This window comes from Amblyomma americanum, chromosome 1 (genome assembly GCF_052857255.1).
Source record: "Amblyomma americanum isolate KBUSLIRL-KWMA chromosome 1, ASM5285725v1, whole genome shotgun sequence".
NCBI classification, from domain to species: domain Eukaryota; kingdom Metazoa; phylum Arthropoda; class Arachnida; order Ixodida; family Ixodidae; genus Amblyomma; species Amblyomma americanum.
The window spans coordinates 261,179,341-261,251,429 of record NC_135497.1 but is presented as its reverse complement, the minus strand read 5'-3'; the positions used below and the strand labels follow the sequence as shown (position 1 = coordinate 261,251,429).

General features: G+C 45.4%; 1 long non-coding RNA gene across 1 annotated transcript; it reads left to right on the top strand.

Moving 5' to 3' along the window:
* Positions 1-32,233: 32,233 nt before the first annotated feature.
* Positions 32,234-45,631, top strand: LOC144096764 (uncharacterized). Its single transcript, XR_013306849.1, has 3 exons — positions 32,234-32,527; positions 43,762-43,864; positions 45,212-45,631. It is a non-coding gene; the product is annotated as an uncharacterized LOC144096764 (long non-coding RNA).
* The last annotated feature ends 26,458 nt before the right edge of the window (positions 45,632-72,089 follow it).

Sequence of the window (72,089 nt, the reverse complement as noted above, 5' to 3'; positions counted from 1 at the left end):
GTTGCCCGCCCTCTTAGGGTACAAAGCCCAAGCTCATTCAACACGGCGTTCTGTTACGCCGTCGTGGTGAAATGAGAAACGCGGTACACGAGCTGGTCAAATGCTGGCCGCGCGGGCTTGCACGTGCGGCTTTTCCGCAGATTGACCTTTGTCGCTCTAGCAAAAACGAATTCCGCGCTGCACCAGTATTATTTGGCAATGAGTTCAGGTTGTTGAAGTTCCACAACCACAGGATACAACTTTTGGAAAAACTTAGGGGCCTTCTTAGCCAAATTCTTGAAGAAGAAAATACAGTTGCAATTAGGTTGCCTGCTGTGGTGTCAACAATGAGTGTCTAAGTTGCCGCCGAAAACGTCTCCTGTCTGCCGTTAACCTGTTTTCGTCACGTTTGACGTTTCGCTATTCCCGTTTGTCTTGGGGGCTCCAGGGAGGTAAGGATAATTTTCTCCGGTGCCGTACGATGTGTCGAGCCTTGTGTCTCTGTTATCTCCATGGTGTTATCGATCTGAGGTACATGTGTGCACGCGGCGCCGAAGCAACAATGCGTGATCCGTGCTTCATTGACGAAGTGTCCTTCGTGTACCCCAAGAACTCATGGCCGAGGATTCGTCCCGACAGCGCGACATCGGTGAGTAACGCTATTTCATTTGGTGAATTCTCATTACACTTTTCGAAGTCAGGCTCGAGATTTTCACGTTTCAAGAATTCTGGCTTCTTGGTTAATACAGATGCCTCAAAACTATAATTTGTCAAACATTTTAACTCTCATGGTTTTATGGTTTTGCGAAAAACCCACTATAGCCAACGGCGCCTGTTGCCGCTTCTCATGAGGCTAATTTGTATCGTGTCGCGAGTTAGCTTACGCAGTTTTTCCGCGTGCACAGTGTGAGCGACTTTGTTGTTTTATTTTCTATGATTTGCTGATTCCACCAATCTCACGGAACAGCGTGCATGTGTGTGCTGATTGTGATGCGCAAAGATTCCAGCACTCCAGTGCGCAACTAAGGCATTCAGCTCATTGCGCCGTAAACTTTGCTGCTTTAACTCCTTGAAAACCCACCATCTCTACATATCGCTTGTTTGGTAACAATCATAAATTCAAGATGTAGTTATATAAAAAACTTACTCACGCACTTTTGCTTACGTCTACACTAATATGCAGTGATTCTCTCAATGTTGTTTGTTTCCGCTAGTGTTCAGTCGCACACTTTTTTTAACCGTGCAAAATTTTCTGTGGTTACTGAACCGAAGGACAAGACTGCCGAAGGTGGTGCGAAATACACGCTGGCCAGCAATAACATTTGGACAATTATCTGGAACGTCTTAATACGTCCCCGCCAAAGCTCACGCGTTTTCTACGACAGTGCTATTTCTTCAGGAGTTCCTGGCAATGAGACCTGCGCTCGCAGTGCTGACCAAGAGCCGCGCAAACGTGTTTTTGTAAGGCTGTGGCTAAAGCTGCGTCGGACGGATTTGGTCGCTGTATTTTTTAGTCTTCATTGGTTTGATCATAGAAGGTTGTGGCCAAGTACTACACCAGGGTGGCCAAATCCTGCTCTGGTGAGAGAGTGCGTTGTCGGTTCTGGTCACCGAGATAAGGCCGCACTCCAGGCCTGGTTATCCAATTCCATCGACACGCAGATTTTTTTTTTAAACCCGGTGGAGAATTGCGCGGCACCAGGATTTGAACCCCGGTCCCCTTGCACGCGAGGCGGATGTTCTACCTCTACGCCATCATGCATCCCTATACCTGCATCGCTGCATCGACTGTACCAGAAGCTTGGAAGAATGCAAACATTATCTTAATTCATAAGAAGGGAGACGCCAAGGACTTGAAAAATTACAGGCCGATCAGCTTACTATCCGTTGCCCACAAAGTATTTACTAAGGTAATCGCTATTAGAGTCAGGGCAACGTTAGACTTTAATCAACCAAATGATCAGGCAGGCTTTCGTAAAGGATATTCCACAATAGATCATATTCACACTATCAATCAGGTGATAGAGAAATGCGCAGAATATAACCAACCTCTATATATAGCTTTCATTGATTACGACAAAGCATTCGACTCAGTGGAAACCTCAGCAGTCATACAGGCATTGCGTAATCAGGGGGTAGAAGAGCCTTATGTCAAAATACTGGAAGATATATATAGCAACTGCACAGCTACTATAGTGCTCCATAAAGTCAGCAATAAAATTCCAATAAGGAAGGGCGTCAGGCAAGGAGACACGATCTCGCCAATGCTGTTCACCGCATGTTTGCAGGAGGTATTTCGAGGCCTGAATTGGGAACAGTTGGGAATAAGAATAAATGGAGAATATCTAAATAATCTGCGATTTGCTGATGACATTGCCTTGCTGAGTCACTCAGGAGGTGAACTGCAAGTCATGATCAACGAGTTAGACAGGCAGAGCAGATCGATGGGTCTAAAAATTAACATGCAGAAAACCAAGGTAATGTTCAACAGCCTAGCAAGGAAACAACAGTTCACAATTGGCAGCGAGAGCCTAGAAATTGTGCCGGAATACGTCTACTTAGGGCAGGTAGTGACAGCTGATCCGGATCATGAGAGGGAGATAACTAGAAGGATAAGAATGGGGTAGAGCGCATATGGCAAATTCTCGCAGATCATGAGTGGCAGTTTACCAATTTCCCTCAAGAGGAGGGGTGTACAACAGCATAATCTTACCGGTACTCACCTACGGGGCAGAAACGTGGAGGCTAACGAAAAGAGTTCAGCTTAAGTTAAGGACAACGCAGCGAGCCATGGAAAGGAAAATGATAGGTGTAACGTTAAGAGATCGGAAGCGGGCAGAGTGGGTGAGGGAACAAACACGGGTTAATGACATCCTAGTCGACATCAAGAGAAAGAAATGGGCTTGGGCAGGGCATGTAATGCGAAGGCAAGATAACCGCTGGTCTTTAAGGGTAACGGAGTGGGTTCCAAGAGAAAGTAAGCGTAGCAGGGGGCGGCAGAAGGTTAGGTGGGCGGATGAGATTAAGAAGTTTGCAGGCAAAGGGTGGATGCAGCTGGCAAAGGATAGGGTTAATTGGAGACACATGGGAGAGGCCTTTGCCCTGCAGTGGGTGTAGTAAGGCTGATGATGATGATGATGATGATTTTTTGGTCTGCGGCCAAAGGTACTATCGCGATCAAAACATTACGGGACGCATGTTCTCGGAAAAAAATTTAATCGCAGCTGTATATCGAGGCTCTGTCGCTCGCGACACAGTCGTGTGGTATTGTTGCCGGCAAATAGAGCGTGTTTCTGTCTTCATGCGGAGACGGACTTCAGGCGACTGAATTACGTGACTGCGCCGAAATAATTTCTTTTCCGCGCACTCGCGTCCCGTAAACATTTGATTGGGATGGTTTGTCGAATGGATTCGGTATATTTTCCGCCAGGTTCGCCGTACAGATCGAAAAAGTGCTTTTCAAATGCCGACGTATCCCACAAAAAATTTTCTCGTAGGTTCGGTGTCACTGCTACGACGGTGTATATAGGTCCACTATTGGTTGTAGCAGGGCTAATTTAAGTTGACACGGCGGCAGAAGTGCGAATCGCGCGATAGTGTAGCTTTACCAACTGCTTTACCCATGTGTATACCCACTGCCCGGAATAGGGTGATTGGCTTTCAGTGCGCCTAATTCGAGTGCACCAGCAATGAACTGCGCGTTGGTGATGCTACGCGCATGACACGTCGTTAGGCTCCATCGTGCGGATGGCAGGCGAAATTACTGCTGGCTATTTCTATACACACATGAAGCTCATGTGATCTTCTGCCGTGTGGCAAGGTCCGCTTCATGAACGTTGAGGGTTTTTTTTTTTTTAGGCGAGCCGTGTTCACCAGCAGAATATTATGGTTCACAGCACCTATGCTCGCGTGGGATGAATGGTGAGTACCAGCAGTTTGGCATGCGCTAACCTCGAATCCACGTGCACTTTCGCGAGAAGACAAAGCTGTGGGCTGGGCGCTTGCCCTGTCTTCCCTAAATAACGTCGCTATTTGCCCGGAAGCGGGCCGTTCATGCCTACGGCTCTCCAGTTGCTCATTTCAGCAGAAAAAAAGGCAATCGCCGAAAAGTGGTTTGGTTCAAAAGAAGACGTTTCTGAGCTCATACAGAAGCCGTGCTCATTCATGGAACTGAACAAGGCTTCCGTGTCGATTCCAGAACGTCTTCTTTTGACCCAAGCCATTCTTCAGCGATTGCCTTTTTCTGTTCAAATGAGCTTACTATACGACCAGATTGGATTTCGTGAAACCTTAGGTTTCGGGTTGCTCACTCGTGCACTGCGGTAGAGCACTTTGGCTCGGCAGCACCGCCGGGCTAGTCAGCGGCGGTGTACCAGCGTAGGCCTCTGATAGATACGACTTGCCTTTCGTGGTAGATGGCTAGGTGGTAGAATCGAAAAGATTTAATGATGAGCGTCTTATTTGCTCTGACTGAAGTTGAAGAATAACTAGAATAACACTTCTTACGGATTGCCACGTATCACGGACGGGTGTTCTGCACGGCGAGATATGTGTTGTGCCGGGTATGGCCATGCGGAATCGAAGATAACGCAAATGATATATAGTCGAAAACAAGTTTAAAAAAGCGGCTTTTCTCCCGTCAAAAGAACCCTTTCCAGACAATGGCGCCGTCCAATTCTCATGAACCTGCTAGCATGGCAATGCAGGGTAGGATAGATCAAATGGGATATATATATATATATATATATATATATATATATATATATATATTTGATAGCGTTCTTTATTGCCTCAGGGCATAAGGGGAGTTCGGAAGAAAAGAGAAAAGAAAGAAAAGGAAGAAAAGAAAAGAGTGGGTGGGTGTTAAATAAAGCAGGAAAGATGTGCCGATCTAATGTAGGCGAGGAGGGAGCGGTGATGTGGCCCCTGCGTCCAATCAATATATGAGGACGGGTTGTCTGGGTGGAGACCCGCTGCTGCGAGGTAGCGAACTCTAGTTGGCTTCAGTGCCGGGCAAACCCACAACAAGTGGTGAATGTCAGCCGCAGCGTCTTGTGAGTGGCAGACTGGACATCCTTGGCGGGGATAGAAGTGGCGAAATTGAGGCCACGTCTGAGTTACGGCAGGAGTGAGGGCAACTCCGACCCGGATCCTCCGGAGCACAACCTCCTCTGCACGGGTAAGACCGCGGGGGAGGGTTATCGCACATGGAGGGACGAGAGCACGTGTGCGGCGCCGGGGGTGTTCCTTTCTTGTGAGGAGGGTAGCATCATCCATACTGAGGAATTGAGGCATTGACGTGGGGGGGGGGGGGGGGTGGCAAGCGGGTTGCAGAATCTGCAGATCTTTGTGAATTGAGTAGGTCACGTGGGACCCACTCAATTGGAATGACTTGCGGGATGTATATTCTGGCACATTTCTGGACTGCGGCTGAGGCGTCGGAGTAGACGAGTTGCTTGAAGGGCGTCCGTACGGATGATAATGTGGGCTGTAAGGAGCAAGGTAACTGCGACTACAGAGCGAAGCGCATCTTGTATAGCAAGCAGCTCAGCACAGAAGGAAGTAGGGTGTTCCGCGAATCGAAGCCTGGCCGTCTTGTTAAGTGCAGGCTGGCAGGGACAGTAAAGCTCAGTCGTCGTTACACAGCCCTGGATACTGGCATCAACATATATTCGCTCGCGAAGGGACGATGCCGCAGAAGGTGAGGTTGGGCGACGTAGATCGGTAGGTTTGCTGTCGCTCACCTGCAAAAAGTGCAATGGAGGAAGAACTGACGGTGGCGGCGGCAGTATGGTGTGTGAGTGTGTGAGGAAGCAAAGGTCCGGAGTGCTCGCGGTGAATGCAGAAGGGTGGCCTTAAGGCTACGAGCATCACGACACTGCTGCACAAGCTCGTCAAGGGTATTTAGCTAAGCATTTTCTTGAAGTGCCACGATCGGCGTGATGCGTGGAAGGCAAGTGATAGCTCTCATTGCCTCTCGATTGACGGCTTCCAGACGATCCCACTGAGCTCTGGTTAAGTGTTGGAACTGTGCTTGGTAAATGAGGTACGGTTCGCCGCTTCACCAAGTGTCGTGCGACATGGAAGCGAGCGCCGCCGCTTTTGGCAGCAATACGTCTGATTAGGCCCAAAGTCTGCAACGCCTGCTTTTTAGCTTGAGAAAGCCAGGCAGTACCCGTTCCGGACTGATGTATCGACAAACACAGAATTTTCAATGTCGAAGATTCTTGAACTGAGGTTCCAGATAGTTGGAGACGGATTGGCGTGGCAGCGAGTTTACAGCGTCCCCAGCGGTTGACCACTGACATGAACGTAGTTTTGCTCACTGAAAGCTGTAAGCCGACAGACATAGCGTAATTAGCGGTAATATCTAAGGCTGACTGTAGGGCCACCGCTTGAGTTAGCAGGTCATGGTGAGTGTACATACCGTGATATCATCAGCGTACAGAAAGAACTTAACGTCAGGGACATCACGTATGCGCCATGCAAGAGGAATGAAGGCAATATTGAACAGTGTTGGTGAAAGCACCGAGCCTTATGGTACACCGCGAACAGATTGAAATGATCTATGGAGTCACCACTGAGGCGTATGGCAAATCGTCTGCCTTCAAGGAAGGACTTTATAAAATCGCATACTCGAAGAGGGAAATGCAGCATGTCAATAGAATGCAAAATTGCAGCATGACTTATGTTATCGTAAGCCTTTTCGATATCCATGGCGGTGACGGTACGTACACTGTGGCTGCGAGTGGATGACAGAACTTGCGACGCCAAGAAAGCCAAACCATCTTCAGTGCCAATGAATGGACGGAAGCCAATTAGGGCGGGGTGGTAGAAACCGTGGTGCTCCAGCCACCACGACATTCGTGTGGCTAACATTTTCTCTGTCAGCTTGCACAGTGTTTATGTTAGAGAAATAGGCCTGAAGTTGCCAAGATCCGTCGGTGGCTTCCCTGATTTTGGAATTGGGATGACAGCACAACTCATGTTCTTCTACACATCATATGGAATGGCATCCGGACCGGGCGATGTCTTTCGTTGAGCCTTATCTATTGCTGCAAGCGACTAAGGCATGGTAAAAGGAGACGCAATACCCTGGGAATCTGGTGCTGATGACACTTTATCTACGTGAGCTGGAATCCCTGCCAAGTTAGACTGGGTAGCTGAGGGTGGCAACACATCATATTTTGGAAAGAATTTCTGTGCCGCTTCTCTGGCGAAATCATCCGGAGACAAGTTAGCTGTGAAGCATGCGGTGCTAGCTGCGTCGGGGCGACAGTGACCGTGTTTCATTGCACGGAAAGTTCGCCAGAAAGATCGATTCGACGACTTCGCAGAAAACTGCTAACACCGCGCATGCCACTGTCTTCGTGATAGATGGTGTTCGTATTTGCGAGCCTTAGCAGTAATATAGTTCAGTCTTATACGTGCCTGTGAAGATGTGGGATCACGTGAGGCTGCCAGCTAAGCCTGTCGGCGAGCAGCCCACAAGTTTAGCAGACCGATATCTGGAACCGGTCGATCGATCTCTGCCCATGTGCAGGTGGTAGCCCTGTTTAACGCGCCTTGTACGCGGTCAACAAGCGATGGCGACGACTCTGCAGGGAGATCCTTTAGAATAGCACGGAAACAATCCCTGTTCACCATGTGCACCGTGCACTTTCGGCACAACCGGCGAGCACGTGATGGATGGACACCGATGATTATAACGTGGTGGTCACAACCCCAACAGTCAGGCTCAGGGTGCCACGAGGGAGTGCCGGGGCCAGACCACAACGTCAGATCAGGAACATAGGTGGTACTGTGACTGGTACGCATAGCCCGCGTTGCTGAACTGGGGTGATTTAGAAGAATAAACAACGCATCCGCGAAGGCATCCCGCACACGCCTGTCGCGGGGGCTTGAAGTAGGGTACCCCCAGTCTTGGTGTGGGCCGTTGAAGTCACCTCCGACTAAAGTCGGATACCCGGGGTTTTTCCCACGCGCAGTCAATAACCAGCCCAGATTAATACGGGAGAAAGCGCCACCCGCTGGTCTTACGTAGTAGGATACCACCACAACAGTTGCCTTCGGTAATTTTACGGCAACTGCCACTACCTCCTGATACGAGGTGCACCAAGTTTCCGGAGAGAGGCATACATGAGGGAAACGCTTGTCAACGTACACCGCCGCCTTTCCCGGAGGGCAAGCAGTGTGCACACGATGGTCGTTCATAGAAGGCGACGCGTAACCACTGAATCCCGGAATTGCTGGCAAGGCATTGGTCTCCTGCAGTAACATGGCCCACATCTGGAGCTTGTGCAAGCGAAGACGGGTTTTGAGCTCTCCCACTGGTGGGCGGGACATGCTTGGTGCTGATTCATCATTTCTAGTGGCGGTGCCAGATCCCGCTGCATGTCTACTGCGGGCAAGCAGTTCACGGTGTTGTCGGAGCCTTGAGACCTCTGCCAAAAGGCGGGAAATTTGGTCATCAACTGCTACCATGTCATCATTGAGAGGTTCCGGGATGCTACGCTGTTTTGTATCCTGCTGATGTCGGCAGTCCTTACGCACTTTATCGCTATAAGTCTGCTGAGTAGCAGTTCCACTCGTGTGCAGCACGGGAAGTTCGGGTCACTAGTCATCGTCCGAAAGGAGAGGTGCAAACCGGTTGGAAATCTGCACAAGGGGCGTATTCACATTCTTAGTCATTTGCTTAGGATACCCACGACGAATCTTTTCTGTTGCCTTCTGCTTTGTGGGACAAGTGGGTGATGTGATGTCGTGGTCCCCAGTTTTGCAGAGGCCACATCTGTACGCCGCTGCGTCTTCTGACGCATGTTCCACTTGAGTTGTTAAAGGGCAGGATCTACGCATATGGCCAGGTCTAAAGCAACTGTAGCAGTAGACGGCGGTTGGTTTGTATGGCCGAGGCCGTAAAATGCAGTCATAATAGTACAAGCAGGCCGGCGGTGTTGATGGGCCTTGCAGGGTGACGATGCATTAGCGCCCTTTTCCCATGTAACGTGCTTGGATCACTCGGTGAGTGGGACAATAAAGCTCACGCTGAAGGGCGGCCTGGTCCTCATTAACATCGACGTTGTAGACAACACAACGTTGCAAGTCGGATCCATCAACCAGGCACACCTGTACCGGTACCGAGACCTCGCTGCTAAATGTAATGCACTGTAGCGTTTGCAGACGTTCCACGGCAGCTAAGGTCGGCAGCCAAACAGCAATGGTATTGGACTTCTTTCTGGCCGTAAAGCCGCGAAGCCTTTCGTTCCAGGTTTGCCTGCAGAATTCTGGTCGGTATATCTGTAAGGCTTTTCGTTGCCAGAGATTTGATAGTGGCTTTGTAACGTTTGCCTTCTGAGCCGCCACTCTCCGAAGAGGAACTCGTTGCAGCGTCTCCCGAAGGGCGCTTTTAAGGAGAGCGGAGGGCTGGCTGCCCGATTGGTAAAGCAGAGGGTAAAGCACTCCGCCCAGAGGGTAAATCACTCACGAGTTGTTGTACATCTGGAGAAGGCAAGGCAGGCGCCGTATCTGATGACATAAAGGCACGATTTTGGAGGTCCGGTCCATGCTCAGTGGGCTGTTGTACTGTCGGGAATGCCACCGAGGCAACCGGCGCAGGCGGAGCTACCCCCGCCAGCACGTCACCGGAGGCGCTAGGCCTAGCCGTGGTGCGCAGTTCAGGTCCAGGAATAACTGCGTGACATTTGCTGTATGAGACGCAACCAGGCGGCGACTGGGCGTCCGAAGCCTGTTCGGAAGGCTTGAATCCAGTTCGTTTGCTATAGGGAACGTGATTACGCGGCAAGCGAGATTTTCCTTCCTGCATTGTCGGGGATACTCCCATCCTTGCATTGGCACGCTACTCACGTTAGCAGGTCGATGAGAATCGGCCTATGCCATTGGTTGGAAATGGACCCTTTGACGAAGAAAGCACTCTTTTTTAATGCGTAAGCAGTACTTGCCTCATGCGTGGCGTGTACAGAGAGTGTCCACACTTTCTGTCCACAAAGTAACTCGGGTGAGCTCGGGTAAGTTCGCAGGGGCGCCGCGCCGGCTGCAACCGATGGTAGGAAGCTCGGGTAGTAACTCGGGTAAGCTGCGCGAGAGGTTGTTCGGGAAGAGCAACATGAGTCGCACAATCCCTTCGGGTGGCTGTGACATATAGAAACAGCCACCTGCCAGTGCAGTGGTTCATCGCTTAACCGCTGCGCCACTGCGCTGGTAGTGCTACGAGGACTCGCCGCCATCTATGAATGTGTTTATAGACGATGAGCTATTCCGAATATATGGGCATTAACCACCGGAGCTCTACATGGTGTGCGTTTTGATGACCAACGGGAACTAAGTTACACAAACGCTCAGAATGACACAGACATAACCACAAGCGCACCAATGGAAACACGCGCACAATGCTTTCGCATTCATAGCACGTAAGGAGACTTAAGTGAAGTGCCCCCGGTAGTTTTTCTTTACTTGTACCCGACTAAAGTGATAGCTTGCTCAAATTACTAGTAGATCGAGGTGACAGATTACGGGACAGTTTACTGAATGCGAAGCGAAGGGACAGAATGAACGCTTATCACTGCTGCCGTACGTCACGTCGCCTGCCTCCGTCTCTTGCACGCAACCTTGTGCAATTGACAGCAGTGCTTGCTGCATTCAAGCGGGCCTGAAGACGCCGATCCGTCATTTGTGGAAGGGTTGAGATGTAAGACTGCTCAAAATTCGCTTAGAAGCTTCTTGAAAGTCGCTAATGTAGCGTATAACTCACGTACACTTCGCGGGAAAGAGTGCGTACGTAGCAGGCAGCATGACGGGCGCACGCTGGACGTGACTTTACCTTGGGCCTACAGTGATGTCCACCTTTCCTTTAAGGAAGGTTACAGCGTAATCTGGTACATTGCAAACACCTGAAGGTAAAAATATAGGTTACAGTGGTGAAGTGTATGAGGTAGACGGTGCGTTCAAAAAATAGCAGTGCACAAAAATTTGAAAATATGTAGCTCTGGTAAGGCTCACCAGGATTAGTGTACTGTACCTCTATAATTCTGTAGGCTTGATCAACGCGGCATCTCCTTTCCTTTTCGTCCTAGTGGATTGTTCGTGCCTTTCCATTTATGTGCTGCGTTTGGTTACCCATACGTAAAGTCATCTATACTCTCCTAACCTACACATATGATGCATTTTGTTGATAGCACCTTCTCATGGTATCTTTGAATATTGTGACCAAGAAGAACAAGCTGGCAGGGGCGAGATATGTGGCCAACTCGGGTGCAGTTAAAACAGATGGGCCTGCCATCCGGTGTTCTCCACTCATCGGGATTGTGGGTGCGGCGAGAGTAGTTCGTACGTCCAGAACCGAACTCCGGGGACACGCGCCGAGCACCTGCGGAATTATTTGAGCAAACAGGTTGGATCCCGAAACCAGGGCTTGCGAAAAGCAGCCTGTAAACCTCTGTCCTTGTGTGGGTGATTCAAAAGAATCAAACCTCGTTTATTTGAGCTAAAATTATGAAAAGAATCAAACCTCGTTTATTTGAGCTAAAATTAAAGAATATAGCGTCTCCATCATTGCCATAAATGTTTACAAGGACCTGCAAATCCACTTTCCTCTCAGCTGATAGAGTGCAATACCGTGTGCACTGGGTGCTCCACCTTGGGCACTTTTCTTTTTCCCTTTCACGTCAACAAACATTTATTCGCCCGCCTACGTTACAGAAGTTAGTAGACATTTATCAAATTTGTCAGTCTTTATCAGCAAACGATCAGCACGTGTCTCGACATCGGTTTTCTCATTTTATTCTGGGTTTTCAGCACTGTGTGCAGCTTTAAAATGCAAGTGATTGCACGATGTCTAGAGTGACTCCGATAAAAGCAGGCGACGAAAACGAAGCAGCAGCAACAACACAGTTTGTTCATGGTAACAACTGTGTACATAGCGTCTTGATGGATCTAAAGTTTATGCTCCCTATGGAGCGTCGCATCGAGCTTCACGGAGCAACACGGTGCTTTATTTGCGGATTAGGCACCAGAATTTCACTCTCAAATACTTAACGTGCTGCTTCGCAAGTTTTCTCACAGTGCACACTACCCCGAGCTACGACGGCGACCAAATACACGAAGTCTGGGCAATCCCCCTACAAACCTTATCGTTTCGAAGATTTTCGAGTCGTCGTCCCCGAAAGTTTGCCTAAAACATAGTGTGGTTTGTTTGCGTAATGTCTTCAGCGCTTAGAGAAACGGTGGCGTTCAGCAGAATGTCGGTACTACATCGCAGAGAGCATGCAACAGTGTAGTCGAAGGTAACTAGAGAGCAAGGCTGGGACGCAAATGCACTCACGCACTGCCTGTTGAAAATTCTGAGCATACTATGGTGTACACGTACTCCCCCGCAGCGCTGAAATGCTCGAACACACACTCGAGAAATACCGCTGTGTCGTCCGTTGGTTTACTGCAATTCCAAAACCGTGTTCCGTTTACATTCGAAGCCACTCATGCGAACACTCACGTAGCTGACGCTCAAGTCGAGTGTGAAGCGAACACGCTTTCGGCTATAAGGGCAAGCATCAATGGTGAGGAAGGAGCAACAGACAAGAAAGTTAGACATTATTCTCGCTCAGTACGCACAAAGAAGTGCAGATGTTTAGAATGACTTCGTTAATCGCCAGCTTAAACTAGTATAATTATGTGTGTGCAACATGTTTCTAGCATTGTGGCGTACATGTTATTCATTTACACGCGTTGTAATCTTTAAGCGCAGGTACGAAGTCTTCAGAGGTCAATCGTCGAAACGAACGCAGTGCTCAGGCTGCTGGAAACGGATTAATAGTAACTAATACTCAGTCCGGCCACGGCGAACAGCGACAAATAGCGACGATGGGCACACAAGTTTCCTCATGCTAGTTAAACAATAGAAAGAAGAAATTTCATTCAGTTAATTATTTTTTAGGCTTATCGTGCATAAAAGAAAGAGTGCTTTCAACAACAGACACATTCTCTCCATTTCTTATTCTGTAAATTAGAGCCACTTTAAAAATTAATATTTAAATACCCGCAGCTGTCCGCTAGCTCGCACAGCAATTATGACGGCTGACCGAAGTGAAATGCAAACGTGATTTCTTGACGACAAAAGTTTTCCTTTGCGAATATTTGTGCGTTTAGACAGCATACATATAGATACCTAAAAGATGATTCGCCTATCACCTCTGCTAGCTGACATTTTCTTCTGTGTGTTTTTTGTGTTTGCATCTTTTTCTATTTTTTATTGTCTTGTTTATTGCTTCAGTTGTTAGTAGCACTCGTGATGTCTGTTGTTACTTCTCGTGTCCCGTATTTGTGCTACCCAGGCGAGGTCATGTGGTTGTGACGTCATCACCCTGTACACCAATACGGATTTTCGCGACACCCCAACATAGCTGGGTTCTGTGCTGAACGCGATCATTAAAGCTGTAGAGTTACAACATATAGCCTATGTGCGACGCTAACAGATCAGCAACAAGCTTAATCAGCTTTATTTGTAGGCTGTAAAAATCAATACAACTTTATTTTAAATTCAATACGGGACTGAAAACTCCCTCACTACCCGATGAATTCAATGCAAAATGTTTCCAACCCTGTATATGGAAAGAAACAAAGAGCTTCATCGGGCATGTAACCATTGGGTGTAAAAACTTTCAAAGAAGTCATTTAATTTATCTGCCAAAAAAGAATGGGGAATAGGACTAGCCATCGATTACATGCTGAGCCGAACACGTACTTTTTGTGCTTATTGAGAAAGAATTCATTTTCAAGTTTTTTTTTCAACTTTCGGACCTTTCCTAGTATCGAAGTAAGGCAATTTCTACGCAGATTTAAATCTTCGCATATCACTAGTTGGATTGTTACGATATATTTAAAACTGGTTGGTTGCTCAGGAGTCCCAGTGGACAAAAAACGTTTGAAGAGCCTGAATTTGTAATTCAACATTTAATATGCCTCGGAGTCACACAAGGCTTACGGAGATTAGTATTTGATACCTTTGTCTTCCATGGAAAGCACATATCAATTTCCTTCCACGTATTAAAAACAGCTCATAAGAGTAATCAACTGAGACCAGGCAAGAACGCGGGTCCGTTCCGCAGCGTGTACACACTTACGAAATCAGGCAATTACAAAGTAAGCTATCCAGTAGTAAGCAAAATCATTCCTTTGTGAGAAACTCTTAGGACAGAAATATTGTACGGATATAAAAGTGGCACAGTGGTCACTCACGTCACATGTGATAGTACCAGGGGAAATAGCGGATGAAAAAATGCCTACTATAAAAAGGTGGATGGCACTGCAGGAAGTGCGTGTTATCCTTGTGGACGTAGATGTAATTGTATGTTTAACGAACGATTGGTATTAGAAGTTTAGAGTATACTGATATTGAGGTCCCCACAAGTAATGGTTGAGGATTGGGTTTCCGAGGTAAATCCAATAAATTTATCGCAATAGGCGAGGAAGTTACCTGACGGCGGTCAATAATCAGCAGAAACAATTTTTTTTCAGCAACCTAAAATGCAAGCACATCAGTCAGCGATGATAATTGCGAAGTCCGATAATATATTTCTAATTACGGTGTCTTTTACGTAGATGTCAGCGCGTCCTTCACGAGAAGGGCGATTCAGAAAACAAATACCTGGACATTCGTTTAACACCAAACATTTCCTGGTCCGATCATATCACTTCCTTCTGTTCTAAACCATCCCGCTCAATTCGTCACATCCGCCAGAACCTTAAAAGAACACCTGCTCATGTCAGCAAATGAGCTGACGTAACTTATATACAACCTCAACTAGAATTTGCGTTGCCGATATGGCCACCACGCCGGAACTATCTGATCACAAAAATAGAAACAATACGAAATACAGCTTCCAAGTTTTTATAGCCGCCAAACCAGTTTGACTAAAATGAAAAGAGAAAATGCTCTACCGCCTTTAGAAGAATCGCAGCTCAGTTTTGCTTCTTTGCTTGTTACACAAGCATGTATACCGACAGGCACTCACCCCTTCCACTTCGCACTCCCCTGCGCACTTCAAGACGAATACATAGTCATGTTCGTGTTTCACACACTTTCGAACACGCAAAAGCTTTCAATTTATCTTCATGTCTTCATATCACTATGAAATGATCCTCCCGATTCAGTTACAAGGGAACTAGTTGTGTTTCATTCGTGAGCACGTGTTTAGCATGCACTGCTAGCCTGCTAGAATAATCCGTCTATATAATTGTGTTAACATGCCTTTATTACTTTTGGTATGTATTCTCTTGTATTTTAGTATGCATTTGCATTTATTTTGTTCCATAATGACCGTGTACAGTTTTGTTAATTCTTAGGAACTCTACCACGTTTTTTTTTAATTGCGCACTCAATAGTGTTTTGCCCCCCGTTTACTGACATTCACTTTGATATTGTAACCCCCATTACACAAAGCCATTTGTGTTGCATAAAATTTAATAAATAAGCAAAATAATTAATTACCTAATTATTTATGTTAAGGTATGCTTAACTTACAGAAAAAGCACGGCCGGCAACACGAACTGAAGTAGGTCGTTTTGATTGCGTTTCGCTTTAAAATGCGGTTGCCGCGGCCGGGACTGACCTATCGTTGCGTGCGGATAGAGTGCAGGACGAGACTGGAAAGCACTCCGCACGACGATAGATGCACGCCTGATTCATAGCACTGCTCTGCACCATGGACCTCCCCTTTCAATCCCTACTTCCCGGAACAGTCCAGGACTCCCTTGGAGGAATTAAACTAGACAGTCTAGTTCTCAAGCTGGTCTTATTCGCAGTTTCGACCACGTTGATAGAAGGGGTCTAGATTCTCCGCTGGATTTGAGGGAAGGAAAGGAGGATAACGAATTGACTTTTTCCGGTGGACAGCTCAAACACATCGTAACAAAAAAACACGAAACAAGATTTTAGTCGGTGTTCGTGTTTCTCTCTCACGGTGCAGTTCGAGTGTCCACCCACAAACGGAGCAATTTATGAATCTTTCCTCGAGTCAAGGCTGCAAATAAGGATAGGTTGGGAACTAGACTGTCTAATCTTATTGGCGGTCTGAACTCTTTCATGGTTTTGAGGAAAACACAGGTGAATGACTGGCTCATTTAATAGGTAGACATTCAAGCCGCTCAGTGAGAAAAATGCGTTACGGAGGAGAATGAACGCGTTACACGCCTACCAATTTGCCCCTAAATGGCTTGTACAAAGTCATTATAGCTTTTTTTAATAAATAAATAAATAAATAAATAAATAAATAAATAAATAAATAAATAAATAAACAAACAACTAAATAAACAAATAAAGGTCATATCCATGCAGTTTCATAAAATCAGCAATGTATTCGGTCCATGTTTCGGTTAACCAAACTGTATCTACGATGTACGGCAGATTATCCATAAACTATGAAAATGATCGAAATTCTTCTGTAGAGATCATGAATTAAGACGTAAGGAGTGAATAATGAAAATGGAAGCGGCGATTTACTCGATGTGGGAGTAGCAATTCGTGAAACTCCATTTTACTGATACTTTACTGAGAAAACACAGCAAGGTGACCTAATGACAAAGACTAGGTTCCCTTTCTTCATATTAGCGAGTATTTTTTCGTTAAAATTCGAAAAAAATAGGAAGCCACGCCACTTTTTCTGCTCTTTTACTATCCCGAGGAGGTTTCGGGAACAATCCGTCATGTTTTCTGCAGTAAAGACAAAGTTCTCTACATCTCGCGAAGCGCTCCTGGCAGCGAAACATTTGTCCCTCAGCTCCAGTTCTGTCCTGTTTCTCAGGCAGCGTATGGCCATCACCTCCTCTCGCTTTAACGTTTCAGAGGACACCTTGGCACTCACCTCGTTAATCTTAGCCAGTAAGTCTACATGTTCACTTGGAATGCTATCATAAAATTCAAGGTTTAAAAAGCGACTACGTCACTCCATATCATTAATATTAGCCTTAACTGTAGTCTGTTCATCTGTAGAAAAGTCTCTTTCTAGCTCCGCAAGCGGAAATTCGAACTCTTTTGTTTCCTTTTCTTGGACGTCGAATCAATATCTGAACATGTTAAACCCGCCAGAAAACATCAATTGCCTTTTCGATCCCGTTCAGTTTTTCAAGGGCGCAAAGGAGGAAGTTGAGTTTTCTGCTCTTGTGTAGCAAAACTGCACGAATATTAATTTCCGCCTGTTCGGCTGTTCCGGTGGTAGCATCCTTCTGTGTACTGGGTCTGCAAGACCCGCACTTCCAAGCTTTTCTAAAGTATTCTCGGTTGCTCTTGGGAGTTTCATTAGTCACTCCTGAGCAACCGCCCATGTCGAAAGAGAAATTTCACATGCAACGTGTCAGTAGTAAGTGGTCTTTAGAAAACGAAACATGCCGAAAGGTGGAACGACCAACGTAGAAATGCATTAACTAATTTGGCAGCAGCGGCAGTAGTAGGCAGGAAATAAAAAAAGGACTTACCGGGAAAAGTACGGAAAGAAAGCTTCAAACGGGGTACATCATATGAGCTGCCACCCACTGTAGATGCAGCTGATATGGCGCCGATGTTTCGCCGCTTTCGGGGGGGGGGGGGGGAGCCATGGTTGGTATCGCATATTCCGCGTAGCATGGAGCCATGGTTGGTATCGCATATTCCGCGTAGCATGAAATGGGCTCCAAATTTAAAACCGCAGCCACGGAATTGCAGCCAGGACCACGACACCAGTCCATGGACTACAAAGACGCATAAGCTAAGGATATGTAACTTAGAAGGACTTGTTTGCAGGACAGTTGGTAGGACATCGTGAGGGGCAAAACCGCAAAATAGGACGGCATGGGGCATTCGAAGAAGTACGTCTCATGCGCAACTGGGGTGGCTTATAAGATTCTCCTCAGCTGTGGTCGATTTTAAATCGGACAAACTGGGATATGTTTAAACATTTGTTTGCAAGAGCATGCGCGTTCCTTGAGTATACACCCGGAGGACCTGCCCTACCCGTCCACTGTCGCGGTTTTAAAAGCTGCTATCCTAAGCTGAATTGCACAAAGATCATAGGAAGAAGAAAGGGGAAGTAGAAATAGGAAATTGTCGAGGCTGTTGCCATCCTGGGATCGGAGTCAGATAAGTGTATCAGCCCGCCTTCTGTGTCTATTTTTCAAAAAGAATTAGCGTTTCTGTCAGCGTTTCACTATGTTGTTTTTGTTTGGTTTTTCGCAGGTTAGTTGTGTCATCCTTGCTTGGTTTCCTTCCCTTCGCCGTATGAATTGTTTTCGTCATGGTTGCCATTGAACTGTTTTGTCATGCTTCATCTTCATTTTACGTTTGCTTGCCAGATTACACGCGCGACTGGTCCATATAAGCTCTGCTGTTTTTTCAATAAATGTTCAATTGTCAGTACCGCCCGGTGTTGTCGCCTGCCTCAGTCCTGTTTTGCGGTTTTGCTCCTCACGATGCTCAGGAAATGGTAGCAATGCGTGCCAAAGAAATTTTTTATCAACTGAGACAGTCAAGGACGTCTTATCGAACCAGCGAAAGCGTTCTCGTTCCACATCTTCCGGGAAAACGAGCGTGGCTGCAATTTTCTTTTTTGATCCGTGATAAGTATCAATGAGTGCAAAGGCCTACTTTCTTTCACATGTGAATAATAAGCAAACGATTGGTGTTAATTTTAGCTTCCGATGCATGATAACCACCCGCGGAACTAATCGTTTGTACGTTCGGTCCGCGCTCGAGCCGCGACGGAGAGCCGACCACCCTTGTGACGTCGGTGCGTGGAGAGCAGGAAATGTCCAGGCCTTCTCTATCTAGGTGGCATTGGTTAGACTACCTTTACCGCAGGTTACCAACCGGTTTCCTAAAACGGGTGCAAGCCATTGCCGACCTGTTTGCACGGCTCGTCTTGGGAAGAGGAGTTAAAATCCCGCTTATTTTTATGAGCTTCGCTGCTTGGATTGAGGCGGACGCAGTTGGCGAAGGCAGACGGAAACGGTTAAGCGCAACCGTTCCTGTCCGCCTTCGTTAACTGCGTCTATGTCAATCCAAACAGCGCAGCTCTCGTAATAATGAAGCTCCAACTAGCCAAATACCATGCACTGCTTAAAAGCCCGCCACTTCTAAGAGAACTTCGACAGTCGTGCCACCTGCTCAAGGCCAATCTCTTTCATCGTGCACTTGAGTGGTGTCCCTGGGCGGGTGGCACATCATGGGCTCCTTTATAAAAAAAAATGAAAGGGTTCACAAATGGTATATACCCCCTGTGGGAGATTTAGAGCCTGGACGCATCAACAACCATTGGAAGGGTACTAGGCCAGAGGCCCTTTTGCCAAGAATTTCACTCCAGAGTAGCCGAACACCAGGCTGGAGCAAAACCGGCAGCCATTAGAAAACGAGCAGCCATCCGGAGGCACTGGGATCGAACACAACACCTCCCACACGCGAGGCTAATGATTAAACCAGTGAGCCTAGTGGCACTTCGGTGCGCAAGGACAGCCTTTCTCTTCACCTGCAGATAACCGTCAGTATTCCAGACTTCAGCACCCTGCACTTAACAGCAGACCGTTGGGAGCCTTGCGGAAATACCCTTTTCGCCGTTCTTTGTTTGCAGCCAGTACATCTGTTCTTCGCGTGGCATGGAACATTTATGGCTCGTGCTCATAATTATGCTCCTTTCAGGACGCTTAATAATGTTTATTTCACCGGCAACCTGCTATGACTTGGCATCAGACGCCTTGCTAGCCTCGGCAACTTTAATTTGAGCGTTATCAAAGCGGTTGTTATGACTTAGTTGTCACTGTTAACCTGTTGTCGGAGAAGTTTTACGTACCGTCAAGTTGAATTGCGTTCTGCTGCTTCGGTTCCGCTAAACAGCAAACAGAAATCTTGGAGGGGCGAATGGTATTTCAAGATGTATATAGGCGTGCATTTATAGCTATGGCGTGCACGACTGCACGCAGTCAGGTCCACTTCGACAACGACAAAGCGTAATATCGAACATATAACACTCCGCTGCGACCTTATGGGCGGCGACGTTTTGGGCGTAGCATGTGTTCCAAAGCAGTTCACCCTCTATCACCTTCAAGGGCAAAGAGCAATGAGGGGTCGACCACGCAGAATTCAGTGGTTGTGTGACTATCAGTCGCGAACGCGTCGGAGCTGAAGTAGCGCATGATTGCGCTTATAGGCTCTGATAATTGCTACATAGCACTTCGGCGCGATTATGTTGCAGAGAGAACTTTTCTATTATCTTTTCTTGTTAGTTCTGTTGCATCTGTGAAGTAATTTCCGCAAGAAGGACGCGTGACAACAGTTAAATAAATTTATGGTCGACTGGTCTACGTGCTCGAGTTGACGGATGCAATCTTGGACGCAGCAGGGCAAGAACGCTTCGAGTTTAATGGCAGTTGAACACCACACAAGTAATCTCTCCGAACGTGCCGATAGACACAAATGCTTCGCTGAGGTGTGCTAAGAACCAAGGGCTTCGGCAGTGCCCCGCCTTGCGTAATAGACGTGGGCCGTCCACATAACGACTACACTTCACAGAGAGCGACAGAGACGGGAAAAGAAGTACAGGAAGGGACGAAGGCTGTATTCTTAAAATGCGGCTTTATTGTTACTAATATTATTTCTTGCACCCCGTACACCTCGCTGCATTGCCCACACGCTCAGCACGCTTGACATCGAACGCCGGTAAAGAAGTACGGATCAACTAAGGTAAAAATCACAAGGACAAGAAAAACCGGTGAAATGAACACCTCTCAATATTTAGCAAGAGTGAAGAGATTGCGGGCCATTCCGCGCCCTCGGCGGGTTTTGAGACCGACATATACAATAATGGGGCGCATTACGGCGCCCACCGAAGTACCTGCTCCACATAACGGCAGGGCGGCGTCAATCTCCGAGATTACGGCTCAAGTGCGCGCCGGACAGCGTGGCTTGGCCGGTGGACGAAGGGACCAAAGGAGGTCATTTGGATGTGCGCAAAGGCCAAAGGCGAGAAATGACCCGATTGGGAACATCTGCCGCCTGGCTACGAGCCCATGTACAACGGCAGATAGCCCTCTTGCACCTTGATCTTTTTTGCAGATGAAAGGTAAACAAAAGATACGTAAAGCAATGAAGTAAGCAGGAATAGAAGAAGCAAAAACTCGAACGGGTGAAGCTGCCACTAAGCGTATGTCGCCCACTCATGTTCCATAGAGCGCGTGACGATAAAAGAACAGAGAATGCATTAAAGGAAAACAAAAACAAGAAAGACAAGCCCAGGAGAGGTAATAAGTGACCTTCTTTTAAAAGCAAAAATAAAGCTGTAAATGTAAAACTTAGGCGCAAAGCCAGGGGGACGCTGTTTTATACACTACTTATAAGGATGCATAAGCATGCAGAAGGAGCGATGGGCTGCCTTTAGTAAGGAGAATGAAATTTTTTCCCCAGCATTTTTGGGCATGATAAAAACAGTGTAAATAGACATGCACGCTGCGAAAACTCTACATAGCCTGAAATACATGGGAAAAATTTCTACCAATGACAGAGAGCTGCAGTGATTATTGGGTGCCCAAAAACTTAATGTACATTTTATAACGTTGCACTACGCGCACATTTAAATTTGGTCGGGTCGATATTTAAGAATATATAGATATATAATGCGTAAAAAATTTAAATATTAAACTGAAATGTGTTTTTGGAGATGCCAGACAACTGTGCACATTCTCACAATATAAAGCTGGTGTCTTGCAAGCTGGGTGTAGATTAGTGAAATGTAGTGTGTTCGTGATATGGAATTTTATAAATACACACGAGATTTCACCTAAGACTTGACAATATTCATAAAATTACACATTTCGAATTAGAAGAGTGCTTTTTCGCTATAACATTTCCAGCGGTGTAGCCCATCAGAATACAGCAGACTCAAAATCTTTACATTTGTTGATGATTTTTAATCCTGTTAATTGCGACTCCGGCTCACTAGAGTCGAAGGCAAATACATAGCATTCTGACCACTATGACAGATTGTTTTAATCCACTTGCTTTAACAATTGAACTGCCCATACATAACTCCACCAGGCTTTTAGACATGAACTTCACCTATCATGCCGACCGCATTTGCTGGGCCTACCAGCCGCGAAGTAATAAACATGTGCAGCCATATCACTCCTCACACTCAAAACTTGTAAGAAGAGCCATCGTGAATCTTTGTTTTCAGAATGCTCTCCGAAAATTATGTACGCATATGATGAATAAAACACAACAGTGACCCTTTCTATAGATCGGTACGCTTTTATAAATTTAATTCCAAGCCTTTTCTTTAGCCTCGAAGTTTCGGCCTCATAGCTGATCACAGGAAGGTGCCCTGAACGAAGTAGATGATAATGTACGCCACTAATAATAGCTCGCCTGCTCTTTAAACTTACTTCCACAAATACAGCTATCTTCAACGAGTGCAAACATGTGTCTGGGTGAGCAGCTGTCTGCGATAACTCTGCGATCACACCTACGATCAAAGACGAAGGCGCCATAAAAACTTCCCTCGAAGTCGCCAGACGAAACTGACTTAAAGTTCGAAGGACAGCGACGACGACCTTGAACAAAACTATTCTTTATGAAAAAAAGTCAGGTTTCGTGCAAGAAACTAGCAGGCAGACGGCTCACATTTTCAAATTTTATTCGTACTTCAATGCGGCGCACATGATGAAAAGTTTCGAGTTTCGCTGAAATCAAGAAAAATTACTCTTCAGTCTTCAAGACACGAATAGTTCAACTCTTCTGATGCAGAGTGCGTTTAATGAAGTCCTGCTCAGTCATGCAGGAACTACTGTAATCAGGTGTCAGTTCCAGAAAACGGGCAATAAGGAGAACGTTGACCAGTTCTATACCTGTAGCATGAAGTGCGAGTTAATATTTCGTTGATGCGCCTTTCTTTTGCAGGCGATCACCTTTCTTGTACTTCGCTGCAGCATGAGCCAACAATCAATCAGGCAGTGCAGCACCCGATCGAGCTCAGGCAATGCTATATTGGCTGATCAGATCGATGCACAAGTGTGCTAGGGAAGCCATTCGGGCCCTCTGGCGACTAATAAGTCCTAACACACACTTCGAGCAGGTGAAGCTCCCATGAAAGAAGAGTGTGGCTAAAGGACAGATCAGTTCTAATGAAAGCACGAAACGGAAATATTAACTCAGGTTTGGGGCTTTTTCGCGGCTCTTCAGCCGGACTCGCACAGTCTTTTTTTTTTTTCGAGTGCTCTTGTAGCTTCGAATTTTGCTTGGACTTGAGTTTATGGAGCCCGAAGAAATCTATGAGTGATATTTTATTTATGCAGACTGCAAAGAACTCTTAACTTTTGGTTCACTCAATCATGTTTTTTTTCATCTATCGTTTAAATAAACTATGACTCCTACTAACTATCGTGCTTGCTTGGCACGTTTCATTTTCTTTTCAGAAAAGAAATAAATTTCTGAATAAATTTCTACCTGCATCAAAGTTGTCCCACTAGGAAGTATTGCCAGTTTAGTTGCCACATTTTCAGTAAGGTGCCGTAAATTCTAAATTCACGCCCACACAGAGGGCTCAAATTCTTAAAAAAAAATATTTGGCTTGATAAGCCTACAAGCACTGATTATGCAGAGTGTTTAAGCGAACATTTTCAAAAATTTTCAAAAATAGGCTTTTTAGGGTAAAGATACGAATTTGCAGAATAGCATTACCCCTGTTCGCGGACACCAGAAAACCGGTGAATCGTCTGAAGTTGTATGTTAATTAACTAATTTTTAATAATTAAATTTTTAACTAGTACAATAAAGCGCCTAGTTTTCATTAAAAATTTGTAGCCCATCGTTAGTATTAGCCATATCAGCTTTTAGAATTTCAAGAACGCAATTACCCTTGGCGCTGCGGCTCGACCAAATTTGGTTTTTTAGACTAGTTACGTGCACTCGACGGGCTGCTTTGCCCGCACGCTTTTCAAAGCTCATGTATTTTCGCACGATGCAGCCAAATTTTCTCGAGCCTCAGCGGCGAGAGTAATCGTGTTTTGGAAATTCTAAAAACTGATATCGCTATTCGGCTACGCATCTCTAATTGCAACTAGGCGAGCCTTCAGAGCCCTTAGCAAGACGGACGTAGTGCATCCTGTATTAGCGCAAGTGCCACGTAGGAACGTGGTCGAACACTGAGGGCGGAGGCTGTGCGAGAACCCTCTTATGCTTCCCACGGCATAAATACTGCCAGATTCGAGTCCCTTGTTCAGTTCAGCACGGTCACACTATGCATAAATACCCCCGAAAGTAGAACATAGGAGAGCAGTCGCCATAGCTCACTTGGCAGAGCACCGGACGCGAAAAATTCGGTGGTCGTTGGTTGGGATCCCACGGGCGGCTTGTGGTTGTCTTTCCTTCTGCTTTTAATAATCTCCCACTGATGAAAAACTACCAATAAAAAACAGTCATCTCCTATTCAACTTGGTTTCGGTGGCAGTTGGCTTCCGTCGTGTATGCAATAATGAGCACCTGCTTCCATTTCCCTTGTCTGCAGAACAGTGTAACAAGGGCCTCGAATCTGGCAGTCTTGATGCTATAGGTAGCGTATATTGCGCAGCTTCCGCCCTCGCCGTTTGACCATGTTCCTACGTGCCACTTGCGCTATTAGAGGACGTACTATGTCCGCCGCTAAGGACAAGGGTGGTGCTGGTGAACGCTCTCAAGGTTTGGTTACACTACACATAAATACCCACGAAACCAGAAGATTGGAAAGCCATCACGGTAGCTCAGTTGCTAGAGCACCGGACCCGAAATTCCGAGGCCGTAAGTTCGAATCCCACCGGCGTCATGTGGTTGTCTTTTCTTCTGGTTTTATTCTGCAATCGATTGAAAACTGCCAATGAAAAAAAAAGATCCCTTGTGCTCCTTGGTTTCGGTGGCTGTGCACTTCCATCATGTATACCATAATGATCACTTCTTTCCATTCCCTTGTCTGCTGCTGTGATTGCAAGGTTCGTTCGTTCGTGCGTGTCTTTTGTTGATGTTGAAGTTCAAGTTTACTGTTCTTAACATATACAAATTCTATACATAATTCGTAATACTTTATGAAGTCCCAAAGCTCGGAAACTATCTGGGGGACCTCCTAGTACAAAGTGAGTAGTTTGAGTACAATATATACATCAAGCAGAGCAGCAATGAGTGAAATATGGACGTTAAAAGAAATAACACATAACAGTGCAAATAAATAGTGACAAATACTTTTAAAATAATGTAAAATAAACATGAGGCATAAGCAATGCAAATGTTCACAACCTTAATTCGATTTCGATGTATGGGGGTTTAACGTCCCAAAGTGGCACAGGCTATGAAGGACGCAGTAGTGAAGGACTCCAGAAATTTCGACCACCTGAGGTTCTTTAACGTACACTCACATCGCACAGTACACGGGCCTCTAGAATTTCGCCTCCATCGAAATTCGACCGCCGTGGCCGGGATCGAACCCGCGTCCTTCGGGTCACCAGCCGAGCACCATAACCACTGAGTCGCCGCGGCGGCTACAACATAAATTCCGTTACAGAATGTATACAGAACACGGGCTAGAAGGATGCAGTACAATAATAAAAATAGTTAAGGCATAATATGGTAGCGTAAAGACAACTTGTTACTAATAATAATTAATTGTGATCATTGTAATTTATAAAGGACAAGACTTTTCTAAGGGCACTGAAATGAATGGCATTAATTGATTGGTTGATTGGTTGATTGATTGATTGATTGATTGATTGATTGATTGATTGATTGATTGATTGATTGATTGATTGATTGAGATGAATGATATTCATTTCATAATTTTATAGGGTAGGCTATTCTATAAAGATATTCCTGCGAGAAAGATAGTGAACTTTGGACAATCGGTGCGTATCTTCAGAAGGAGAAGGTTAAGAATTTCAGAAAATGTGGTATTACTAGCATTCGGAAGATAAGCATCGCTAAAGGCATCAATAAATATAGCGCGTTGATCGAGGCGGAACATGAGTGCGAGCTTATGATGTAATAGCTGCCGAATGGGCAGGTTGTTTAGAATAATATGCAGCGGAGCACAATGAGCGCGAAATGAGCTGAAGGTCATTAGTAACAGCGCTTGGTTTTGAAGTATCTGAATCTAGCCCAAATTCACAGCGCAAGTGTTATCCCAAGACGCCAGGCAGTAAGGCAAGTGGTTGTGAATATGCGCTTGGTACAGTGATAGGATGATATGGTTTTGAAAGTAATACCATGTTTTGATAATGATATGAATACAAGAAGAAACTCTTTGAAGCCAGGATTGCGCATGATCATGGAATTTCAGGCGTTTGTTCAGGATTACACAAAGAAATTTAGTGCTGTGGGCAAGGGGTATGGTTTAGGTTTATGGGGGTTTAACGTGCCAAAGCGACTCAGGCTATGAGGGACGCCGTAGTGAAGGGCTCTGGAAATTTAGACCACCTAGTGTTCTTTAACGTGCACTGACATCGCACAGTACACGGGCCTCTAGAATTCCGCCTCCATCAAAAATCGACCGCCGCGGCCGGGATCGAACCCGCGTCTTTCGGGCCGGCAACCGAGCGCTATAACCACTTAGCCACCGCGGCGGCCAGAAAGGGTATAAAATGACTGTTTGGAAACAATGATAAAGGAGTACTGGTTGCGATTCGAGGCGACTGAAACATAAGGAATGCTGTTTTCTCTGGACTGATAAGCAGTAAGGGAGTATCATTAAATTGCCTCATGATTATTATGGGAGTGGTGCCCCTGATGACGATTACAGCGATGAAACGAACAAAATTTTTTATGAATTAAGGGACAAATAAAAAAAACACAGGACCTGCTCGCAGCCTACAAAAATCGTTGATATTCTCTAATGCATTCGAAGCCAACGGTACGGTTTACGTGACTGGTTTTCAAGCCACTCGAGCGCACATTTTCCTCTGGCAGCGTGTGGCTTCAATGAGGGACAAAATGTGCTGCCTTGAGCCGTGAAAAAAAAAACCAGCGCGAGCAAGAGCAAGACAATTTCCTTTACATGTTGTGGCTTGAATATCAAAAGAGTTGAACACACAGAGAGAAATAAATGTTGAATATATGTGCAATTCGTGGCCGGTGGTTTCTTTCTTTTTTACCGCTAGCTACACTTAGTGTAATTCGAGAGGAATAATGGATTCGATGCACATATAAAATTCGTGTTATAAAAAAGCGCCTGTGACAACGACGGGAAAAATCTATACGCGGAATGACTTAAACCCCAGTGAAACCGAAGAGGCAGCCTGAAAGTAACTAGAAAAATATGGCGTTTGAAAAGTGGCGAAATAAATGAAATGCGGCCTGACGCACTGCATGCATGGACTTCTATCAACCAGAAATGCGCTATCCGAACTGCACATTCAAAACCACTGTCGCCATGGAAAAGAAAAGAAACCCTCCTTCATGTTCGCACGTTGTCTCCGGGCAGAGCGTGCTGTCCGCGACAGTGGCCTGTCTCCGCATTGCCGCAGTCGCGTATGCACGCCGCTTGTCAGAATACATTTTTAAACGGCGTAAGATAAATGCATGAAAAAAAACAGTTTTATATAACCGAGACTGGCAGCCAGTTGCACTCTGCGACTGTATAAGGAATGGAATTTGCGTTCTAAAATATATCTTACAATAGGCTAACAAAAACGCAACTTAAACGAAAAGCAAGTACAGCGCCTTTATGAGGCAGCCGGATACAGCCTATTTATAAACTGTGCGGTCTAGAATACGATCACAGTCATTATTGCTGACTGAAGCGCTTTTGCATGTGTAGACAGTCGTTTTGGCGGACAGTGCTTTCAGCAGAGAATTAGGTTAGTCTTATGTGTGTTACATATATGGTGCAAGTATTTCGCTCTTTTATCCTTTCGAAGTTCGGAAACTTGGTTCCTTGCCGTGTTCTTTAAACCGACCATACTTTGGCTCGTGGATGAGTTCCTGGCCAGTTTCTTTCTTAGCGCTATGTGAAGAGCTGGAAGCACTAGCCTTGACAGAATATCGACCGGAAGCCAAGCATGCATGCATGTAAGCTGTTCAAATATTCATTATACATGTAACAATATTTTCTATCTTGCAATTCGCGGTACCAATTGCAATATTTAACGCTAACCTACGAAGCTTTGCTCCCGCATTAAATAAAGTGTTCAGCTGGCATAATGGTACTGGCGTCGTAAATTTATGGTATCTACTAGGTTAAAAGATTCCGCGAATGTGACACGGCATTTTAACTGTCTGTGCAACCAGTGCGCTTTTTAATACCCTAGCAATCTTGTTACACATATAAATTGTGACTTCATAAAAATGAGTTAACAAACGCGAAATCTACTTTACAAAAATATTCTTTTTTACCACATCCTTTATGCTGGTTGCCCTTTTTGGTTCATGACGAAAACGAGAAAATCAAAATATAGGCGATATAAAAGAACCTGACATGGTACCATCTAGATTGCTCCTGCCACTACTTCTGCGTATTAAGCCGTCACAAAAAGCTTTGCGAATACTATGGAGCAGAATTGTTTTAATCGCTGGTGGAAAGCATTGAAGCAGTGTGTGGACGGTCGACAATTTGCTCCCTTCTCAGCATTTTCAGTTTTCGTTTTTTTTTTGCTTTAGGGAAAGTTCTTCTTCTTGGATCGCACTTCATGGATCATGGCGTTCTTACGCCACGCGTGTACGAGCCATTTCCACGGTACATACGCACATGCGTCGTGAATGGCATCAGAAAAAGCTGGTTGCCGTCAAAAAAATATGAGAAAGCTGGCGTTGATACAGTTATGATCCCTTATTGAAAAAGCTGCTTAACTTGGTGGCCTTACGCTCAGCACGCTAATACCGTTAAAAAGAGACGTCCTTAATATGGTGCTAAGCCAAAGTGTCTTTAACTGAGCTATTATAGTGTCATGTTTAATTCCCCGGGTAGGGATGCGGTAGCTAGTAGTCAGGAATGCATTAGTTTGACTGATTACTGAAGCAATCCAGCGTTAATGCCCGCGAAGCCGCTTATGTAGCCGGTTAGATTAGTCTTGATGCGGAAAGCATCTAGAATCGTAAGCACGGACTGAGCAGACATTTCGATAGCCTTCACTAGCCCTGTTTGAGGTGGAGTAATGGAGTAGGAGTGCATGGACACCGATAAGGCAGCATAGTACAGAGGACCAGGAGTCTGCTCTGAATTCTGCGATGCCATTTTAAGGTCAAAGTACAATGAAGGTTATTAGGATATTGTTTTTTACTTGCATACTATCACAGCCTGAATCGATTCGCGCCTTACACAACAGGTCTGGTTGACAGAAATTTAAAAAAATGCAACAAAGCTCCTCAGCCGGAGTGACCACTGACGAAGCACCAAAGCAAGCTATCTTAGTTTTGTGCCATCCTGCTTGGTCATGCAATACTGCACGTGTTACGTGTAGCGCATGTGCGAGCGATTCGGAAAATTTCATTTTCAAAACGACAAGCGGTCCTTGAAGGCAATACAATGCCCGGATACAATACAACCTTGCAATATAATTTTTCTGTCTTTGTTATTTAGAGGAGAGAAAGATCATAAAATTGTTTTGACTAATAACAGTGAGCACAGAGGCCTTCTCTGAGCGTTTACATGAACAGCCCCATAAAAGATGCTCGCTGAAAGATGCTTCAGCTTCACAAAAATATGAAAATGGGAATGCGCTTAGAAGTTGATCAATACATTTTGCATAAAAAAGAGATGGTACGACTGTAGCTTCACATGGCCGTTACGACGCTTACGTACGGTGTACTATTGCGCAGAAACGAAACAAGATCACCGCGGCCCGGGATGTGTGGATAGATGATTTCACTGAAGAATGAATGCTAAGCGCGTCCTCTTCAAACCAAAAGGGGGACATTGGGGGGGGGGGGGGGGAGGGGGGGAGGAGTTTCTGGTGCCACATACCAAGCTTGATGTTTTTCCCCACTTTTTCTAAACCCGTTTCTTTCAAAAGAAAACAAGTACTACCTTTGAATTTATCTTTCTTGCCCAACAAGCACCACTCGGTGAATGCTGCGCCCTCTTCTGATAGCAAAGTGGTTATTTGGGCGTGTTGGTGAGACATGATATCAACTTGAAGCGCAACACCAGACGAGGACGGTGAAAAAGACGAGCGATACATGAGGGGTACTTTTTTTGTTTTAATATACAAATCCCGTGTCCTTTAGAAGGAATAAACTCTTGTGCGTCTCTCGTCTATTTCACGGTCCTCGTCTGGTGTTGCGCTCCAAGTTTATAACTCTTCTGATAGGTAGGGGTTGGACTCTTCGGTTTTTATATAATAGCACAGAATAGCCGAAGAATGCCCATTGGCTGGAGGGAGTGACGTCACGAGATCAGGTTCGTCTGTGTGAAGCCTCTCCGTGCCAACCATGGCAGGTGGTGTACGGGAAGAGCTACCTGGGTCTCACAATCCCCACCACTGTGACCAGTCACTTCCGGCGAAATCATCAACAGCTTCGAAACCTATTGCATTGCAAACACATAATAGAAATCAGTGCCCTGGTGTTTTATTTGTCAAATATTCGGTGAAATTTATGCGTCTTTATTTCAGAACGCAAATCTCGATTTTATCGGCGAATATTATTTGCCATAGAAGAATTAGCAGTGTTTTTCGGTCATATACGCGGTAGCCATGTGCACTGAAAATTCATGTGTACTTTATCATAGCTTGTTTTCTAGCGAGCAGTTAATGTACCAGTACATGATTAACGAACAAATTGTACTGTACAGAACAATGGTCGGCGTACTGAACACTACTGCCGTAACAAAAGTAAGAATGAATAAGTTCAGTAATCTGGCCATTTATAACGAAACAGGAAATAGAGGTTCATTTTGAAAAATAATTGAAAAATTAAATAAAAAAGCGAAAGCGACAGGCAGAGGAAAACACACATTCACTTGCTTCACTTAGGTAGGCGGAACCAGGCCTTTCTATCCAGTCGCCTTCTTGTTCGAACGACGTTATCTGGCTGTGGGGGAAAAAGTCAAAGGATATTTCTTGCTCACTACGCACTGCTCACTCCTTCAGTAATGGAACGATTTAAAATAGCAGCAAATGCTTCACAAGAAAAAAACTCCGTATCGGAAATAAATAAACAGTGACCGCAGCCGCAACAGAGAACGAGGCAGAGTGTCTGGGATTACTAAGTCCGCATCCCGACGACGGCGATGAAAGGGCCTCTGACCCGTCGCGGAAGCCAGAACATGACACTTTTTGGAGACTCTTGTGCATGGGTCTGCCTTGGCGGTGGCTTGCAACGATTACAGACTTTCTCAGCTTCCTTCATGCCCTGAAAAAAAGCCTCTTAGCCAAGTAGGCACTCCAATAAGGCGATGAAATTGGTGAGGTGAAGTCGCTGTCCGTGTATATTGCACAAGGCCTCACCATGTGGTGGAGCCTCTCGATGGGCGCTCGGCGTCTTTGTCAAGTAGTGTGGCAGTGCGTAAAAACGTCAAACTGCGCTACTTCATCCAACAGTTCTGTTGTCTCACCGCGCCCCTGGCTTTCACACTTTGTTAAATACGTCTTATGACCGTTTGTAACTCGTGCTCAATAGCCAGATAGCTGTGGCCGAAATCTCAATAGTAGTAATCTTCATCGGTCAAAACCAAATTTCAATACTAGGATTTGGCATACGTTTTCCACCTTTATTTTTTACGGGGGGGGGGGGAAGGGGGAGGGGGGGTAACTGAAAACTCCAACCCCTACTGATAGGCACTGTCATCACAGACAAGGGAACACGCATGAACTGAAGCAGCCAGGAGGCAGAATTCACAGCGCGTTAATGTATGTTCTAGCCGGTTTCCGTAGACCGGCGCCTAAAGTATGCAGCCTTGGATGGACATGCCCTAAATACTTGTATGCGAATCCCGAAACTCGAGCTCTTAAATTCGCTGATAACGCTCAGCGGCTATCAGGAGACTGCGCAGCATGCAATCCGCAGCTGGGAGCTCGCATGATCGTGTTTCGTTCTAACCAGATAACAACGTGCCGCTGACGATGCGCATCGTAAGATTAAAATCACAGGAAAGCCCCAGGGGGGAAAGCGCCGCGGTTTGAGTGAGGGCTAACTATGAAATAAACAAAACAAAAAGATGCCTAACTCGCACTTTTCTGCCCCCAGGCGGATGATTTCGGAACGGGATACATCCCTTTCATATTCGTTTGTGCTCTGTGCCCTACTTCTCACTATGCTGGCGCAGCGAAGCTTGGGCGGCGCGTTCAGTGGCGTGCTTCGCACAGGCAGATGTCCCTGCCAAAGAGGGTTTCCCTACTGGCGAGCCATCGCTGACACGGGAGCTGCCTCAGCACCGACACTATCTTCATGATCAACCGTATCAGTTGGCACGTGCGCGCTGTCTCCTGCGTGGCGCTTTTAGAAGTTCGACCACAATATAAGGCGACGCTAACAGGGACCCTGGTTGTACTTTGTACCTTGCGGCGGTAGTGTTTCTGCTTCCATCATTCAGCAGCGTTCATTTCCACAGAGAAGAGTTCGTCATTTAAGGTTAGTCAATTTCACGATTTGGCCATGCTTCTTTATTAGTATGGCATGGTACTGGCAGCAAGCATGTTAGAAAATACATATCCATTATCTAGAACCACTACCTCGAGCTTTTCGAATTTCTTCATTCTCATTCAATTTATTAAACTGACGCCTGCCTTGCAATTTTCCGCTCATGTAAGGAGCTCCATCGTTTGCTGTCGTTACAAGTATGGCCTTGGTAACAATTCAATTTAGCTAGAATTACTCAACCAGTGGTGCTTTAAAAGTTCGTGGTAGTGGACGTCCGTAAAAGCAGCAGTGTGAATGGGGAACCTGCGCTGCCAAGGTGTCGCTGCACTTGTTCCATTCGGTAACTCAAAACTGCTTTGGTCAGCCGCTTGGGCCGCTGCAAACGCGAGAACACATTCTGCGCTATTGGATACCCGTGTTTGGCTGACAGCATTCATTGCCCAGCTTCTCTCGGCGTAGCCCAGATAGCTGACGCACGGCACGTGCGCCTTCGTCAGAGCGCGGATGCTCACGCCAATAAGCGCCTGAAGGTGGCGCGGAAAAGTACTAAGAGTACTACGCAAAACTGCTTGCTCTTCTCGCTAGGCAGTGCATCATGGCGCTGCAATCGGCACCGCAAACTTCAGCGCAAGTTCCTCATAGGGCAGTTGAATCACGCAAGTTATTCCTTTAAGGGTGTAGTGAATTGCAGAGCACGAAATTTATTCGATATAAAAAATAGCTGGCAAAAGGGGAAGCGTTTTTATTTTAAAGTAATGAAATTTAATTTTTCAGACGTACACTTAACCTATGAGGCATCTAGTGGCGGACGTTTTTTCGTTAAGGAATTGAAAAACAAAGGTGGCTCGTGATGTGCGGCACACCGGGCTTCAAAGGTTAGAACGATGTAGTGAACGATACGTGCGTTTGGATGGTGTAATGTATTCTTAATTAGTTTCGAAGGAAAAGGGGGAGGGGAAACGAAATGCCATGCCTGGCCTGCTTCCGTGAGTTTCTACTGATCCGTATTTGATGAGCGCATGGCTCGTGCCGTTCGGAAAAATAGAATTCTGCCTGATTTAAATGAGCCGCCAAACAATCAAAATGGGCAGGAAAGTTTCTAACGCTTCGGTTCACAGCTTGCCGTCGGCCTTGACTCGGCGGATAGCAACCTAACAACGTTTTCGACTTTCACCACGGACAAAAGTTAATAACATGTTTAGATTCTAAATTTTCTTCACTCCGTACACCTCAGCCTGCTTCCCTCTTCCGTTTTGGAGACGAAAACGCTCATAGTAAGGAGAACACACGAAGAAATCCTTGATCACTACAGAGATCAAAAGCAGTAAACCGGAGGGGAAGAAATTCGTTCCGTTGCAGTAGTGAACGTTCATGAGACTGGACCAGACGTCAGCAAAGTGGCATGCCTCGCTCGCTACTTACTCTTCGCGAAAAAGAAAAGAAAAACATGAAGCCAATAAAGGAAGAAGTGAAATGCAAACATCTTCATGTGTAACCGGAGCCAAACTATTATCCTCAGAAGTCATAGCTTGACACGAAGCGCGCAAAAACACATAGAAGTGTGAAGCCGAGAGACAAGCGCTTCATTCGTCCCTGTGTTTCCTGTGCGCTTTGTGTCAAGCATGGATTACCAACTAGCCCGAACCCATTGCGTTGCCAAAAATAGCCGCGTTGCAGGATCCGACGTCCGTTGAATGAAATAAAATTGCTTTCGATAGTAAAGGAAGCACTAAAACCCGGAGGTCTAAAAGCCACTGTATAACATAATTTCGTTCTTTAGGCCATCAGTATTGCAGGGAAGCACAAGCTTGAACAGACACCTGACGTAGCTAAACAGGTGGACGCTGCGCACTCTTCCAGTTTTGTAAAGGAAACACCCGATACACTGAAGAGATTCAAACTACGTTAGAGAAGGAATTACTGACACAGAAAGCAAACATAAAAAGACATCGCCTTTTGCCCAAGAAGCGCTGAGACGGAATAATCCACGACATCGCATCGTAGTTGGAGGAACTGAGAGTCAATCTAGATAGACTCTGCACGTACGATTAAACGTCAAATGCTTCGGTGCATACGACCGCGCTTCGCTGGATTTCTTCATTGAATAATTTGCATTTCGCTTTCATGCATTGTTTCACTTATCGTGATATCATTTGCTCCAGTCAGTCCGTTTTAATGTTTGGACGGCTTTTCGACTAATCAACCTCCTCCTCTTTTAAAAGTATGATGTTAGCTTTGCGCATATGGTTCCTTTAGCGCTTTATTTTATTTACCTTGCCGCTTAGCAGGCGCCTTTCCTTCCTTGGTCTCTTAACACTAACGGGAAGGTGACAAGGAGCACAAGTTTGCTAGGGGTTTACAACGTCTACTTTCAAGTCATTACTTTCGTCTTCACCGTACAAAAAAAAAATGAAACAGCTGACTTCATAATTTCCGAAGAGCTGGATTCGCCAACGACAGTATTCTGACACTACCATCGGCAGAACCATGATCTGTGCAAAATTTAAGGAAGATCTGGTTTACGTTCTTTATGAACTTTATTTACAACAAAGCCGGTGCGTCTCGTGAATGAATTAATCACCGCAAATCAGCAATGTTCTCCGTACTGCAGCATACTCGAAACCCATAAACCAAACTGAAAATGGAAAAAATGTGAGCATAAATTTAAGCTATAATCCCTATCCTCTCTAGTTGCAAAGGGCTAACTTGGTGAATAAAGAGTGCTATAATAATATGTAGTAAAGGATGTTATTTCGAAGAAGCAGCAGTGGCACGTTTGAGTGAATTCGCAGAACAAAAACAATGCTGACCCAAGAAAAGCCTCCAATAGAATAAGTGTACTCAGTTACTCAGCAAAACAGCTACTGCTTGCTCAGCAGGAACACGAGGTTTACATCAGTTCACTGAAAGGTGCGGTCGCTTATGACAAAGCGGAATGGCCGAATAAGATGCAGTTAATAAAAGTATAACAGAAAATCAACTGTTACTTTAAATTGCAAGAAGATTATATCTCTCTTTACCAAACAAAAAAAGAACGCAGCATTGAAGTAGGGGAACAACGTAGACTCATTTGTCCCGCTTTGGCTGCGGAGGTTGGCCGTGGTTGCCAGACGGCAAACTCCGAAGAGGATACACTGCTGCAAGTAAACAGATACATTGAATACTTGTAAACACCAGCCAGTGGGCTATTACAGCACTTTTTCAAGAAACTCCTACGATAAAATTTTCCCTGGATACTGCCCTCCAGTTTCACACTGCGGTAGAAAGAATCCAGAGTATAAATACATAGTCACTGCACTTTCCACAAGAACTTTGCTTTTTCTTTAAGTAAAGCTATTCGCTCACAGTTTACTACTATCGCCATCAACAGAACACTGAACACGCACTTCTTATGCATTTTCCAGGAATGCCGACAGCTCCAGCGTCGCTATGCTGTTGATTTATTTCCTGAGGCAACCGGGAACTCCGACTCGCAAGATGTTCCATGCTGCATGGAAAAATAGTAACCTTACCTGGTTCAGATTAAACTTAAAATTTTCTGGATTTCTCGTACAGTGTAATAACATGGCGAGAATATAAAGCAGGAAGTTCAAAGGTGAACAAAACCGAAGGCCCTATCTCCCATCAGGGTTACCATGTAATCAGCTCTGGGGTTAATGACACGCCAGAATTTTTTGATGTTGGTTTTAAGCATGGATGGCAAGGTATTAAGAAGAAAGTTATTCTTGGCTTGTTTAAGTGCAGCTGCATAGTCGTGGGCTGCCAGTTTGTATTTAGTCCACTTCGTTATGTTAGAAGAACTTTTGGCTCATTTATGGAGGCTTTTTTTATTAGACAAGCGCTTGAGACAGATCTTGTACCACGGAGCGTTATGGTTAGATGCGAGGGTATGAAGTGGGATGTATTTGTTTGTAAGTTCAGCAAAAATAGAAGCAAACATATCCCAGTGGGACTGAACACTGCAACATTCAACGTCTGTTAAAAACGTCAGGATAGGTGGATTATTGAGGGTTAAAGGCTTCAAAATTTGCTTTCCGTAATTTCGGAACGGTTTGAATTTTTTAACGGTTTTTGGTCGCAAGATATTCAAGTTGAATGGAAGTACCGAGTGGTCGCTTAAGCCAGGTAAGTACGTGATGTCGGAAACAAGATCCGGCCGCGATATTAATACAAGGTCAAGTGTGTTTGCAACGGATTCCATAATTCTTCTAGGTCTAGTAACAAGTTGTGAAAACGATAAAACAGAGCACATATCTAGGAAATGATTGGCTAATGACGAAAAAAGCTGTAATGTTGGATATTCAGTGCTTCATACTATATTCGGTAGATTAAAATCGCCAGACAGAAATAAAGGTAATGTGGGATGACGCCTTGTACCGATGTTAATGGCATCATGCTGAATGATATGGGAGGGGGGGGGGTGGTAACAAACACCAATGATTATCTTCTGATGGTTTAGTTGAACGACGGCCCAAATCGTTTCAAGGCCAGTAGGCACGTGAATACATTGGGATGGGAAATCTTTTGAAATGGCTAAGAGCACGCCGCCTCCCTGTCGCATTGTTCGGTCACAACGATAGAGTGAAAAATGATGAGCAGTTTGAAAACCCTCATGATATTGAACCTGGGAATGCAGCCACGCTTCAGTATGCACTGAAATATCAATATTGCAAGTCTCTCAGACAGCTGTTAAGGAAGCACGCCTATTCATAATGCTTCGAATATTAGTAAAGAAAACTGATACATCGGATGCGCATTCCTCTAGCGTTTTCTTAACTTGAGCCGTGTTCAGAATGAACTTGCTGGCCGCCATCTCGTGGTTTGTACGGGGCATTTGCGCTGACGGTGTCTGTTTCCGGGTCATAGAGGAACTTTTTTTATTCATGATTAGTTTTGTGTATCTTAACTGGAAAGGACATGGTTGGGGCTGGCTTTTAGCGTACTCAATTAGTGGCGTGTGACGGGCGAAAAATCTTCGGAAACAGACACATCATTTTCTTTCAGTTTTGCTCGCGCGGAAGGTATGTTATCTTTTGTTTTCGTGCTGGTGAACTTAACAACAATTGGGCGACACTTATCGGGCCTGTAGTGTCCAATGCGATGAGCACGTTCTATTTCAGTGTCGGGCAGGCTGTCGAAGATTTCGGTGAGTGCGTCCATTACATTCGACTCTGACTGTTCCCATGATTCGCGAGAGTCAGGGATACCGTGAAAAATGAGGTTGTTGCGTCGTGATCTGTCCTCAAGTTCGTCAACGCTCAGTTGTAAAGAGTCGAGCCAATTTGTTGGGACTTGCGCAGTCACTTGAATTCCGGCAATTTTATCATCAAGATGGTCTAATACCTTTGTGTTTTTTTTCTTCAACGCTGTCTAATCTATTCTGGATTGCCTCGATTTTGGTCTCAATGTTCTTCTGACCAGCCTTAATAGCCTTGACATAGTTAACTAACTCGGCCTGCCCTTAGCAGATTCTACAGATCGTGCCTGGAGGTCCTTTAACAGCCGAAAAAGAACTTCCATCTGCTCCAAAGGATTGGCGGGCAGATGTTGCAGTTCAAGTAATGCCTCGGTATTACGTGGGGTAGGCCCCGGATTAGTTTCCGCGTCACTGGAGCGCAATATGAGCATAGCCATGGAGAAACAATCGCTGACAATTTCACAAAGCACTCGTTGGCACGAGAGCAAAAGCAAGAACGGGTCGTCACTTCTCTTAGTGCAAAGCGAAAATTTTTTACACACCTGCGAAGCGGAAAGATACGCTGCATGAGCCATGGTGTTCCAAATGATGCTCCCGTGCCAACTAAATGGTCTGTCGCTGAGACAGCCGCTTAAATTGCCAGTGCGATGTGACGTCAGAGTCGAAGATGACGGTACGTAGAAAGCCATGGAAATACATGGATGCGCGTGCACAAAATACATCAAGGAAAAATATCACCGCAGAGAGGGAAGCAAAAAAAGCGATACATGCATGAACACAATCGAAGCTTTCTTGCAAGAAGGTGCAAAGAAAGCTGATCATGTGCAAAAAAAAAAAACAGGTAAGAATTCGACTGCACAAAAAAATTCACAGGACGGTTGCCACTGGTAAACGCGAGATTCAGCTACTGTTGTTGAGATATTTATATTTTGCGATATGTTTCTGTAGAGAATACGAGAGCGACCTGACATCTGTGCAGTTCTAGGGCGCTCTTTTCAGTTTTCCACACATGGTCCTTTTTCGTCTAGGTCTGCTCTCCAGTCTGCCGCTCTAGAAGCGAAGCGCCGTCGATGATCCTCTCGTTGGGAGGCGCGTTTTGCACCAGCTGCAAACCACCCCATCCCGTGGCAACCACCTACTGGCTGCGCTTTCTCACGCTGCGCCTTGCCCTTCTGCTTCCACGCTAATCATCCTCCGATTGAGAATTCCTTCGCTCGCGCCATACCCACCTCCTTCCAGGGTAACCCCCTTCCGGACGGTTCCCGTGGTAGCCCCCCTCCAGTTACGCCTTCCTACGCTCTCGCCATAAAGCCTCCTTCCCTGGTAACCCTCCTAGTCCTTCCAGGGTAACTGCCCTCCGGATGGTTTCTGTGGCAACCACCGCCTGGCTGCGCCATCTTACGCTCTCGCCATACCTTCCTCCGTCCACAGCAACCATCCTCCGGTTGTGGATTCCTCCACTTTGACGATACCTACCTCCTTCCACGGCAACCACCATCCAGATGGTTCCTGTGGTAACCACTCACCGGTTACGCACTTCTCCGCTCACGTCATACTTTCCTCCTTGCACTGTAGCCGTCCACCGAGTGGTTCCTATTGCAACGCACCTGCCGGTTACGTCGGCGACTACGACATACCACTAGCACGACAGAAAACCCAGGACAGCTCTAGCTCTCTGTAAAAATATGTACACACAGCTCCCTGCAGTATGAAAGAAACCAGTCTGCTAGCACACAAAAAAAGAAAACGAGCGCCGTTGTTGCTTGTACTCTAAGGTGAAAATTGTTTCATAGATATTATCTGTCTTAAGGAAAACTGTTTAGAACAAAAAAATGTGTCTTACGCTCATACTTACGCACAGATGATTGGCTGAAGGTGTTTCCTATCATATTGAGGTTGCCTGTACATATCTGAGAACTAGAAAAATACATCCGATGAATTTGTGGAAATGTTCACCTAAATTTGAGGAAATGTTCACCAAATTTGATGAAGTGTTCACCTAATTTGCTCACCTAAAACTGAAGAAACAAAGTGATTTGAAATGCTTGATGTATTAATGTCTACTGAATTCCGAAACGAAATTGAAAAATTCCAGTGATTGCTGGTCATACTTAGTGGGCATTGCCTGGAGAGAGCGGCGATGGTAATTTGAAACGCTCTAACGTTCTTGCTAGAAATCATATCAAAAGGAAGTAATCTAAGGTACGGTTACTATAATATATGTTAAAGGACATGATGCCCTGGTTGCAGACACAAAGTTATGGTATCGGCATGATCTGAAACGTAGTGACCAATGCCGCTGATGGGAACTGCCACGGCACAAGGAAATTATGAGAATGCCTTGTTGCTGCTATATTTTAAAAGGTGTTAGGTGCGTGTTATTAGACCTGTCCAAAACAAAAAAAAAACGCAAATATAATAAAATGAGGGTGTCGGTGTCAAAATAAAAGAGCGCCTTAATAACTGCTCTTATACAGTAAGAAACTTAGCTAACTAAGAGACATGATCATTGAAATTAGGTTGGCATGAATAGTAACTCCTAAAAAAGGCGCTCTATGAGAGAGAAAGAAAACAGGCCTTAATAGAAGGCTAGCAGCAGACAATATTTTTCTCTTGTTCGTTTTCTTCATTTCGACATTAACTATTAGAGTGGAAGCAGATTCCAAGCTAAAAAAGACTAGTTTGAAGCTCATAGCTTCCTCACTGTTCGCCAAGTTTACCAACGTTTGTCCAACACCTAGCAATAGTTACTCGCACTCAACTTCAAATACGGCATGGCGCCATGCTTCACCGCCTTGCACAAAAATTTACCGCTGTGCTTGCGCTTATCTGCTATTGAGTTATCGAGTGCCAATTGGAGCACATCAAATTCGTTCGAGAATAAATCAAAATCAAATCAAATTTTACTTCGCAGGAGGTAGATAAGTACCTGAGCTAAAAGCTGCACAAAACATATTGTCGAAGGCCTTGAAAGCTTTTGCATTAAGTTACAGCTGAAAACACAATATAAATCATCGTGAAAAATAGTAAAGTATACATCACTGTTTTAAACAAAGCATACATCATTTGCAAACACAAAAAAGGAGTACATAAAATGTTTCTCAATAATGAAATAAAGAAAAAACAGTTTTGAAACATGACAAGAGTTTGTAAAGACTTGATAAATAATTGAAGTACAGAAAGGAAGAATACATACAAGTTGCACAAATTAAGTTCTCGACTGCTATAGACTAAACCAGCAGAAATATTTAATTTGTTAAAAAAGGTACATTATGACTGAAGTTTGTACCAGTTCTAAACTACAGTACAAACCACGTATCAGTACATTAAGTGTCGACATTTCCAGTGCGATAGCTAAGTGATGCAAGTTGTGCCACGAAATTACTAATACCTGTTGAAGAAAGGTCTGCAAATCTGCAACAAATGAAACGCAAATGAGACAAGTGAAATACGCCCTTTGTTTCTGTCTTCTTTCATTCCCTGCTTTATTTATTCTTTATCTCGCAGTTTGGGTGTCCATCGAGATATGTGAGGCAGATACTGCGCTGTTTCCTTCCCTCAAAAGCAATTGTCAATTACAATTGTCAAACACAAACACAAAATAGAGACCTCAGTCCGAGGAAGCTCAATATAAGCGCAGGCTAATTTCAATTTTTAAGGCGAGAAAACTGTCCTTTAGAGGTGCTAATCAACCTCAGTTTTATTGGTTCTCCAAGAGCTATTGTATTTGTATTTTTTGTTGGCATTTAAGTTCTCTTCTTCGCTTTTCATTGCTTGCTTATAGATCATTATTTACAACAAATGATATTCATAGATATTATACACAGATTATTTTAAGCATTGTTATTGTAGAACTCGACGTTAGTTGAAAGTTTACAATGAGTCGAGTCGAATAACCTGCTTTTGCAAGACCAAAAGCTTGTTCATATTTGTTTTATTTTGCATTAGTTTTAGGCATTAGGTAGTACAGTATTTAACGTGGGAAAGAAGAAACAGTACAATATATTTATATTTAAGGAACATAGGACAATATATTTGTAGTTTAGCACTTATGGGATGCAATGTACGGCAACGTAAGATTACACCAGGAACAGCAGGACCATTTTAAAATACAGCATTTTTGAGCTTCCCAATTAAGGTAAGCAGAACAGTGCACACCGAGAATATTACGTTAGCTAACTATTTCGATGCGCTGGCCTTCAGAAATGAGTGACTACTGCCAGGAACTACTTTATTCTTGACACGAAAGATATTACCTTTGCATTTAATTGGGCTTATCTTGATTTGATATGCTGTGGCCCATTTCAACCGTTTAGTAAGAATATCTCTGAACGTTAATACTAGATGTTTGATGTTATTCCTAGAAATGAGTAAGGTACTATCGTCAGCATAGATCACGAATTGGACTAAGGTGGGAATGTTGACAATATTATCCAATAAGTATTAAATAGATTCCGACCGAAAACACTTTTTTGTTGGTTTGTTTGTTTGTGTGATTAGTAAGAGGGATCACCTTTGGGTATTGCCCACAGTGATACCTATTTTCCGAGTAGGATTGAAGCAAAGCTAAAAGTGTTCTACTAGATCTCGGACAATGAAAGTTTATTAATAACAATATTAGAATCAGTGCAGTCGAAATCTCCACTGAAATCAATACAAATGCCTGGTGCCAAAAGATTAGCGCCAGTATTTACTAGAACTTTAGTTTTAAGGCCAGCAAGGCAGCCTGAGTAGACCAACCTTTCTTGAAGTCATATCCTGAGTCTGTTAAAGCACTTTTCTTGTCATAAAACTTTGAAATGAGAGAAAAGATTAGCTTTTCTAGTCACTTGAAGTATACCTGAAGTACTAAAATTAGTCCGTAATTGGACGCATAACTGTGATCTTCACGTTTATATGTTACTGATGCTCTCGCATTTTAATACCAGATTGAAAATATGAGCAAAGGAATACGTTAGGAATGCTAATATGCTTTTAATAGGCTTAATTTGTAATATTCAGTATATACTGGTCTACTGTTTATTACGCCCATGAATGGGTTGTATATTTATTTTCCACTGCAGGAGTCCTGTTATAAGCTTCGGCAACTGTAACGGAGTACAAGTCGGGGCTGCAACATTTATAAAGTAGTGGTTCGAGTGTTCACTTAATTCGCAACCTTTCAGTTCACAGTTATTTACGGGTATTGTTCTTGGAATTAAACGAGAACCATTACGTCGATCACGTCGCATATTATTCATAGTTATCCATGCCACACGAGGACATTGTTTATTAATACCTACAAATATCTTTTAATAATATGCGGTCTTCGCCCGCTTATTCTCTACATTTACTTTATTTCTAGCCTTTTTCCCAGTTACTAGCCAGCCCATGCTTTTCTTGTTTTCATGGACGGCCTAAAAACTGTGAACGATCGGTGTATCGTACGTGCTTCGGCTAATCCTGCACCTTAGAACGCCAGCAGTACATGTAAATGACCCACGGAGATTGCCTTGCAAGCCTTCGGTTGCTGAAAGCAGCAACGGCAAAGCGTAGTTAGTTACAGTGAAGGTACGAAAAATGCAGGCTGGTTTTATCACTACAAGAAGTATTTAACGCTGGTTCTACCTCCACTTGCGCACATTTCTAGACTCTGTACAAATGGCCACGTATTACACAGTAACATCCTAGTGCTGGAAGTCTCAGCGAGCTGAGTTCACACTCATGGGCGAGTTTTTATGTAGTTTTTTATGCATTTTTTTATGTACCGGTCCTGTTTAAGGCCCACATTTAGATACTTGAACATGAATGTGAAGGTTGGTAACGCAAAAAATAAGACTGTCTCGTTATCTGTTACGCAAAAAATTCGCAATAAGGGCATTAGTTAGACCGGAAGTAACAGAAGGACGCCTCGCTAGCGAGTGTGTATTAAAAACTCGCTCCTGGCTCGAATACTGCATATTAATTTTATGACATCGTTATATGGTAAGCATGAGGGACCTGTTGCCCTATCCTTCTGCAGAAACAAACTTGTCCCTTTCTGGCGCAGATTTTGCTACCCCACTCCTGCATCATGAAGCCCGGTACCGTACTTGCCTTCGCTGCTTTCGGCTTCCTCTTGAACGTGGCCTTGAATATCTGCAGCAAATGCGGTGAGAAACTCTCCTAGAACATGTAAAAACTGCACTTCAACAACATAAGGCGGTGGGAAAGCGCGCTGTGAGTTGGGACAGGGGGGGAGGGGGGGGGGGGGGGGGGAGTGTGTGTGTGTGCGCCGGCGACCTATGTTAGGTGTGTTACGCTCGGTATTCGATCATTGCCTCACCGTCGGCTGATTTTTTAAGGCGAAAACCTTTAATGGCTCATGCTAGCGTCCGTCCGACCGTCCGTCCGTTACGCTCTTCAACTCGATAATAAAAAAAACCTTTGTGCCCGATGGGATTCGGACCACCATCCTTACGTTCCGCAGCCCAGCGTGCTATCGACTGCGCTACTTTTTTTTTTCTTTATTGTAACGACTAAGCTACTTCCTGCCAACTCATACGTAGTTCTCCTTGTCTAGGACACTATATAGAGAGTGTCTGCAGAAAGGCATCGAATCGGACAGATGCCTCCCAAACGCCCTCCAGGGTCTCCAGCATTAAAGATTCACGAACAATTTTGTACTCAACATCTTAGCCACACATCAGCGACGCAAGCAGCAACACCGCACTTTAGGTCAACAAAGTGCCCCCTGATTTTTTCTCTCTCTGCCTTGCCCATCCGAGAGTTCTAGATGGCGGCCGGTCACGTGATCAAATTGCAGCAAAATCGTGCAAATCGTGACCCCCCCCCCCCCCCCTTTCATGTGATCGCGCGCGCGCAGTCGTTGGGCCGGCACGACGGCCGACTTACCCCTATTACTGGCTTTCTTACTTGCTGTTGATGTCAAGGAGAATGAAAGAGTTCTGCTACATATGTACCACCTGAGCGGGTGCCGAGACTGGTGCCACTTGGGGTCACCACTGCTGGTAAAATTGTGGCCCACCCGTGTGGCGCAGAGTTCGGAGTGGCGGCAAACGAATGGACACATTTCGATGCATAAGTTATTAGTGGAGTTGAGCCTGGTATGTGTGAGGTATTCGTACCGATGATCTTTGGTCCACCAAACCGTAATAGGGGCGACTTTCGGCATGCCGTGGCTGGCGAACCAGTGGTCGCAGAGGGATTCGGGTGGTACCAAACCAATCGACGTTTCGTGATGTACAGGTTGGTGAGAAAATTTGGGACCTGAGAGTGAAATTCGGCAATAAAGAACTTGAGCTTCGAATATAACGAAGGTGCATGTTGAAAATCATTGTTAAGAATATTGTAAAACATAGTCGGAAGCATTGGTGAAAAGAACTGCTTTTGATTTCGCATTCGCGATTCATTCTTTAATTCTTTATTTTTTGTTTTGCGCGTAAAATGTTGATGTAATGGAAATGAATTATGACACTTTCTTACATTCTCCCGTGCAGCCACAGCGGAAATTATCGTGACCAAGACCTGCCATGTTGTGCGGGACAATGAAGACTGCAGCCGTTACCAGCCTGACCGGAAGTCATGCGAAGACCTGAAGTGCGAGGACAGTGGGAAAATATGCTGCCTGCGTAATTGTAACACGACGCACTTCTGCTACCTGGAACCGGCCTAGAATTCTAGGCACTAGAATTCTCCTGGAAGCCTATCATATAAAGAAAAGAGCTGATTGCTGTATTAGTGATGATTCGATTTTTATGTATACTTCGGAGTTCGACCTTTTCGCGGCTATAAGATACGATGTCTTTGTGATGTTACCGTAACACGTGGATGTTTTTTTATCCTCTCTGTAGTGCGCAGACGCGTAGAGCCTTTATTTACGCAAAATCTATTTCCATTAAAAGCAGGTCTGAGTGCAGCGTTCGATACGATGTCTTTGTGATGTTACCGTAACACGTGGATGTTTTTTTATCCTCTCTGTAGTGCGCAGACGCGTAGAGCCTTTATTTACGCAAAATCTATTTCCATTAAAAGCAGGTCTGAGTGCAGCGTTCGTCCGTGTGTTTGCGTGTTTCTTCTCTTGTGTTTGTGCTCCTTCGCCGCCGTTATGAATAAAAAAAAAACAAGCTATCACAGGAACTCAATCATGGCCGCGGGGCACATTCTACTTCAGGGCCTCCATCTTCCATTGATTCCATTTGGAATAATTGGTATTTGCGAGCCCTTAGCCCTCGTAATTCAGTGAGACACAAGCACCGTTTCTTTTCGTGCACATGGTCAAACGGCGGAAGCGGTATCCATCGGTTGCGGCAGAAGAGCGCAAGCACCTTCAATACTCCCTTCCCACGCAGCAGCATTTGCCTGCGAGTCGAAGGGTTGCTATTATATGTAGACAGAAAGTTAAATGCTGCAAAAGCAGCTGAACTTTCGTCCCAACGTCAAGACTGCTGTCCTTTAAAGTTGGTGATTCCAACAGGATTCGCTTGGCCGGAAAGGGTTAGCCGCTCAAAGCATTAATCAGCATGGGCTGATTGCCATTAGAGGCCGAAAGTTCTGGAGTGGTAGAAGGCCCCGGTACGGCCACCTCTTGGTTTCCCGCAGCTAGGCCGGGAACTCAGACGGCGGCTCTGCCCTCACTCCCGCATGCCGTCTTCGGGGACAAGAGCTCACAGCAACAACGCAGCGCACTCGGCAAAGTCGTAAGTACCCACAGCGCGACACGGCTGCCCAAGCGACTAGGCTTAGGGGCTCGGTTGACGGACTCTAATTCCCCCGGTGGGACCGAGTGCCAACCTTCTCCGACCCACAAGGCAGGTGGCTCTTCCCCGCCCTCTGGCCGCCGCTACGGCCCGGAAGCGGCCGGCGAAAAGGCGCGCGCCGAAACGCATTCGCGGACACCCAGCGACTGGCACGCGGTATGAAGTCGCGCTACCCGCAGGGCGTGGTGGAGGCGAGAGCGCACGCAGTGTGAATAGCACAGGCAAAGAGCTTCGGGCGACGGGGTATCTGTTCTCGTTCTGCCCCTATCGCCTGGTCTGATTCCAGTGCTTCAGTGCCTCACTCCCGTTTCATCTTCCCCAGGAGACCCCCTTAAACCGTAAGAGAGGCAGCTCACCCTGCGGAAAACGGTTCGAGGCAGTTTTATATGGCGAGGACACACAATAGGAAACTGCATTGCAGTCACTGGCCAAATCAATAGATGAAGATGACGTTCCGGAATCATGGCGGGTTCCTTGTGCCCATAAGATGCTCTGGACATAGTTTCAACGTACAGATGGATGGATGACGCAATGCCCCGCAACAGTTGAATATTATGTTTCCCGCTCTTATGTTAAGGGTGTCAGGATTCTTCTGTGCCATGGAGGAGTTATCTCAGCAGAAGACTGGCGAGCGTGTCTCTCTTTCGCGATACCACTGCGGTGTCCCAGTCTGAAGTGTGGTAGTCAAGATGGACGTGCTCAGTGACCGTGTCTGCTTCGTATTTCTTGCTTCCTGAATCATGCTGGAGTACTTCAGTTCTTTCCCATTTCGCCACAATAAATGCGATTGCAGTCGCCGCACGAGATCTTGCATACAAAGTCAAGGAAATTTAGGCCTGAAAGCTCGTCATTCACGTTTACCAGCCTGTTGCGAAGCATGCTTAATGGCACGCGACGAAACGAGGTCGCAGTCAGCAAAAATCTCGCAGTGACCTCACTGACACCTCTTGCGTATCAATTTACTGCACGATAACAAAAAGTTCGGCTACTTGGGGCACTGAGATGAAAAATTCTGCTTACGGGTCTTCCAGTGGCATGCTTAGGGTTAGCAATTCGCTCACTCTTCTGGGTGTACAGTAATAATTTGTTTTTTCCTTCTCTTCATTGTCTAACCAAACGCGTTTGGCAAGTGTCATCAGCACGGACACAACGGGTCTCTTGTTGGCGTTAGTGTAGCTTGGTGCGAAATAGAGCGAATACCGAGATCTGAGAGTGTTTGATTTCAGTACACGAAAAACGAAGGCTATTTCTTTTACGGCGCATTATTACACGCAAGAACAGAGGGAAACTTTCGCTCCAGTTCTACGCTACCGAAGTTTTTGTGACGTTGTATACAACGCCCCTTGAGGCGCTCCAATTGTAACCGGTTCCAGTGCCCTTAAATGGTATGCATGGGTCACCACCTAGAATGTTCGAATACCTTCCATTAGATTACCATATTCGATTATACTAGTCCGACTCACTAATCCACCTCAATCCACCCAATAGCCCACCTTATGCTTTTTTCGGGCGTTGGCCTACTTCAAAAATTTTGGCGGTCCTTAGAAATATTGGGGAGTGGGCCAACATTCAAATTTTGGGGATCCTCTGATTTTCAAATTTGATGGCGCCCTTCCCATATAAAAATTTGAGAGAGCCGGTCCAGAAATAGAAAAATTATTGTCGTCCTGCCGTTACAACAGATTTTTCTGTAATATTGGGAAGCTGTCTGTTGTTGCAACATAACTGGCTTTGTGGTTACGAGAGGAGACTGCTCAATACTACAGAAAATCCTGTTCTAACTACAAGAATTTCTGTTCTGAGGCCCCAAATTACAACCGGAAGATCTGTTGTGTTTCTTCGATAAGGTTTTATTTGGTCACGTGGTGCTGATGACGTGCCGACCCTGTTAATATGATTCATAGACCGCGGGTAGTCCTCGCCACTACTGGCGCAGTGGAAAAGTGGTTAAGAGATGTGCCACAGCACCAGCAGGCGGCTGTTTCAAACACAGCCACCGGTGGGTCTTGTGAGTCTCAGGTTGCTCTTCCCGAGCTCCTGTAAGGCTCATGCGCAGAGCCAAGGTGGGCAGGCGGCGACTGCATTGAATTTGGCTTTGGCAAGGGTGGGCAGTTTGCTCACAATCCGGTGAGAAGGCTACAACCTGCCACGGTGGGCAAGATGTGATCACGTCACAAGGTCACGTGACCTCTGTCGGCCATTCAGCTAATTTCTTCACAGAGAAGCCGGAAATTTTATGGGGAGTCGACAACCAAATTACTGTCGCATTAAAAAAAAATATCCGGCAGGCCCGGTTTCCGAGCACGTCTATATTGACACTCACACCTCAGACTGGCAACACGCAACAATTATCGCGAAAGAAAGGGACTCGGTGGCCTGGAATCTGCTCGAATTGCGCGTCGAAACGACTCCTGACTTCCTTAGTCGAACCACAGAAAATATGCTAGTTTCGTATTGCCGAACGTTACGTTATCACTTTGAACACAATTGATAAGTACTCCAAGATCGCTCATATAAACAAGAAAGCCGTAAGAGACCTGAAAGGTCAACTTCAGTTCCCGATTTCGTGAGTGACTACAACTTCGCTTCCCAGAATTACATCACGCGTGATTATTAATTATCTCTCAATCTTTTTATTCAGACGCAGAGCCACGTTGAGCAAAATAACATGTGCTTCTCGCAAAATTAACGAGGTACCATTTGATTAAAGGCCGAGCGATGCATGACTTTTGGCGCCAGCCTAGAATGTCGTTGCCTGTAGCCTCCATAAGAAGACGTGCAGAGCCATTAGATCGACGAATTAATGTGAACAGCCCTCCTGAAACGGAGCACAAACAGCGGCTTTGCTGTGTTGCTTTGTGTTCTTGACTCCCTTTTATGTTGCTTTTAGCATTCAGTCGTATGCCAACTGGTCCAGCTCAGCTCAGCACGCTCAGCAGCTCAGCACAAAACACGACAACGCGAGTGACACGTGTGTACTGAGAATATGACGAACTTGAATGACGCGGAAACTACATAGGTGAGGCTTTTTTTAAACAAACTCAGAGCTTAACGCAAACACGAATGCACCACCCTCGATTTGGCACATTTTCTAAATTGCGACATGCACACCAAGCAATGTATACGGTTCCCCGCACGTCAAACTACCCAACATGTAAGGTTTTTTTGATAATCTGCCCTCATTCTTATATATTTTATTGTTTGCTGAGAGTAAAATAGGTTAATTCCCAAAATCAGGAAGAATACATGTCTCTCTGCCTTATAACAAAGGCAACTCCAACACCAAGGCCGAAAACAACGGAGCAAGGACCTTGGACATATATGGTATCTTGTAACTCCTCAACTACCTAAACAGAGTTTTCTTCTTTTAAACAGTCGTTACTGCCATAGCTACCCGCACAGGGACTACCAGAACACAACAGAGGTTTTGTATATAGCCCTACCGTACACTGTTACTGCAAACGTCGAAGTCGGGCGCTACCTGCCTACGTGCTGTAAGCGCAAGCGCAATTCCTTGCATATAGTCGCTAACGGCTACGGCAGTGCCCTAGTGGCAAGCTATTTACAGGACAGAGTGCACTGAAAGGACAACCAACTGACTAAAATTAATAAACGTCTTAGTTTCTGGTTTTAGCATTCAAGACAAGATTTCCTGAAACTGAAACTGAAGCCTGACAACATCGGAGGCAAGCCACGCTCCTAATATTGCTAATTCTACATTGTGGTTCGAGATAGCGATCGTGAATCATGCTCTGCCTGTGTTAACAGTGTGCGCATATATGTATTATATATAGTGACAGTGGACGCTTGGCGTGCGATGCAGAACAGCGCCCGGACACCAGAGCAAGAGCGGTTTTACCTTTTTCCTTCTTTTTATTAGTATTAATGTGGCCTTGTATATAATTGTACATATATTCTCGCCTCCCATTCCTTCTTACTATACCTCCACTATGCAATTCGCATAGCCATCTTCTACGCCGCCCCTTTTATTTCCGCCGGCTGTGGTTCAGGTGCTTAAGATAGCAGACGGGAGTTGGCTCGGACTTGCACACATCTTTTTCTTTTATTTTGTTTTATTTTCGTTATTAACGAATAATTACAACAACAAAAGCAATCACATGAAAACTCGTTAACTTGACCATTCACCTAATTGTATCACTCAATTATTCTATTGCTCCAAACCGCCCTCCTTCTAAATACCCCCTTCGGCAGCACAGAAACTTGCTCCCTAAAGCAAGGACAAATTACGGCAAACAAAAGCTTGATTACCAGATTCCAGTCGTTCTCAATAACCCATCTTTAAGTGTCATGTTTGATCTCTAGAAGAACACATTTAAAAAGACATCAAAAGGTTACTAATCAGCACTGACTCAATTTAATTTCAGTTTTTACTTAGCGTAGCATCTCTTATTTTCGTGTCATGGTGTTTGTGTGTGTTTTCTTTAGTGACTTCATGCCATGTTTATACACTGCCTTTGATTTGATTTATGATGCACTGTCTTTGTATCAAAAGTAATTTTTTTTACGGTGATACTGTCGTTTGATGCAATGCATTTTGTTCGCTATCATTCTATGTTAATATTTGTTATTTCTCTGTTGCTCACTGCTGTATAAACTGTTTTGGGGAACTGTGACTTCGTCAGGCTTTACCGCCTTTTGTCGCAGTTCCCTCTTTCATTTTTGAACGAAAATAAATCTCAACCTCAAATTATGAATGCAAGGAATGCTGATGATGTTGATGCGTTTTATGACAAAGAAAATTTTGACATTTTTTCCGCGATGACACATCGCGCAACGACGACATTATCAGTGTTGAGCATGAAAAAGCTGATTTTGCAAGGACATCTTTTTTTCCCATTCGATATCTTGAACCACAATGCCGAATCAAAAATTTTAAAAGTGGGCTCGCTTTCGACCTTGACGTCCTTCAGTTTATGGATGTAATCTTGTGCCCGGAACCAAAAAGTTAAAAAGGTGATTATTTATTTTTTTTAACTGATCGTTGTTTAATTGCACTCTATCGCCTAAAAAATGAACGCCGGGCCATGCAAAGCACCCGCACAGACCACACCGAAGTATCCGGACAGCATGTAAAGGAAATATCTAAATCGAATAATTCGGAGCACCCTGTTTATCACTCCTTCTCCCTGCTCAGTTAGTTTCAGGAAATATTTCTGCGATTCTAGGCGGGTGCCCTGGTAACTCGAGCGACTACCAGTGGTGAACTTATAAGTGTGGCACAATGCGAGTCACGCTTGACAAGCGCGAAAGAAATGACGGAGCTCCGCGAAGCTGCTCCGCAGTCGAAAACTGCAACAGAGGCGCATTGAAAAAGAAGAAGTGTTTTTTGACCCATCACCTTACCGTCGCTGTTCACGAAACGCCGCCCACGCTCTCTAGCTTTCGGAAGGAAAGATTCTTCTTTACACATTCGTTTGTTTTTAACTACAAGAAGAAAAAGCGCTTTTTTGCAGCTTGCCGACTGCAGGCAAAAGCTGTGCACTCGCCTTTATTTTTAACTACTGAGTAATCCATCCCTTTTCTATATTCTTGGCTGCCGCATTCTCTTGAAGAGCCCCTTTTGCAGAAAAATAGAGTACCCCCTTTTTCGGTTTATTGTGAGAAAGAGACTTTCCTTCCATTGTCTTTCTATTGTCATCTATTCGATAACACGGATTCATTGATATAAAAGATCCAGATTGCAGCAGTCTCTGAGTTTTTAACCTCTAACGTGAGTTTGATAGCTAAACAGATACAGTCCAGTAATTCAAACGAGAGCCCACAAATCAACAGATCTAAAGTCATTCCCACCGTGGACTTGCTGAAAGCTATCTGTATGCTTCCCTTCGCGGCCCCGCAGGACTGGAAGAAACAGCGCTGCTCAAAGCTGCCATGCTACTACAGAAATCCCGAAGGCATCGAGACGTCCGTCCTCTTCTATTTGTGCCTCTCGTGAGCGTTGTTTTCATCGAGAGCTGTCGACTCGACCGTGTTTACAAGATATAGCAAAAAAGAAGTGCAGAAACTACAAGAAATAAGTAATCTGAGGTCTTGTACGTCAAGTGTTTCAGCAAGTGGCTCAAGCAAAAACTGTGCTTCTTGGGAATTTCTCCTGCCTGCAGGGCACGAAGTGGAGTAGCTTTTCTACACTAATACTGGGGAATACATCGGAAGGAAAGGCATCAGTTCTGTTTCGAGTGGAATCCTCTCGCAGCGAAGCTGATCAAGGAGCCGTGTTGAGAAGTCACCTTCGAGATATCGCTCCGTGTTCAGCTTTATCTATCGCTTGTTTTTTGGTCTGGTTCGGATGGAAAGCGGATTTCCGACTTCTCGCTGGAGTGGAGGTTCCGGGTTTCCGTCACTGGTGTAGCAGACTCCGCCACACGGCATCACCACCTACCGCCGCCCTTACAATTCATCAGTACGTAGCGGATAAAAAAAAAAAGAACCGCGGCATATTTTTGCGAGCAGGTATACGAGCAAAGCGAAAGGAGGAACTCAGTAACCGGATCTATTTTTACTTTAGTATTGGAGTTCACAGTCAACTAAAAGCTCTGCATTTTATTGTCACTTGCCGTATAGAATATAGCAGCCGTGTCGGAAAAGTGCATTCAGAACTTTTGCTTTTTTGGTGCAAATTACAAAGGCTCCACCGCTGAGCGCCGGTCTTTATTTCTTTCTTTCTTTCCTTCCTTATTTTTCCTTGTCTTTTTCTGTCTACTTTTTCTTCCCCTCTTTTCTTTTTCTTTCCCTCTTTCTTCCACGCTTTCTTTCTTTATTTTCCTTTTGGCGTCTTTCTTTCTTCCTTTCTTTCTCTCTTTCTTTTCTTCCTTCTTCCTTTCTTTCTTCCTTTCTTCCTTCCCTTCTTTCTTTCTTCCTCTCTTTCTTTCTTTCCTTCCTTCTTCCTTCCTTTCTTTCCCTCTTTCTTTCCTTCTTCCTTTCTTTCTTTCTTTCTGTCTTCCTTTATTCCCTTCTTTCTTTCTTTCCTTCTTTTGTGGTTTCCTTCTTTCCTTCCCTCCTTCTCTCGTTCATTCCTTCCATCCTGCTTTCCTAAATAGGATGCCAGGAAATGCGAAGTAGTCAGACAGTTTCATTACTGAAACCAGTGAATGCCTAGCTATGACTTTCGCATTAGTCTCAGTTCTACTTTCGTTCTATCTCCCTCACTTTGCTGGAACCAAAATACTCTTCACGCCCAACTTTCACGCAGCGCGGCGCAATGTTTCTTGCTCTCCTCGCTCTCCTCTTTTTTATACAGGTTACTTAATTCGCACTAGCTGCGGCGAAGGGGTTGATTTCTCTGTACCTCCCGAATAAAACGGTTCCAAGCAATAGTTCTACTCAGCAAAACCTGGACAACGCTAAAAGCCCGTGCTTTATTATATGCTATCATGCGCGATAAAGTGAGATGCACGGAGGAACACTTGAACGCTAGCAGGCGAGCTTTCGGAGCAAGTGAAACAAATATAAACAATGGACATGTCCTGCTGCATTAAGAGACTGCATGCTTACTTTCTCCTGAAATGCGTGCAGCTTAGGGCGATTAGTCATTACAGACAGGTGAAAATACATAAAGGCGAAGGACAGCTGTTTCGAATATAGTGGATGCACATACTGGGTGTTTCAGCGAAGATTTCCAGCAACATTCCAGAGAGAGAGAGAAAAAGGGCAAGAAGGAAGGCAGATATGTTAAGCAGAAGGGTGTTCTGGTTGGCTACCCTGCACTGGGGAAGAGGGATAAGGGGAGTGAGAAGAGAAAGAGAGAAGGTGCGAAGGTAACAGACACAATTAGTCGCTCAAACAACATTCAAAGTGATAATAGTGGGCTTAGTTTGGTTTTGGTTTTACGGGATTTAACGTACCAAAGTGACTCAAGCTATGAGGCAGGCCGTAGTGAACTCCTCACGATCGTTTCGATTACATGGGATACTTTAACGTGCACTGACACTGCACAGTATAGAGGCCTTTAGCGTTTCGCGTCTATCGAAATGCGACCGCCGCGGACGAGATCGAACCCGCGTCTTTTAGATCATCAGCAGAGCCCCATAACCACTGAGCTAACGCAGTGGCTATATAGTGGTGGTGAACATCAGAAAATGGGCGAGGCTTGTCGATTTGCACGATCGTTGACTGAAATCTAGAGGGGAAACCTATGCTGAAAAAGTGGCAGGGGTTTAACGTAGTTAAACCGAGTAGACGTGCGAAACCACGTGTACATTCTTCAATTGCAGGGGACGCTTAAGCTCCGCCCTAAGGGCATGACGCGATAGATTTAGTGTGTTAATGCCCATATGTGCAGAACTGGTCATTCTCTACTTAACATTCATAGACGGCGGCGAGTCCCCATACCACTACCAGCGCAGTGGCGCAGCAGTTGATGCGTCACTGCACTGGCAAGTGGTTGTTTCTGTCACAGCCACCGGTAAGGATTGCGCAACCTATTTTGCTCTTGCCGAGAAACTTCTTGCGCAGCTTGCGCGACGGTCATCCGAATATACCCGAGCTTCCTCCCACTGGCTGCAGATTGCGCGAAGCTCCTCCGAACTTACCCCAGCTTACCCGTGTAACCCGAGTAACTCTGGTAAGCTCGGGTAAGTGGCTCCACTGTTGCCAGGTAACGCCACAAGAAAGAATGATGGGACGGTTGGCAAGATCCTTGGCTGGTGTTGGTGGGTATATGAGTGCTCTGGCACAAGAACTGTGTGAACTGATATCGTCCGTCCGACACTACCTACCAATTTCCTGGCTCCCTTGCCGCTCGTTGAGTTAACTTGTAGCGCTTACTAATTAGCTTACTATATTGCATACTAGCCTGTATTCTAGTATTCAGCACTGCTTACACTGCAGTGGCAAAGAACTGCTTTCACTTCCAATGGCTTGGTTTTAAATATTCTCCCTTTGTTGTAAGCCAAAATGCCCTGCATACTCTCGAGCCCACTTATAATGGCCGCAGGACGAACGCTCGAATGTTAGAAAAGACGCAGTGCTGCCGTAAAAAAATATGCACTCGGGCAATGTCACCGCATCTCTTATACAACGAATAATCGTGGCCCGACTACCGGTTTATAGCGAACGAGGATGGGCCATCAACTCGCTCAAGCAGTCGATAAACTTACGCTCTTCGCAAGCGCTGTCACACGAGAGCGCCTCTCAGCCACACTGACATCTTCCAAAAAATATTTGGCGACCCTGAAAAGCAATAAAAGGGTGGCATTAAAACTATTGATAACAGTTGGCCGAGCAAGCACCGATGGGTCGGACAGCCCGTGATGTAAATGTATGCATACGTGTGTGCAGGCTCGGCAAATTGCCTGAAACAGAACGATAAGCGTGGTGGGTGCTAGATAAGGGCAGCGTTGATGTCAAAACTATGCGCTAGGTCAGTGACAAACCAATTTAAGCAACGTTAGAACTTCAGATACAAAGGTTTTCTGCTAGGTCGGCTAAGCCGGTCACGTAACATAAGTCGCCTACCCAATCGGCTGTGCACATTGTGCGGCGCTACCCCGTGCGAGAAGTGCACTGCACTATTTCTTGATCACTAAATTGGCCCAGGAACGACAGAGGACGCAGTCTGAAAACCACGAGGTGAAACTAACTTGGACATTTCGCAACGTGTTGTTTATCCACAGCTGGTCGGAGCTGACATCACCAGCTGAGATGCTGAGATGCATTGGTGCGGATGGTGACGCCGACATCGCAGGCTCGTAAACTGACGAGTCCACTGTACACGAAGGACAAGCACTGCCCAACTGCTGCAATGTAAAGAACGCGATGACTAGCAGGCCAACATAGCAGTAGCGGCCATGCAATCTTTAACAGCGTACATCGCGCCTCCTAAATCAGGCCGTTGACAGCAAGTTTCTGGCCAAGGACACGTGACTGTGTTGAAGAGCTAAGAAAGCACCATCAAGGATCTCGAGTGAAGGAGCAGGTTTTATGACGGCGTAGCAGACGTGAATGTCTCAAAGTTTAAAGGAAGCGTGCCAGCTTTGTCTCAATCAGCATTTTTGGCCGTAATATGGAAGGTCAAATTATTACGAATTTCGAATGTAGCGAACGCAATCCGGGCGACCGTCAGGTTCGCTGTAGGTGGGCTCGACTGTATTACATTACAACCCAGGCATCAACTGGATGACATGCTCATTGGACAGCAGAGGAATAAATGAGTTTTGTACATAACCATTCCTAGTCCCATCAGCGCCGACGATGTGCGTGTTATTCAGTGAATGGATTGCAACCGTCACGGTTTTAGGTGACAACGCCATCTATGCAGCCGTTACAGGCCATCCACTTCGTTTTGCACCCATGACACAAGCATGGTGCGTCTTCTATACGCGCACTGAAAACTGAACGCCCTCTAGCAACTTTTCGTAGCTTGTATGAGGAAATACGTACCCCATCATTCCTGCATTAAAGAAATGAATTTTTGTAAGCCATGTGTGTGGCTTATAAACCCACCGATGGCGCGGGGTGGAAAGCAGACTGGGAGACAAAGGAATCCGAAGGCATAAATCCCAAAATATACGTACCACGTATTAGTAACGACACACGTCACCATCACATATGATGGGTAACGGCACATTCTTTCTACACATTCGCATAGGCAGTTAGTCTTGTGACACGCTCTTGAGCAATGCGTGGCTTAATTAACATGCAGATGAGTTCAGACAGGACTTACACGCAGAGACAGTCATTACATGGATCCCTTCGCCGGCCTGGATTTTGGTCAAGACTCCATCGCCGAATGCCAGCAGATTGCGGCGAAGTCTGCCACTTTATCGGCAGCATAAATCCGTGTTTGATGCCTGAAAAGCGCGAAAACACAGAGACGAACTCAGCGGCGTCTATTCATCCCACTGGCATTGTTTCAGTAGCTTTGGACAAACTCACTTCGTCGTTGCCCCGGTAAAAAGCCAAAATACGAGTTTCAAGAAAAGTAACTGAAAGAAATAATTAATAGCGGCTAGAAACCTGCCAATTCTCTCAGAAACGATCTCTGTTCCCTCCAGGGTCTGACTTGCGAGCCCTGCATTTCTTCCCGGACAGTCCACCCGGGTTCCTTGCGTAGGTAAGTACCTCATGTCATTTTTTGTCCTGCACGCCTTTTTCGCGAAATTCAACCTTATGAGGTAGATAAACGAAATACAACACTTCAGCAGATGTCGCGATGAGGCAGTTCCGAGATTATTTCGTAACTGGTCGAACACACTGGATATCCCGGGCAGAAGGATAGCTGTTCGAAAAAGCGAGACCCCGCAAACGCAGCGTCGTTTCGTAACCGCAGAAAACGACGGATATTCCAAACTGCTTTGTACTTAAGATTAGGGTACCTCTCGGTTTTGCCAAGAGGAAATTGATCAATACTCATTTCCTTAAAGGTGGAATCCAAAGAAGGAAATCGCGCTTTAATGGAACCACGAACGTGAATCGAATTTCAGCTGCGGTCAGGCGTTTGCCTGCGTTTGGCTCTGTCGCCAGTTTTCAGTCCCTGTTACTTATTCTTTTATTGAGGGCTTCTTTCTTGAGAGCAGGAGAGGACGGATGTTCAGCGCGCTACCACATTACTGAGATAAGAAAGTTTAGCTCAGGAAAGATAAGAAAGATTGAGGTTCTCGCGTTCTTCTTGAGTATTTTGCAAGGTTTGGTCTCGAGGTCCTTATCTGCAGTACGCCAAATGTGTTTTTGGAGACCTGTTTTTAAAACCGAGAAATCGGAGGTTTTAAAAGCCGGAGCAAAACAACGTACCCGGTTTTGACGATAACCACATCACTTTCATCGCTTCAATGTCATTTGCGGCGGCATAGGGCGTTCTTGGGCTACGCAGTCCCAAAATAGGGGTATCTAGCTGCCTTAACAGCACGCTCTGAGTGGTACTGCATTGATTTGAAGGCAATACTGACATGACGTGAGCTCACGTGTCTGTACAGCAACCGACAACTCGGCTGCTCGGCTGGCTGCTCAGCTCTGCCTGTAACTTTGGACTCTAGTCTTAAAGATGCAGCATCTTCGCCTGGACATTGCCACAGAAGACATAACAGGGCAGTTCAGATACGGGACTCTTAGAGAAGACTTCCTTACGCTGACACTTTTGTAAGATTGCCGCCTTTTTTTATCCATTGTAAGCATTTTGCATTGTTTAAAGTACCAAACAGTTACAAAATCGGGTCAGCCACACCTGTTTAGGGCAGTAATATTTGAAGAGGGGGGGGGGGGGGGGGGTTCAGCTTTCTATAACGAAATTTTGTGCAGCCCATTCCCTAACAAGTCTTTGCAACAACAAGAAGCACTATCAACTTCAGTACAATATCTCACGCCATTGTGCAATTTTAGCAACACACACACACAGCCGCCGCGATAGCTGGGTTGTTATGGCGCTCGGCTGCTGGCCCGAAAGACGCCGGTTCGATCCCGGCCGCGGAGGTCGGATTTTGATGGAGGCGAAATTCTAGAAGCCCCTGTACTGTGCGATGTCAGTGCACGTTAAAGAATCCCAGGTGGCCGAAATTTCCGGAGCCCTTCACTACGGCGTGCCTCATAGCCTGAGTCGCTTTGGGACGCTAAACCCCCATGAACCGTAAACGCACACACACGCACGCACACACACACACACACACACACACACACACACACACACACACACAGTGTGTTAAAATTTAGATTTTACTGCCTTTAAAAAGTGAAACACCGTACGCTACTGCCGCTTTTGCACGTTGGTAATGCGGCCAGGCGGACACTAATTGGGACAGTAGTTGTCCCCGGAAATTCAGTAATTAATTAAAATTATTTAATTAACTTTTTATTACCTGAATTTAGCGTGCTATTTACATTGGAACTTGAATGCAGTTGCTTTTTAGGGCTATTCCATACTGTACAATTTTAGCAACGCGCCTCTGTCCTGATATGTGCACGTCGCAAATTTCCTCCCAGTTGATCTATTTACGCATGCGAGACAGCGGCTCGCGGCGTGAAGCACCTCCTTCGTATGACGCAGCTGTTGCGTATGGCGCTCCGCATCGCACGAGTGTGCAAAGAGCGACGAAGCGGATGACATCGTTTTGCGCCGGCATTTCCATTTCTGGTGATCGAAACCGATGAATCGCTGTTCGGTTGGCGTCAACTATTTAAGCGATTGCTTCGGCAGCCGGTAGAAAGACGACATGCCGCTCGCTACGCACTCTTGCAAGGCGAAGTGCCATACGCAACAGCTGCGTCACGCCACACGAGGGAGGTGCTTCACGATGAGAGGCGCTCTCTAGCATGCGTATAATTAGACGAACTGGGACGAAATTTTCGACGTGCGCATCTCAGGACACAGGCGTATTATTAAAATTCTTCTAAATGAAATAGCCCTCAAAGGCAACGGCCTCCAAGTTCTTAACATAAATACGCACGCTAACTTCAGTCAATAAGAGGGTAATTAAAGAATTGTAGTTCACTACTGAATTTACGGGGACAATGATTGCCCCAATTTCTGTCCTCCTGGCCGCGTTACCAACTTGCAAGAGCGGCATTAGTCTACGGTGTTTCACCTTTTTTTTAACCAATTAAACGAAAAATTCAGTAAATTGCATAGGGGAATGTTTAATTTTTTTGATGTGTTGTGTTTATTAGTGGAATATTAATACTTTGATTAATCTATCGCTTAAAAATAACTACTTATAAAGCAGCAGAAAAAACAACCATGCCACCGGTGGGATACGAACCCATGACCTCCGAATATCGCGTCGGCGACGGCTTTCCAATCTGCTGCTCTCGTGGGTATTTATGTTTAGTGGTTGTAAGCGAACCTTGAGAGTGTTCACCAGCGCCACCCTCGTCCATAGCGGCGGACGTCGCACGTCCTGTAATACCCCGAGCGTGACGTGGAACGTCATCTAATGGCGAGGGCGGAAACTGTGCGAGAGCCCTCTTATGCTACCTATGGCATCAAGGCTGCCAGAACCGAGACCCTCGTTAAGCTATAAGCAGACATGGTAAAGGAAAAGAGGGGCTCGTATGACAAACTTATTTAGGGAGCCAACAGTCACCGAAACCAAGGTGCATAGGGGAATGTTTAATTTTTTTGATGTGTTGTGTTTATTTAATGAATTTAATTTTATGAATTTTATGAATTTAATTCCACAGTGCATTCATTTCCAGCAGACCCTCTGTGCATGAGCGAGCATGCACGATGTCCAAGGAAAGCCTTAAAAATATACTCGGTACCTTGACTGCAGTGCTTTTATAGCTGTTATGACATTGGTAAACACAGCAGTAGGTGGAGCACCCATAATTATCCGTCTGTTTTTGCCTTCGGACGAAACACCTCACCGCTCGCCTCGCTCACTGCGAACTGAACCAGAGAGCTGCGTTGTCTGCGTCCGCCTTTCGCCACCGCTGTTAACCAGGTGGCGCCACTCGCGCGCGCCAAACTGCAGCGCACTGATGAAATGTAGTTCACAGCGTCATCTCCCTCTAAACATTTTCCTTCGGCATCGTGAATCTGTTCCTGCTTTCTGTGATTCGCTTTGCCCAGCCAGCTAGTTAAGGTTCGTTTCTTCTTCGGGCTCCAAAATCAGGTGCCCCACCGTCCGAGACGGTATAACAGACGAGATCCGGCAACACTTGACTGAAGGAAGGCAAACTGAAACTTTATACAGGAATTTACATATTTACAACAGAGTAGACAGCAAGCATGATTACATGGAACTGGCTAAGGGAAAATCTTCCATCCTTGGCATCGCCGAAGATGCAAGGGATCTAAATCTAGCTCAGAACGCTTTTTCCAGGCCCCGGGGCCCGTTTTAAAGACCTAGAAGCCTGGCCCATCCATTGCATCTCCTAATCACAACAAACTAACACATGATTGGTTTAGAAACTCTGTGGCACGGCACGCCTTCCCGTTTCGACAAGATTCTAAACCCTCTCCCTAAAACACACAGCACGAAAGGAACATCAAAATAGCTATAAGAAAATGTATTTCTGGGAACGGGCCCTTGAAATGATTGGCCCGCCAGGTTTATGTGCCACGCACCATACGTCCACAGTATTACTCCAACTCTCTCCCTCAAAAGAAGAAAAGCAACAACCACACAAGCGTGCCCGCACGTGCAATCGGTTTCGTCGAAACTCGTCAACCCTGTCGCCGTTCCGCAATTAGAGCTGTCGTCGGACTCCGGCGGGGTGCTTCCACTGTGTGCGACTGTCCGCTCGGTCCCGACTTTCCCAGGGGGATCAGCGTTCTCAGGAGCATACGCGGCTTAGCTTCAACACCGATACTCGCTCGTTGGGGTTGTTTCAAATCTGGCCGCCGCGGTCCATTCGTCATTCCCGCTGCTCCCCTCCTTGACATTTTCAAGATCTTCCCACGAGATGACCTTCGCAGGGTCCCGTCACGTCGCGTCCGGTGTTTGCCAAGACGAGGGGGCCTCCAGCGTGAAACAGTGCGAGGACAAAAGCGCGCGGCCGTCGCTGTCAGGGGTGCTTGACCCTGTGGGGTTTTAATTGGGGAGATAAGTACGTTCTCCCCACTCAATCGCGGCTGACACGGTTCAAAGCCGCCCGGACCCCACCCCGTGGTCGTGTACGCTACCGAGCGCTCGCCGAGCACGGCGGGCCTTGCTCTGGGGGAACAAAGGAACGACACATTGGCTGACACAAACAGGCATTTATTTCTACAGAAACAATAATGCCAGCTAGCAACAAGGTACACTAATGAATCAAGGTCGTCCGACTCACCAGCAAGGTTCCGAGCGAATGTTTGCCCGCGCTAGGGCAAGGGATATATACTCCGAAGGCCGGACGGGACGAGTACGGGAACCTGTCTCCCCGTCGCTTCCTCGCCCCGCCGGCGAAGAGCGGAGCCGCGAGCGACACATCCGCCCGCGCCGACGATCCCAGCCGAAGCCCCGCCGGCGAGGTGTTTATATATATATATATATATATATATATATATATATATATATATATATATATATATATATATATATATATATATATATATATATATATATATATATATATATATATATATATATATATATATATATATATAAACACCTCGTATATATATATATATATATATATATATATATATATATATATATATATATATATATATATATATATATATATAAACACCTCGCCGGCGGGGCTTCGGCTGGGATCGTCGGCGCGGGCGGATGTGTCGCTCGCGGCTCCGCTCTTCGCCGGCGGGGCGAGGAAGCGACGGGGAGACAGGTTCCCGTACTCGTCCCGATCCCAGCCGAAGCCCCGCCGGCGAGGTGTATATATATATATATATATATATATATATATATATATATATATATATATATATATATATATATATATATATATATATATATATATAAAGATATATATATATATATATATATATAACGAATGCCTCGAAAGGCGACACCTGCACTTGTCACAAACGTTGACGTTAACGTGCCTCTGTGCACATCACGAGGAAGAACGGCTGCATCCAGCGGCTGTTCATTGTCTTCGGCAAGTCTAGCAAACTGGGGTACTTTGGGAGGCACGCTTTCGTACGCTACCGGCCGAACACAAAGGCCTGCATAATGCCGCACTTTCTACTTTTATTCGGGGAACGTGCAATCAGGCATAAGCTTCATAAAGCGAGGCACAATTTGTCGTCGCGGAGCTTGTTGAGTTCAACCATGACATTTGACATTAGCGAAAGAAATAGGAGCTCCTGCTCGTGCTTGGAAACTTTGCGACGCATCGCGTGCTGCGTTCTTTGACAGTGGTGAAAATGCTCTTCTCGCAGCGGAATGCTAAGTGCAAGATCCAGCCATCGGACATAGGCGTCATTCAAGCACTACATGTCCTAGCATCGGCGCTACATACAGCGCGTGGTGACAGCGATTGACGCACCATGTGGCGACGTTCCGGTCCGGATATATTTATTCACCGCTTTGGAAATGATTAAGGCAATGTGGCTGAGACTGACGGCCGAGTGCATCAAAATTTTCTTCCGTAAATTTTATTTATGGGGCAAGGAACGACTGTAGCCGCTGTTGAACATCCGCGTGATTAGACACACGTATATTTGTTGCAAAGCGTTGTTGATGCACCTGCTTTAGTTGTATACGAAGTTCGTAATAAATGAAGTTGAAGTGGCTCTACTGCAGCCAAAAATTACACTAAAGCAAAAATGGCGTTTACTTTTTTTAAGTCCATTTTGCGTGTCTGTTTCTTCAAAGCACACTGTATCAAGCCGCGTTCTAAACTATCAAGCACGATCATCTGTTCCGGACCGAGACACTTTCTGCGGACAAGCCGCTTTAAGAACCCGTAATGTCAACAGCGACTGAGACGTTCACGGACACTGGTGGTATACGCCGGCATGCTCGTATCCGATACTCGACAAGGATGCAGCGGCGAAGCCAAAACGACGCGCACGTGCGCTGAGGACGTACAGTATGCGTAAACACTTGGGCAAAACACTTCAGTAGCGCATCGGGCCCCAAATAAAGCGACACCTGGCCGCAGCTGCTAGGCTCTTGAAACAACCTTTGCGCGGAGTAAGAGCTGCATAGACGTGCGGATCTTATGGGAACAAGTAGTTTACGCGAGAACTGTCGGCTACAGCCCGATTTTAGTTTCACTGATTGATGCGCCGGGCACTATTCGACGGCTTTTTGAAGGGTGACACAGAATGCCGACTGCCCGCTGCCTGCAAGCGGCAGCATCGAAGAAAGTGGAGTTTCGACTGGGGAGGCGACGCACTCCAGGTTTACGGGTTTGCCAGTGGGGCGTACGTCGATACTGCTACACAAACTTCTAAAATTGCGGTCATTGTTAGATCACCGGCCCTGTGCAGTGCTTCCGCTTTCAACGTTACCCCTGTCTGGTGCTTACCAGGCATCTGCATCCACTTTAGACGCTTTGCCCACACAGCATACACATACGCACCGATGGACCTCGAGGCCTGTCGGGACGCCCTTGGCCGGCGAATACCTGCAGTTTCAGCGCCTCGTCTTTTATTGCTTTTTGAGTGGTGACACTTCCTTTGAAGAGGATCACGAGAGATAGGAGAAGCTGTTCGGTCTCAGCGCTGACTAGAAGCGCACGTTTTTCGTGTGTGGGGACGAGTTTACGGCACGTCCTCGTTCGTGATAACCAAATGGTGTGGCCACGGTTGTTCCTTTTATCTGAGATGCAGCGTTTAGCCCTAATACATATTTTACGGTAACTCCACCCGTTCGTAATAAGCGAGCATTCGTTATAACTTCGACCGTTATAAGTGGGTATGATGGTATATATATATATATATATATATATATATATATATATATATATATATATATATATATATATATATATATAACTGCGGGTGTTATGAATGTGTTCGACGGTATGTGTGTATATATATACCAGGTTTCCCAGCTAAAAGTAACCACGCTTTTAAAAAGCACGAGATGTCCTAGCCGCGTGAGACCAAATGAGGGTTGTTAAGAGTCACGTGACCTAGTCTGCAGTATTTTTTCGTTCTTCAGCGTTAAATGATTAGTTAAGTCTAATTAGCTAACCTTATAATTATTGCCCTGTAGAACGAAGGGTCAAAGGAAAAAAATTGTAGATCACTTTGAAAAACAGTTGACTGCAACGTTTGCATCAAAGTAACCTTAACGTAGAATAATTTTTTCCCGGCATTAAACCCTATAGCTCGTGCAATACAAAAAAAGTATACGTGAAAATGGTGCCATTTAAACATTCCAAGACGTGTCTTGGAATGCCAGTCTGCAAAGTTATCTAAGTTATTACTGAAGCCATTTAATCTGTATGCCATTCAATTCGTTCGTTTCATACGTGATATTTTCTAGCGCTTAGTGAACACAAGGGACAAGAACACAAATACACAGGACGTACGCTAATACACAGAACGTACGCTAGCGTACGCTAGGACTAGCGTACGTCCTGTGTATTTGTGTTCTTGTCCCCTGTGTTCACTAAGCGCTAGAAAATGTGAGTTCAAACAATATCCAACTAGCCCAAGTTTCTGCCTTACTCATACGTGATGTTCTGCTAGTTGAAGGCATTGATTCCTCTCTGAACATCAAAAATAAAGCCAAGAGTAGGAGTTATTTTGTATGAGTGCACTTACGAATCCTCTACAAAACGTAGGCCTGAGAATGCACTGTAGCATTGACACTGTTTTCTAATGTGAAAGGAAGAGTTTGGGCGGCTTACTGGAGTCTTAACCAGCCCTGTGTACTTACTAAGCATAAAGTGGTAAGGTTGCGGTTACACCAGGCGTACCGAGGATAGACCTGCTTTCATGAGTTTAAGCTTAGCTGCGTGGACTGTCATGAGGTACGATTCCAATAAATAGAACAGACATTACTGAAAAAATAATGTGTTGACCGAAGTTCAAAAATAATTTTGATGACACCACCTTGACTAGATCAGCAGCCCTGACTTTGTAATGAATAGTTGCAAAGTCTATAAGATCTCAACACTACATCAGCGGAGAGACAACGCCTATTTCTGCGAGGGAATGCATTCCTGCAACCAAAGTGCAGGTATGAGCCGCAGCTGTAGCAGAGTGGTTATGGCGCTCGGTTGTTGACTGGAAAGATGCGGGTGCGATCCCGGTCGCGGTAGTCGAATTTCGATGGAGGCGAAATTCTAGAGGCCCGTGTACTGTGCGATGTCAGTGCACGTTAAAGAACCCCAGGTGGTTGAAATTTCTGGAGCCCTTCACTCCAGCGTCCCTCATAGCCAGAGTTTCTTTGGTACGTCAAACCCCCACAAACCCTAAACCGAAGTGCAGGCATGCTTGCTGCGCTAAGAATCCGGATAACTGCAAGTAGTTTCTTTTTACTCTTTTCTATACCGCGACAGTGACTAGACCAAATAAAACTGTTGCAAAAAAAAGTTATCATAAAGCACGGGGCACACAGTAAAGGTGTCACTACGCCTCGCTGTCAAAAGAACTTGACGCATTTGATCCCAACTTCCAGTTGAAAACCTCATGCCTAGATAATAATGGGTTGTGGAATCTGTTCAGAACAATACTATTATCGTTAGGACAAACCTTTATTGCTCTGCGTGCCATTTCCGCTAAGCGCCATAGCGATAAGCCATGGGTAGCAAGGAAACTTCATACCTTGATAAAAAATAATAGGTTGCTTTGAAGGTATTGCGCGTTTCTTAATCTTCAGTTGACCTCGCAAATGAACGAGCCCAGCCGGGTCGTTGCAAACAATATGCGTGGAGCACATAACACACATCTTTCCAGTCGATGTGATAAGCTCGAATCCAACCCGGAGGAACTGTCTCAATATGTCAAAAATAAGGATAATAGAAAGGAAGCTATTCCGAATATTATCGACTATCGACGGGACAAACTGCAGTGTCGATGCTTGAAAAGCTAAAGCTGTAAGTTATAATGCATATTTTTAAACCGCTTTCTCGCAACCTGTAAGTGCAGTCACCGTTTCGCAAAGTGTTCGAAGTGTCAGAAAAATGATTCAGGTAACACCTTGCGAACGTGTCGTCGTATCTTTACTGCGGAAGATTAATGAGCACTCAGCTCCTGGTCCAGATGGTATCCCCAGTTTTGTTGTCAAGAGCTGCGCGTTAGCTATTGCTTCCTTTTTAGTACTGCTATTTGGAACACCTCTTGAACAAGTACTCTTATCCCCCGACTGGAAAAATGCAAACGCAATTGAATCCACAAAAGCGGAGACAAAACAATGAAATATAAATACAGGCCTACTTAATTAATAAGCATGTTGTGTAAAACATCACTACATGTGATTTATACAAACCTAGTTTTTCGCTAATAATTAATAGCTTCTTTTCTCCAAAGCACCACGGTTTTGTGGCTGGGTCTTCTGACACGCAATTAACTAAGTTTACTTATGACATTGCCGCCGCAGTTAACTTACGTAAGCAGATTGACTGTGTATTGTTAGACTTCCGGGAGTCATTTTTTTCTATTACTAATGCACTTCTGTTACATAAAATATCCCTCCTTAATATACCGGCCAATCTCTTTGAACAGGTCGAAGCATACCTGTCGAAAGAAAAGAGTGCGTGGTTCTAGATGGTGAGAGCTGGTCAAGTGTGTCTGTGTTATATGCTGTCCCAAATGGGTCTGCTCTAGGCCGTATACTTTGCTTGATTTATATAAATGACACTGCGAGTAACATTGTGCGCTGATTATTACTGCGTTTGCCGTGACGTCCCTAGTGCGGCGGACTGTCAGCATTAACATAATGACCTCAACTATGTTTTATTGTGGAACCGCTCATGGAAGATGATTCTTTATTTATCCAGCTGTAATCTTATGAGTACTACCACAAAAAAACAGCCAATGCTTGACAATAATGTCATCAATGGAACCTGCCTATCAGTCGCAACAGAATGCAAACACTTGGGGGAGTTGTTTTCTCTTCCAACTTCGCATGAAATGTTCATGTATATCACATAACGCTCAATGATAATCAAATGGGAAACTCCCAAAATGAAGTTTTAAGCAGGCACAGATCAATCTAAAGGAAACATTCTGTAGATAGTAGTACCCTCTATCCTCGAATACGCTTGCAGTTATTGAGATTCATCAGCTCAGTCAGACATATCAAAGCTTGAACGCATACAGGAATGTGGAGGTCGCTTCGTGTCCGCTTAGTGTGCCTTTTCGAAAATCCTCGCGATATTTCTAAACATCTGGAGTATGCGCTGCTGGAAATAAGAATAAAATACTAGCTCTTATTGCTAATTTATAATATTCTCAACTCCGGAACTAGTATCGAAAAGGTAGATATCTAAACAAAACAACGCAGGTAATTGCGCGTACAGGCCATTCTCGAAAAGTGCGTGGATACGCTTGCAGGATTTACATATCCAAGCAGAGCTGCAATCCTGATACAATGCATGAGTGGACTGGTTTGCCGGAGGGAGTTGTCGCAGAGAATCCTACTTCTATCTCAGCTCTGAGAAAGGTTCTGTTTGAATAAGCTCTGACTTTTCTTTTAATTTCTGCTGCATGGTATTCAAGTTACCGTGTTATAGTGTGATTGAAAAATGCAAACATCAAAAGACAACGCTTCTTATATTATTCATCCCCCCCCCCCCCCCCCGTGCGGGGACTGCAGTTATGTGAATAAATACATAAATGAGCACAAAGTTGTCTAAGACACAACTTCTTTTCACACGGTGCTGGCACCCAGCGAACACGTGGCGTGTTCTGGTTGTAGCAACTTCATATTTGAGGCTGAACATATGGAAGAAAAGCAGCAAACACGCCAAAAGGGAAATCTCTAAATTAAGCTGCGAGCTAGCGGTTGCATTTCTACTCATCCCTGATGCCTTTGGAAACGAAAAATTGTGTACAGATGGCTTTGTTATTCAATTCACATCAACACGCGCTGACTCTACCACGTCAGTCATGATGCTAGAAAATTGTCTAAAGTAATGCCTTTCTTGTACAGCTTAACCTCTGCGATAAGATAAAACGAAGAGCAGGAATAAAAAGGATAATAAAGGAAGATTATCCTTTAAATAAAAGCACGCGTAATCACTATCTGAACCAGCTAAAAGAAAACAACCGTGACATACAATCGGCAGTCAGTTCTTTTAGAACCAGAACTGTTCTTAAGACGTAGTGTTCACAACCATGCTGAACGAGTAGCTTGTGTTTAGAGCTAAAGTTTAGAGACCGCGCACAAGACGCTGGTATTCTTCATGCTTATCGTATTTTGGGTCCGCTGGCTGCTCTTTTTAAGGCTCCCTGTGTCACTCTCTTTTCTGGGTTGCGGATAATCTCTCTTCCGAAGGGCAGCAATTGCCCTCTCCATCATCGAAGCTGCTCGTGCTGTCAGAATCGAAACAGCGCTTTTGAACTGAGTAGTTGGGTGCCAACTTGAATTAAGATCGGCTTCTTTTTCGAAACATGCGACGAGGCGCCCAAACCGGGCAGATGCGAAGGTGAATTGTTGAATCTACATAATGGGCGCTCGCAACCCTTTTTTACTCGGTGGCATCATCCTCCGCCAACGCAAAGAAGACGATGGCTGGAGTATAATGTTCTTTAGGTTTTCATTCTCTTGTTATTTGGTGCAAAGAAAATAGGGAGATATAGACGGGCACATTATGTATTGGCACACGAGTTGTCCGTTTGTAGCAGTGACATTCAATAGGGATACGTTTAGGCGATCTCTAAGCCAATTTCAGAGTTCTATGAAGACAAATACGCTTCTCGCAGAAGACGAGTTAGTTCGCCGCGAGACGAAATACTAGCGTGGCCCATGTTCACTACTGCTTCGCCGTTTTATTTCCATTCCGAACAAAGTCGCTCACGCAGCGCAGGCTTGCGAGTATTTAGCGCCGTGCGTTAAGAGAAAAAAACATGAGGCGGGTAGAAAGTTTCAGTCTAAGTTCTCTGTATACGTAGCGAAAGCCCTCTGCCGCCTCCGGTGTCGCTTTCTGGAAACCGAAAATGAACTGTACAGAAGGGTGTAGCAAGGAACGGTTGCGAAAAGGGGAGGGTCTAAAATAGCCCCCGGTGTCAGCCGCGCGTAAGTGATAAACGGTCTTCATGAGCCTTGCCGCGAGCCATTGATCAATTTTGGGGCTAGCGAACGAGCGCCAGAGTTGGCACTTCCAGTCAGCGGACGTCGCCGTTCCGGAGACCCCGTCCGATAGCGAAGTTCGCAAAGAGCAGATAAAACAAAAGCTGGCCCGGCTGGTGGCTCGTCTGTCCCCAGAGGAGAAATGGGGCGACCCATCCAAAGATACCGCGACAGCACGTCCGGAACTTGCTGCCTGTCATCGCGCCAATTGGCTTTCTCAGTCTCGATAGCCTCAAAACTGATTGCCTCCGCGAACGTTTCATATATTCACGTATCTGGTGAATGATTGTGCGCATACCAGGCTGTAAAAGTCACGGCGTTTGATTATGTAACAGTGAGATATTTCGGCGCCAGCCGCATTTATACAAATTCATTATGATACTACTCTCGTTCTTTGATGAATGTTCCGGCGCAGTTGCAGGCATAGTTTGTTTCGTCAAGCGCATCTTTACATATCGGAACTTAGGCCCCTGATTCAGACAGTGCGCTCTAAAAAGAAACAGTGCCAAGGCGTTCATTCACACTCAAACAAGCAAAACCGCGGTCAGCGGCAGCCCTCAGTAAGTTTTATAGGTATTGTTTTCTAAAGTTTAACTCCCTGCGTATTTGGAGCAAACGCCTTCCACGGAAGCGGCGCTCGTGAAGGCGCGGAGTAACATTTCAAGCCGTGTCACCGAATCCGCAATCAGTGGGCGTCGCGCAATAGGTGTTCCACACAGTCTCAAAAGATTAAATAACGTTTTCCGACATGAGTAACGGGGTGTTTGCTAGCGCGACGTGCTAACGCAAGCGCGACAGAGACGTATAAAGTCGGAAATCGTGCTACGACGCCTCATTCGATGTTCTTTTTCTTTGTTTATATCCACAACGCGATGTAGCACGCTAGCAACACCTGTTTCACCTTGCTTACGTCACAAGCGCCATTGTGCTGAAATGATGCATCGCTTTAGAGCAATATTTGGTGACATATATGGGCGCGAAAAATCGCAGCATTTCGCAAGTCCTAGGATTCAGGTCACCGAGAGTAACGATAGCCATAAAACTTCGCCTTTGTGTGGTCTCTTACCAAGAATGAGCCTGTGTCTGGCCCACGCACTCTAGCTATTTAAGTGCAAATAAGACCTGGAAATGCAATTCTATCGATACGTAACTGTTTTACACAAAATAACATACATCCAGGCCAGGCGCACTTACTTGGCTTGCATTGACAGGCACACAGATATTCCTTGTTATTACATCATGTGCCACAAAATGATGTTGCAGCGTATACGCCATGATTCAAGGAGGCAAAAATGGCCAATGATGTTAGCGGAAATGAAAATCCTGAGCTAATATTGTATCATTGCAACCTTACCTCTGAGAAATCAGGAAAACTTGCTGTTTTTGATCATGTATCTGCAAAAGTCGGCTCACGGAAAGCGACTTACGACAAAGGCCCGCAATGAGAGAAGGACGCTAAAACTACACCTTATTCAATGAAGGTGTATTTTACGCCATTCCCTTGTCATGTGGAAAGCTTTATGTAGGTCAAACGGGGAGATGCCTCAATGAACGCTTGAATGAGCACAATAACAATGTGCATAATATGTAAAAGGGCATCTCGGCATCCACTGTAGAGACTGTGAGAGCAAAGCTTGTCACCCCGACTTCACTGGCACACAAGTTTTAAGCAAGCACAGTAGCCAACAAACACGTGAAATAATTGAAGCAGCGCACTTCGCCTGGTGAAAAGACACCTGCGTCAGCAGCCCCTCTTTATCGATTTGTGGCAAAGAACTGGCATTTTTAACGGAGGGTGGGGGGGGGGGGGGGATGATGATCGTAGTTATCTCCTTTGTTCAGTGCGGCATTTAAGATTGACTGTGAATCTGTGAATGGTTGTTTTGTTTTCTTTTTGTTGGAACTGTATATATTCCTCGTTCCAAGCAATAAACATCAGTTGCAAGTCAGCGCTCATCTGTGCTGCGTCTCCCTCGTTGTCGCTGTCAAATTGCGCGCTGTCGAGTTTAAAATAAAAGAGTGTGGTC